At 41.9% G+C, this 57024-nt stretch overlaps 2 protein-coding genes across 2 annotated transcripts; one reads left to right on the top strand and one right to left on the bottom strand.

Moving 5' to 3' along the window:
* Nucleotides 1-12721: 12721 nt before the first annotated feature.
* Nucleotides 12722-30410, top strand: DNA2 (DNA replication helicase/nuclease 2). The gene is made up of 21 exons (XM_069979108.1): nt 12722-13124; nt 14600-14767; nt 16967-17153; nt 17786-17931; nt 18669-18791; nt 19501-19714; nt 21646-21763; nt 22429-22594; nt 22726-22920; nt 23062-23292; nt 23375-23491; nt 23999-24108; nt 25093-25202; nt 25464-25688; nt 26094-26287; nt 26740-26829; nt 26922-27123; nt 27199-27288; nt 28405-28587; nt 28723-28871; nt 29836-30410. The coding sequence occupies exons 1-21, from the start codon at nt 13021-13023 to the stop codon at nt 29876-29878; spliced, it is 3165 nt and encodes a 1054-aa protein (XP_069835209.1). The 5' UTR covers nt 12722-13020; the 3' UTR covers nt 29879-30410.
* Nucleotides 30411-34411: 4001 nt separating this feature from the next.
* On the bottom strand, nt 34412-51052 carry PKD2L1 (polycystin 2 like 1, transient receptor potential cation channel). Its single transcript, XM_069980416.1, has 14 exons — nt 50987-51052; nt 50690-50817; nt 48336-48589; nt 46659-46883; nt 45841-46069; nt 43548-43718; nt 41512-41693; nt 40479-40599; nt 39607-39705; nt 38862-38983; nt 38281-38398; nt 37357-37493; nt 35307-35454; nt 34412-34940 (listed from the first exon to the last, which is right to left on the bottom strand). Coding segments are annotated over exons 1-14 (2115 nt in total). The 5' UTR covers nt 50988-51052; the 3' UTR covers nt 34412-34760.
* Between the last annotated feature and the right edge of the window lie 5972 nt (nt 51053-57024).

Raw genomic sequence — 57024 nt, 5'->3', positions numbered from 1 at the left:
CCTGTCACCCCCCGTGCCGGGGTGACAGACTCCCGACCCCCCGTTAGAGGCCCCCTATACTCACCTGATCCCGCCGGGTCCCGCTTCCTGAGCCGGTCAGGGCTTCGGGCGCTGATATCTCAGTCACCCGACCGGCTCAGGAAGCGGGACCCGGCGGGATCAGGTAAGTATAGGGGGCATCTAACGAGGGGTCCGGAGCCTGTCACCACGGCACGGGGGGTGACAGGTCCTCTTTAATAGGTAGTATAAGGGTAGCCTGGCACATTCTTAGACTGTATACTTCTGCACACGCTAGCACGTGCTTGCAGGCAGGACCAGGGCTTGCTGGGTGACAAGTCCAGGTGCAGCCCAGATATCCGTAAATTGCAGCCACTGATAATTACAGGCTGCCTTAACACTCACAGTATCACGTCCCAGTTCAGCCTGCAAATTATTGCAGCGCTAGCCGCAGTCACTAGTACTATGTTTAAAACAGCCTTAGCAGTTTTTAAATATTCTAGGAGGGAATAGGGTGGTAGGCAGCCTGATAAATAGAGAATAAGGCATTTTCTCTAATAAGATATACAAGTTTTTTCATGGACTTGTACTATTGATTTATTCAAAGTATATTGAAAACTTCACCCCCCCCCTCCCCCATTAATTACAAACCACAACTGAACTGGAGACAAGTGTTGTCTATGCAGAAAGTAGCCATGTTTTTCTAACAATGAAAAACCCCCTGAGGCTGTCTATAAAGGAGCGCCGATCACCGAGATTTACAAGGCTCCATCTGTAGTGTGGCCCCTTCTGGCAATCAGCTATCAATGGCACATTCTCTTTTACACAACTAGCGTTTGGCCCGATCAGCTGACAAAAGACTGTTTGTTTATTCATTGGCAGATCGCAAGACCAGTTGCAGCGGCTATATTTGCCTGTTAGGCCAATGATTGCACTTCATACAGTTGCAAATGTATATAAAAAGCCAATTTCTAAGTAAATAGAACAAACTTTGGCAGATTCTGTAGCTATGAACAATTTCAAGAGGTGTTTACAGGAACTGTAATACCGACAACCTTTCCTGAGCATAGGCCATCAATATCAGAGGAGTGGGGCACCCCCATCAGCTGATTAATGGGCTTGTAGTGCTTACACAAGTGCCTCCTCTTCTTTATTGCACTCCTCTGCAGGTCAGTCCCATTCAAGTGAATAGGACTGAACTGATATGTCTGTGACTGCATGGTACTGTGCCTGATAGTAATAGGTGTGGGGCACATGCCTAAGCACTGCAGCACTTTTAAAGGGGAACTCCAGGTAGAGGTTAAAAAAATGAATGCAATGCTTTCCATCATGTGATCATCACAGCCCCTACCCATTACAATCAGCAAAATTTGTGCTGCACCTGCTTCTGTTTGGTCAGAGATGGTGAATTAGTCAGGGGATTGGGGGATCCAGCCCTGCTCCCTGTATGTATCATCAGCCTGTGCTCAGCAAACACACACAATGTGAGACAGAGGCATGGAAGATTTGTCTCCTAGGGGGGATAGCAAAAGGAGCAAGAGACAATGTAAATTGGCACAGGGGCCACTTTTTTCACTTCCTGGATTTCTATCAGCTACCAGTGTGGAAGAACTGTACAGATACAGTAATCCATTGTATAGACACATCTATATAACTTTTAATAGAAAAATAGAAAGTTTTTCTTATCCGAAGTTCCCCTTTAATCAATTAAACGGTGGAGGTCCAACCCTTCCAAATTTTGTCTAAAAACATTGATCATATACTGACCAAACTACTTTGTATAAGTTGACAGTGGGGATTTTGTTTCTTTCTTTCACATTAACCCAGTTAAGCAATAAATACCTTAATGGCTTGGTGCTTAAGCTCATTTAGAAAATAACAATCACCTGACCATAAGATTCTGTGGGGATCTGGGTCAGTCAGTAAAACTGTGCTGCGGTAATACAGTCACTAGTATACAGCTACAGTTGGACTGTCTGAAACAGAGCATTGGATTATTGTTCAATGACAAATATTTTATTCATATCCTTTTCATGGCATTTAGTGTCTATTGTACTTTTAGTAGTAGTGGAACTACTAATATTGTAAACTACTTGCTGGATACTGCAGAAGGTGATCATTATATTTACTGTTACATGTAACTTTGAACAATATTTGGTAACTAAATTTGTACCTAGTTTTGAGTGTAAGGATATATCTTTACACTTTGTTGACTGATATTTTTTAATGAAATGTTACTGATACTGCACTGTTCTGTCCCTTCTTATATTAAACTTCTGTTTAAGGTAATCAGAGTTAACTTTTTGTGCACTCATTCTATTCATCATATATATATATATATATATATATATATATATATATATATATATATATATATATATATACATACACACACACACTCACCGGCCACTTTATTAGGTACACCTGTCCAACTGCATGTTACCACTTAATTTCTAATCAGCCAATCACATGGCGGCAACTCAGTGCATTTAGGCATGTAGACATGGTCAAGACAATCTCCTGCAGTTCAAACCGAGCATCAGTATGGGGAAGAAAGGTGATTTGAGTGCCTTTGAACGTGGCATGGTTGTTGGTGCCAGAAGGGCTGGTCTGAGTATTTCAGAAACTGCTGATCTACTGGGATTTTCACGCACAACCATCTCTAGGGTTTACAGAGAATGGTCCGAAAAAGAAAAAACATCCAGTGAGCGGCAGTTCTGTGGGCAGAAATGCCTTGTTGATGTCAGAGTCAGAGGAGAATGGGCAGACTGGTTCGAGCTGATAGAAAGGCAACAGTGACTCAAATAGCCAACCGTTACAACCAAGGTAGGCAGAAGAGCATCTCTGAACGCACAGTACGTCCAACTTTGAGGCAGATGGGCTACAGCAGCAGAAGACCACACCGGGTGCCACTCCTTTCAGCTAAGAACAGGAAATTGAGGCTACAATTTGCACAAGCTCATCGAAATTGGACAGTAGAAGATTGGAAAAACGTTGCCTGGTCTAATGAGTCTTGATTTCTGCTGCGACATTCGGATGGTAGGGTCAGAATTTGGCGTCAACAACATGAAAGCATGGATCCATCCTGCCTTGTATCAACGGTTCAGGCTGGTGGTGGTGGTGTCATGGTGTGGGGAATATTTTCTTGGCACTCTTTGGGCCCCTTGGTACCAATTGAGCATCGTTGCAACGCCACAGCCTACCTGAGTATTGTTGCTGACCATGTCCATCCCTTTATGACCACAATGTACCCAACATCTGATCAGGGCCGCTTTAACCAGAGGGCACATGGTGCACGTGCACGGGGCCCACTGGTTAAAGGGGCCCCCCCGAGCAGGCCGGCTGTTGCTATGTGCGACCAATGCAGTCACACAGGGCTCTGGCCACCGGCCTGTCCGGGGGGAGCGCCATGGATGGGTAATCTACTTACCCCTCCCTGGCGCCCCCTGCAGGGCCCCTCGTCCGCCGCTGCGCCCGCCCGCTGCTGCTGCGGCGCTTCAGCAGCAGCGATACTGACAGAGAGAGAGCCATTGGCTCCCTCCCTGTCAGTCACTCTTGTGGCCGCACTTCCTGCGGTCACAAGAGGGAAGAGAAGAGGAACGCGTGGACCTATATACTACTGGGGAGCACAGGGGGCTATATACTATGGGGGAGCACAGGGGGCTATATACTATGGGGGAGCACAGGGGAGCTATATACTATGGGGGAGCACAGGGGAGCTATATACTACTGGGGAGCACAGGGGGCTGTATACTATGGGGAGCACAGGGGGCTATATACTATTGGGGGCAGAGCACAGGGGGGCTATATACTATTGTGGCAGGGCTCCAGATGGCGACCAAAATGGTCGCCAATGCGACTGACTTTTTGCAAATGGCGCCCAGATTTATTAATCTGGGCGCCATTTGCGACTGGCCCCGGCGGCGGCGCGCTGTCTCTTTAAGATGCGCGGCTGATGCGCTGATGCGCAGCTGCCGGGGGTGTCCCGTCCTATCCCCGGCAGCGCGGCGCATCAGTGAGCTGCCTGGGGCCCTGACTTCCGGCACAGGAAGCGCGCGTCAGAGACGCTTCCTGTGTCAGAAGTCACAGCCCCGGCGTACAGGAGCTCACTGACGCGCCGCGCTGCCGGGGATAGGACGGGACACCCCCGGCAGCTGCGCATCAGCCGGGGACAGCGCCTGAAGAACAAGAGGATCGCCGGGGGAGCGGGTTGTCAGGTGAGTTTGTGTGTTTGTTTTTTTTTAAATATTGCTTAGCATAGAGGAAAGGGGGGGGGGGCATCTATAATGGGGGGAAGAGAAGGGGGGGCATCTATAATGGGGGGAGAAGAGGGGCCATCTTCAAGGGGGGGAGAGGGGGCCATCTATAAGGGGGGGAGAAGAGGGGGCATCTAGAATGGGGGGGGAGAGGGGGCATCTATAAGGTGAGGGGGTATCTATAAGGGGGGGGAGAAGAGGGGGTATCTATAATGGGGGGAGAAGAGGGGGCATCTATAATGGGGGGAGAAGAGGGGGCATCTATAATGGGGGGGAGGAGGGGGGCATCTATAATGGGGGGGGGAGAGGGGGCATCTATAAGGTGAGGGGGAATCTATAAGGGGGGGAGAAGAGGGGGCATCTATAATGGGGGGGGAGAAGAGGGGGCATCTATAATGGGGGGGAGGAGGGGGCATCTATAATGGGGGGGAGGAGGGGGCATCTATAATGGGGGGGGGAGAGGGGGCATCTATAATGGGGGGGAGAGGGGGCATCTATAAGGTGAGGGGGAATCTATAAGGGGGGGAGAAGAGGGGGCATCTATAATGGGGGGGAGAAGAGGGGGTATCTATAATGGGGGGAGAAGAGGGGGCATCTATAAGGGGGGGAGAAGAGGGGGTATCTATAATGGGGGGGAGAAGAGGGGGTATCTATAATGGGGGGAGAGGGGGCCATCTATAAGGGGAGGGGGTATCTATAAGGGGGGGAGAAGAGGGGGCATCTATAATGGGGGGAGGAGGGGGCATCTATAATGGGGGGGAGAAGAGGGGGTATCTATAATGGGGGGGAGGAGGGGGTCATCTATAAGGGGAGGGGGCCATCTATAAGTGTAGGGCAAACTGGCTGCAGACACTGGGAGATAGATATATGCACAATTATTATTATCAGGGCCCCTCAGGTGTCTGTATTGTAGGGGGTCACTTGCATTAGTCACTAGGTGAGAGATATATCTGTCTATATACACATCTTGTGGGGGGTCACTATGGCTGCAGTCATAAGTCTAGCTCAGTATGTATAGACTGTTGCAAGCTTTTAAAGGGAACCTGTCACCCCCCGTGACGGGGTGACAGGCTCCCAACCCCCCGTTAGAGCCCCCTATACTCACCTCATCGCGCCGGGTCCCGCTTCTGAAGATGGTCGGGTCACGGAGATCTCAGCCGCTGCAGCCCGGCGCGCACACTGAGAGATGAGTCCAACGCTCATAGAGAATGACGGAGCGCTGGACTCTCCCATCATTCTCTATGAGCGTTGGACTCATCTCTCAGCGCGCGCGCCGGGCTGCAGCGGCTGAGATCTCCGTGACCCGACCATCTTCAGAAGCGGGACCCGGCGCCATGAGGTGAATATAGGGGGCTCTAACGGGGGGTTGGGAGCCTGTCACCCCGGCACGGGGGTCGACAGGTTCCCTTTAAGTTCAAGTTCAGAAGAGTAAGCCTCATTAAAAGGCTAGCCAAGTGAAGCTGAAGTACTGAGTCAGACTGTATATGGTTGTCAGACTGGATATGGTTGTCAAGTTGCAAGTTTCCATGTTGAACGTTTTCAAACTAAGAAAAGAAAGAATCTAAAGGAGGAGGAGGAGGAGGAGGAGGAGGAGGAGGATGCTGCCGCGGCCTCTGCACACAGTAAGTCCCATTTAACATAACATTAATTTTACATGGTTTAAAATGTTGGCGACCAAATATTCTATTTGGCGCCTAAATTTTTCAGGTTAGGAGCCAATGGCTCCTAGGTAAATTTTTTAGTCTGGAGCCCTGTGTGGGAGAGCACAGGGGGGCTATATACTATTGTGGGAGAGCATAGGGGGGCTATATACTATTGGAGAGCACAGGGGGGCTATATACTATTGTGGGAGAGCACAGGGGGCTATATACTATTGTGGGAGAGCACAGGGGGGCTATATACTACTGGGGAGAGTGCACAGGGGGGCTATATACTAATGGGGGAGTGCACAGGAGGGCTGTATATAACTGGAGGAGCACATGAGGGTCTATATACTACAGGGACACCTTAAAACTAGGGAGGCACAGAGGGGTGTAACTATGTAGGGGTACAGAGGGGTGTAACTACTGTATAGGGGTACAAGGGACCTAACTACTGTATGTGTTGGAGCCTAAAATATTTGTCTGGCAGATTCTGGAGAGAAGATTCACAGCCAGGAGAAGACTTCAGGGTGGCCCAGGCTGGATGGAGAGAAAAAGAAAAGGTGACAGACTCTGATCGGAGAAGACGCCCCCGGTGAGTCACTGGATGTAACTGCACTCTGTTATAGGGTTGTAGTGTTAGGGGTCATGATGTGGCGGCATTATGTAATAGTATCAATGGTGATATCTTTCTGTTTTGTTTAGTGCAGTTTTAATGTAATATGTAATCACTGTATGGTGGAAATAGTGTTATAAGGTAACTACTGTATGTATTGGGGCTCTTGATACAGTGTGGGGGCAAATTCAGTACATTATACAATGTGCCGAAAGGGAAGGTGGGGGCCCACTCTTGAGGGCTGTGCACTGGGCCCACCAATGTATTAAAACGGCCCTGCATCTGATGGCTACTTTCAGCAGGATAATGCGCCATGTCATAAAGCTAGCATCATCTCAGACTGGTTTCTTGAACATGACAATGAGTTCACTGTACTCAAATGGTCTCCACAGTCACCATATCTTAATCCAATAGAGCATCTTTGGGATGTGGTGGAACGGGAGATCTATGCCACGAAGAATTGAGGCAGTTCTGAAGGCAAAAGGGGGTCCAACCCGTTACTAGCATGGTGTACCTAATAAAGTGGCCGGTGAGTGTATATATATATATATTTATATATATATATATATATAAACTGCGCAGCACTCAAGTCCAATGGTACGTGCTGGGTGCCTGCTGTCCCACCTTGGTCCACAGGTGTCTATTCAGTCAATGCAAAAAACGACTGCAGCTCTCGATGATCGGTATATTCCATAAAAATGCACACAAGGAAAATCAGCGATGTTTCTCTCCCTCAATAGGAGCTTTTTCAAGCCAGTCTGGCTTGAAAAAGCTCCTATTGAAGGAGCAATATTTTTTACGATATATATATATATATATATATATATATATATATATATATATATATATATATATATATATATTCCACACACACTGTATGGACTGAAGTATGGGGACACATCTCAATCATAAAATCCAGCACTTACCAAGTTAATAAACCTGGGCCACTGTTTCTAAAGTACTGTGTGGCCATCTAGTGTTCTTCTTTGGTAATGCATGAGCTGTTCAGTGTTAACAAAGACCAGCCGCAGCCACTGATTGGCTGAGAGGGAGAGCGGTACGCCGGGACCCGTGCAGCAAGGATAGGTAATGTATACACGCTGTGGGGCAGGAGCCGAAGGGGTTAAGGGGGCGGCAGAATTACATGAGTATGTAGTGACAGGGAACTGTCAGACTCGCAGCGAGATTTATGCTGCGAGTCTGTACGTGTGGACAGACCCTTAAAGTGACTGTACCACCAGGCCCTCCATGACGTGACTCCATTAGAATCAATGGAACCCTATCATGGGCTAGGGTTTCCTCCCACTAAGGGTGGGTCGGCCCGCCTCCAGTGCTTCAGCCTGGGCCTGGTAGGACAGTCACTTTAAGGACTGGATTTGTCCATATGTAGTTTAACCAAATATGTAAACTTTTTATTTTATTTAAAGTGTCACTGTCGTAAAAATTATTTGCCGAAATCAATAGTACAGGCGATTTTAAGAAACTTTTTAATTGGGTTTATTAGCCGAAAAATGCATTATTATCATGAAAAAGCAGTTTAAAGCTCTCCCCCCTGTCTTCATTGTCGTCTATGGAGGAGAGAAGATGAGGCTCCAAAACAGGACGACAAAGAGTTAATTTAAAGCTACATCACCAGGCTCTCACTGTACATAAGGGGGTAAAAAACACACAATGTGTACACAGCCTTATGCTTTTGGGAAAAACGGTCTTGGCCAGCAGCCATAAGTAACAATTATCTTTCCATGTAAACGGGTGAACGATTTCAGGTCTTTCGCAATAGCGGTTGTTTGGATCGTTTATCGTTAACGATTATGTGAACGATAATCATTCCTGTGGAATAGGGCCCTAAGGCTGGGTTTACACAATGTTTTGGCAATTCGTTTTTTTGATCCGTTTTTTTTGCAAAAAACGTATTGCATTGTGTGCATTCGTTTTGATCCGTTTTTCTATTGACTTCCATTACAAAAAAAAAAAACTGATCAAAAAGGATTTGTTTATTTTAACGTAACTGTCTGTATCATGTATAGTAGCAATGTCTGTCCGTTGTCTGGAGAGACATTGCTACTATACATGATACAGACAGTGTAGGCTTGCAGGGCTGGGCAGACATTAGGTTTGTTGGTCTATGAAACTTTTGTTGCTACAACTTGTTACTACAGCCCAGAGCCTGTGCAGAACTATCTCCCATCCCCAGTGCTGCACATCCTAATAGCACTGAGAGCTCTGACAAAACTGGATGAACACTGGTTTTATCTGTTGCTGTATTCTCATTTAGACCTCTACATGGTATTTGTATTTTAGCTACTGATGATTTAAAGGGGTAGTCCACCAAAAAAATTTTTCTTTCAAATCAACTGGTGCCATAAAGTGCCAGAGATTTGTAATTCACTTCTATTAAAAAATCTCAAGTCTTCCAGTACTTATCAGCTGCTGTGTGTCCAGCAGGAAGTGGTGTTTTCTTTCCTGTCTGACACAGTGCTCTCTGTTGCCTCCTCTGTCCATGTCAGGAACTGTCCAAAACAGGAGCAAATCCCCATAGAAAACCTTTCCTGCTGTCCAGACTGGAAATAATACAACTTCCTGTTGGGCATACAGCAGCTGATAAGTACTGGAAGGCTTGAGATTTTTTAATAGAAGTAAATTACAAATCTCTGGCACTTCATGGCAGCAGTTGATTTGAAAGAAATTTTTTTTTTGGTGCACTACCCCTTTAATTACCTTTCCCACAAGGGCCCTGTGGATTTATTTTATAATGTGTGATTAAAATTATAGGAGCCTGTTCATGGTGTATTGAGGGCTGTTTTTTTCTGGTCATTATAAAAAACAAATTGTTACTTCAAAATCGTTAAACGATCTATTGGGTGAATTATCGCTCCGTGTAAACATAGCATTATTCAATGGATAGAGCCCCTGATACTTAGCCCCTCCTGCCGGTCCTGCTCCCAATGCCAGTCCCGTCACAGAGAAATCACCACCCGCTTGTCTGCACTCTCAATATGCAAATGAGAAGAGCGTGCAGATGAGCGAGCAGCGAGTACTCTGTGGCAGGAGGGGATAAGTATTGGGTGGTTGGGTGGGTTCTGCCCTGGGTGTCAGGTTCCCTTTTAGCAGGATGCTTTGGGTCATTGTTCTGTTGGAAGCTGAACCTCCATCCCAGTGTCAGATCTGTGACAGACCCAAGAAGGTTTTGCTCGAAAATATCTCTGCATTTCAGTACCATCCATCTTGCCCTTGACCAGTTTTCCAGTTCCTGCTGCTGAAAAACATCCTCGTAGCACAATGCTGCACTGAGCAATGTTTCACTTTGGAGATGGTGTTCTTGAGATGTGTTTGTTTTGCACCAGATATTTTCTAGGTGGCCAAAAAGTTACATTTGGTCCCATCCGACCACATCACCTTCCTCCATACATTTTGGTAGCCTCCCATGTAAACTTATGATAAGCCTTCTTACTTTTGCCTGTAAGTAAAAGCTTTTTTCCTGGCCATTATTCCATAAAATCCAGCTGTATGGAGTGTACGGCTTATTGTCACCATATGGACAGAAACTCCAGTCTCTGCAGCTCCTTCAGGTTTATCGTTGTTCTATGTGCTACCTCTCTAGTTAATGTTCTTCTTGCCTGGTCTGGTGTACGGCTCTCTCTTGGCAGGTTTGTTGTGGTACCATGTTCTTTCTATTTGATGATAATGGATTTGATGGTGCTCCAGGGGACCATCAGAGATTTGATATTTTTCTATAACCCAGTACCCAGAACTTTTCAACAACAATGTCCTTGACTTGTTCAGAGATCTTCTTGGTCTTTATGGTGTTGTTTGGTTAGTGATGCTTCTTGCTTAAAGAGGTTATCCAGTGCTACAAAGACATGGCCACTTTCTTTCAGAGACAACAAGACTCTTGTCTCCAGTTCAGGTGCGGTTTGCAATTAACCCTTAGAGGACCGGGCCAATTTAAATTTTTGCGTTTTTCGTTTTTTCCTCCTTGTGTTTAAAAGGCCATAGCGCTTGCATTTTTCCACCTAGAAACCCACATGAGCCCTTATTTTTTGCGCCACTAATTGTACTTTGCAATGACAGGCTGAATTTTTTCATAAAGTACATTGCAAAACCAGAAAAAAAATTCAAAGTGTGGTGAAATAAAAAAAAAACGCATTTCTTTTGTTTGTTTTTACACCGTTCGCCCTGGGGTAAAACTGACTTGTTACTGTATTAGCGGGCACAGCGATCGGACCGTGCCCGCTAATACCCGCGGTCCCGGGCTACGAGCGGCACCCGGGACCGCGGCGGTTCAGAGCACGGCTGCCGCGCGGCCCCGCTCTGAACACGGGGAGGCGGCCCTGGACGTACAGGTACGTCCAGGGTCGCCTAAGGGTTAAAGGGGTTATCCAGCGCTACAAAAACATGGCCACTTTCCCCCTACTGTTGTCTCCAGTTTGGGTGGGGTTTTGAAACTCAGTTCCATTGAAGTGAATGGAGCTTAATTGCAAACCGCACCTCAACTGGAGACAACAGTAGGGGGAAAAGTGGCCATGTTTTTTTAGCGCTGGATAACCCCTTTAAGCTCCATTCACTTCAATGGAACTGAGCAGCAAAACCCAGCCCAAGCTGGACACAAGAGTGGTGCTGTCTCTGGAAGAAAGTGGCCATGTTTTTGTAGAGCTGGATAACTTTAATGGTGTTGCAGCCTCTGGGGACCTTTCAGAAAAGGTGTCAGCATATACACAGGTAGACTTCATTTCACTTAGAAGGAAATTGGTTGCACCACAGCTTTTTAGGGGCATGATAGCATTCACATGCCAATTTACATTTTTTTAATGTTTTTCTCTTTTCAATTCTCCAACTTTTGTGCATATGCATCTTACACAATTCTGAAAAAACAACCCATTTAAACACAGATTGTAATGTAACAAAAGCAGTACAAAGCCAAGGGGGTGAATACTTTCACAAGCCACTGTAGGTGGGGCTTGTGTGCCAGGGCTGCTTTTTAGTCCCAGTCGGGCTCTATCCATGATACAACCCCTTTATAACCACAACCTTTCTTCTTCTTTCCTCTGTGCTAGTTTGCCCTTTAGGGTGTCTGATCACTCTCCTGTATGGCTCTGTTCAGTGGATCACAGTTGGATGCGGCACTATTCTTCTGTCAAAGAGATGCAAACCCTTGCAGAACATAACAGACCCCATTGGGGTATTTTCGGCAACACCTGCATCAGTCAGGTGATGGATCTGGCACAGGGTTTTGGCTTCTATTATAAGTGGTGATGTGACTGGAGCCGACTACCTCTCAGGGTGCAGATACTGGTAGGACAGGTAAGCTGTGCACTACCAAGTTCATGCTCAAATACACAGGTGCATTATATAATGGCACCTCCACAGTAAGTGTGTGTTCAGACTACATAATCCACACAGAAAACATCCTACGGATTCCCCCAGCATGGATCTGTGCCTGTTCTATAGACTCCATACTGTGGTCGGGTGGATTCCATCGTCTGCACAAATAATTAACAAGTCAATTCTTTGGGCGGCGGCAGAATCTGCCCAAGCCTAGAATGGAGTGTATGCAAAAGGATGCTGGTTGACCTCAGGGAGATCAACCAAAACACCGCAGAGACACCATCACGTGTCTCAACGTCAGTGTATTCTAGAACATTGCCCCCTTTTGCATATAGAATGGAGTGTATGGCAGGGGCAGAAATGTAAGCGGGAGCGTGCGGTGGAATCTGTGGGATGTTCTCCACGTGGATTCCATAGTCTGAACGCACCCTTATGGTATGTAAATACTACGGCATTTGAGCAGAAATTTCAAGAGGTGTCCACTTCTGCCTCTCCCATAGACCCAATGATATTCCTTAGCTTAATTCACCACATGTCAATTCATTGGGCTGAGAGCGTATTGAGCTTCAGAATATCATTGGGTCTATGGGAAGAACTTCAAGCGGAAAGCGCGGAGCGGACTCCTCTTGAAATTTCCGGCCAAATTCCGTAGTGTGCACATACCATAAGGCTGGGTTTACACACTACACTGGAATGTGGCTGAAATGACACAAAATTACCAGCCATGGTGGATCTTGGTGCCTTTTGCTGCTCTCTGATCTCTAACACTCCTATGGCTGAGGTCATGTGGTGGCACATAGAGCGCCAGTGCAGCCCGGCCCTACCCGCTGTGTCAGGGGAATATTTCCGGTTATAGTTGTTAGGAAAACCTATAGTAAAGTACTTGTCCCCAACCTGACACGGCGTCTTAGGTTACTTCTACTATACAGTATAAGACCCGGCAGCGTAACAGCACCGGAGCGCCTAGCAGAGCGCGGCCTCACACACCAGCACCACTCGGCACACTGTACTTTCGCTTTGTACCGTGCCGGCCGCCGTCCTGACAGCGCGGGATGATTCAAAGGGCGGTCGCTGGGGGAAAGTGTGTATAAGCAGCAGCAGCAGCAGGGCGGGCAGTGTGCACGGCTGCTGACAGGGCATACTGCGGGCACTCGGCTTCTCCCCAGCTGTGTACAGTGCCTGAGCCATGGATCCTCCCAGCGGTGGGTGCCCTGCGCCAACGGACGAGGACCTGCTGGAGATGATGATGGAGAGAAGCTTCACAGACATAGAGGAGAAGCCCAGCGACAGGTAGTGGCAGCACGGCGCCATGTATGTGTATGTCTGTGAGGGAAGCTGTTATATATATATATTAGTATGGACAAAACTCAGGGCTATTTCCAGTAAATTACTCATTCCCCATCCACAGCATAAGACATAAGGGCCCAGACTTAGTTTTGAATGTATTGGTGACCCACATGCGGCTCCTCTCCATTCAGTCTCTGGAGCTATTGGAGATGGCGACTACCATATCCCTCAGAGGTTCTGCAGCCAATGAGATAAAAGGACTCGGGCAGCATACTGGAGGTTGCGGGGGTGTCTTGGTCATAAGACCTGCCACAATCTGACACTTAGGTACGTTTACACGTAACGATTATCGTGCGAATTCGAACGATAATCGTACGTGTAAACGCAGTGAACAATCAAACGACGAACGAGAAATCGTTCATTTTGATCTTTCAACATGTTCTCAAATCGTCGTTCGCCAAAAATTCGCAAAACGTTCCGAGTAAACAGTCGTTCGCCGATTTAACCAATGTGTGAGATTGGCTTAAGCGATCGCAAAACGAATTTTCCGTACCATATATTGTACCGTCTAAATGCTGATCGTTATGAAAAAAAATCATTTCGTGTAAACGCACCTTTAGACCTGTCCTGGGGAGAAGTATATATAACTTACACTACCCCTTTAATCTCTGAATCTAGATGTTTCATTTGGTCCCAATAGCACAGGTGCATGGAATCCACACCACCCTGCCTGATCTCCCCCCAGTGTACTGTCAAATATATGGAGGGAAGCTGTCTGTCTCTCAGTGGAACAGTAAGGAGTTTAAAGAGTCAAAATAAAAAATAAAAATAATAATAAAAAAAAAAAATATATATATACATACATACATACATACATACATACATACATTTTTTTTTTTTTTTACTAGTCATTGACAGGTTGTGTAAAGGGGTTATCCAGCTGTGTTACATTCATGGCCTGTCCTCAAAATAGACTATCAATACTAATTTGGTGAGGGTCCAACTCCTGGGACGCCTCCTGATCAGCTGTTTATAGGGGCCTTAGCATAGGGTGACTCAGCTATTCCCAATCCCACCATATGCACTGCCTGGTTTGCCTGCATTGCCATACTTAGTAGCAGCAGTGTAAGGTACTGTAGCTTTGCCCAGTTTACTTCAATGGGCCAACTTTTGGGATGCAGGTGTGTGCAGCATTAAACAAAAGGAAGCTGCTGTGCAAGTGCCCAGGCCCCTTCACACAGGTGATCAGTGGGGTGCTGGGTGTTGGACTTTGGCTAATCTAATCTTACAAGCCTTTCCTAAGAACAGTCAATCAGTTTTACGAAGTTGGATAACCCCTTTACCATAAAGGAGCATATCTGTTTCAACAAATTGTTAACATCCCTTACTTTGGCGCATCATTTATATTGTTTTTATATTGGATCTTTCTATGTGATGTCGTAATGTTGTTTTGTTTTTTTTTTGTTTGTTTTTTTAAGGCCACCTAAAAAGATGATTCCTAAAACTAAGCTGTGCAGAGGTCTGTACAACAGATACTGTGTTCTGGATGTGAAGGAGGTGTATACACCTAGAGAGGAGAAGCACCTCACTGTTACAGCTCACCAGGATGGACAAGACAAAGAACTCTGCATTCTTAAGGATGACTGGTATAACCATTCTCTTAATCTATTAAATTCAGCTTTTTTTTAGGAAATGACCAATGGCAACATCTTGAGGCCACTGGACCTGTAAGTGACGGATTTGGCTCTTAGAGCAGGAGGCCACAAACCCCCTCAACTGCAGCGACAAGGATGTCGCTACAAACTTAGGCTGAACCACCCACTCTCAGAGGACAGTAGGCAGACGTTTAGGGGTCAAACTAGTCACAGAAAGCTAATTTTCCTTAAAGGGGTGCTCCAGCGTGGGGGCACGGTGCCCGGTTCCCGGACGCTTCCTGGTGTCTGATACCGCCCGAGACGCTACGTCTCAGGGCCGCTCAGTGAAGGAGGCGGGATCCGTTGGAAGTCCGCTCGGATCCCGCCTCCTTCACTGAGTGGCTGAGCAGCCCTGAGACGAAGCGTCTCGGGCGGCGTCAGACACCAGGAAGCGGCCGGGAATCGGGCACCGGAGCGCCGTGATGCGGGACCCGCTGCTGGAACCGGGGAGGTAAGTTAGGAGGGCACAGAGATGGCTATTAGCAGGTGCGGCCTGATCGCTGCGCCAGCTAATTAACTATTTAAATGCCCCCTTAAAAACTGACAGTGGCGTTTAAATGGCTTTAAAACACGATCCTTGGTGTTTTAGTGGCGGGATGATCCCTCACAATGGGATTGCGAGGGGTGATCCTTGCTACTTGCAAGGCCTCACCTTGCATCTCGCCACACCTTAGTAATGATGCTTTGTGCTCGATTACTATGGGCTTTAGCAGCCCATAGTAATTGAGAACAAGATTCATGGATCAGTATATACATGCTCCATTGATCCCTATGAGCAATCAATGCATCACTCAAATGCGCCCATAGGATGCCTTTACACAGAGAGATTTATCTGACAGATTTTTTAAGCCAAAGCCAGGAGCAGACTACAAACAGGGAACAGGTCATAAAGGAAAGATTGAGATTCTTCCTGCTTTGAAATTCATTCCTGGCTTTGGCTTTAAAAATCTGTCAGATAAATCTCTGTGTAAAAGCACCCTACAAGTTGGTGTATTAAAAAAAGAAAAAAAAGTGTTTGGTTTTTTTGTCATTTTAAATCTCCCCTCTTGGCCAATTGTTGTAATCGTACTGACTCAAGGAACATAGATATGTCAATTTTACCACAGTGTAAATACTAAAAATTCGCAAATTATTTATCTCTGGTTTCGCAGCATAACTAATGGACAAATAAAATCTATCATTGCAAAATACAATTGGTGTCGCAAAAATTAGGGTTTGTGGGTGAAAAATTCAAACACTATGGCCTTTTAAACATGGAGGGAAAAAAATGAAAATTGGCTCAGTTCTTAAAGGGTTAAACATGTTTTTAAGGAAAACACAGTAGTTTCCTATGTGCCTTCCCTTGCCCTAACATAATGCATACTTACCTCCCCCACTCACCTGGTTTATGGTCACAGCCAATCACAAAGTGGGGAGCAAAAAGTCATCAAGAGGAGGAAGAAGTTCACAGGAGCGGCATCTGGAAAATCTGAGAGCTGGGGGAGGTAAGTATGCGTTCAGTTATTGGTTTAGGGCACAGGGTGGCATGTTGAAAACTGTTCCTGGAAAACCCCTTTAAGGGTGCATTCACACGTACAGGATCTGCAGCAGATTTAATGTTTTTTTCAGTTATTTAGATCGAATAATATCCGCTGCGATATGGTGTGTGTGTGAAGCTACCCTTAAGTGGAATTTTCATCTTGTATTGGGATGGAAAATGTTGGCCGTAAATCAGACCTTCCTCAACACAACTATATGTGACAATATGGCTCTATGATGTGGTAGTGGCTCTTTAAATCTATAATGAAATGATAATAATGAAAAAAAACACTTTTATAGCTTAACATATAGTAATCAGCAAAACTAATGCTGATAGGATCTTTGTGCGTTCGACAAGGATGGGTCACTCGAATAATGACACTGTAAGAAACTACGGCCAACACGCCAGTCGCAACGTTCATTGCTTGCTTGCCGTCAGCCCATAGAAGGCCATTTACTCATAACTACTTAGAAAAGAGTGTTCATTCTGGCCTCTATTCAGGTTTTTTTGTCCATCAAGCAGAATAAATTGAAAGTGTGCATATGTTATCCTTTTATCCCACCATATCATCTGCATGGCCGTCTTTTGAACGTTTGGTTTGTGATATATACATTGCTTCTTCCTCCATACAGGGTTGGATTTCAAGTGAAACCAGGAGATATTATTCACCTGGAGGGCAATGTAACACAGTCAGGTACATGGACTGTAGACAAGGATTCTGGATACATTATCTTATTTCCTGACCTTCTCATATCTGGTACAAGCATAGCAAATGGTATTCGATGCTTACGGAGATCAGTGTTGAGTGAGAAATTCAAGGTATTTTACTTTAGTGTGAATATGTATGCAACATTTGACTTGCCAGACTGTTTCTGTTTTCAGTGTTAGTACTGGTTTATTTTCCACACGACCATTCCCCTAGTGTAGCAGGATGGTTAGAATTATGCAAGTTAACAGAAAGATGTAATGTTAATTGTTTGTGAATAGTTTTGTGGTAGTTGAAGAGGGGATGTAAGTATGTAATGTTTATGAAGTACTGTTTGTAGTAATTAGCTTCTTTTTTTTTTTTTTTTTTTTTTGCATAGAGAAGATATTATGTTATTTTATAGGAATGTTGGGTTTTGTTTAAGGCTTTGTTCCCACTGAGCAAAACTAGCGGATTCCGCAGCTGAATTGCCCGCGGTGGAATGCCGTTAGCCTCCCTCTCATAATGGGAGTCTATGGGAGGCGCTCGCTCCTGCTTTGTCTGCGCTGAAGAATGAACATGTTCATTCTTCAGCGTGGACAGAGCAGGAGCGCGAGCCTCCCATAGACTCCCATTATGAGAAGGAGGCTAACAGCATTCCGTGGTGGACAATTCCGCCGCGGAATTCCGCTAGTTTTGCTCAGTGGGAACGAAGCCTAACAGTTGCAGAATAATCATATGCTGATTTTTTTTTTTTTTTTTTTAGGTCTGTGATAAAGGTTCGCGGCAGATGTTGATTGGTACCATGTTACATGATATTTTTCAAAAGGCAACAACATGTGGGTTTAGTGGAGATGTTTTGCAAAATCTTGCTCTCCAGACAGTTCATGGACCAATGTATCTAAAAGAAATGTAAGTAGTTTATCAAGTTAAAAAAGTGAATGACCCAGTATTTACATGCATGACACCCTTCACCGCGCCTGATTTCCATGATTTATACCTGCAAGGAGTGGTAAATCATTTGGAAGTCTACACCAGAGCTGGTGTACATTTCTGAGACTGCTGCAAGGCTCTAAGAGAGTGCTCTCATAGAGGTGTATTGGAGAGCGTGACTTCCAGCCTTCAATCGACATAATGAGACAGAGGAGGGGCCATGAGCGATGAAGTCACCGCATGCAGCATTTGAACGGCTCTGCAGTACACCGATCATCGCTGGTGAGTATATGCGTCAGTGCGCAGTGGGAGGACAAGAAAAAATTGTGGACTGCTTCTTTAACTGAGAAATGTGTGCCTCAATATATCTGGGGACAGGGATTTAGGTAAGACTGGCGTACAGATAAACCTTCTCTTGGAAATCCCACTGCTAAACAAAAATGATTATAGTACAAGGAATAGTGACCGCATGCTGAGACCACAGCTTGAATAAATCAGCAGCGGTGCTAGTTTTGCCCTCAGAGTGAAAAATAAAAAAGATTGGTGTATAGAATCTTACTATTAAAAAATAATAAAAGTAACTAATATTATTTATTATTATTAATGATAATGTCATTTTTATTATTATGTATAATATATTTATATTTGTTCTGGAATAATAATAATAATAATCTGTGCCAAATCTAAGCCTCATGTGCTGCCCCCTTCTCTATCAGGTATCAGTTAAACTTGAATCAAGCTCATGTGCTGCAGGAAATAGAAGAATATCTTCCATCATTTCAGAAATGGACAAATGACTATATGACACCTGTGACCCAAGCGAACTGGACACTTGACCTGTAAGTCCACATATGTTTCCCAGGGAGTTGTGAGGCTGTGTTTACACTTGTGTTATGGCTTCTATTTCTAACTTGATGCAAAACACGTTGGAAATTCTGTTGTTGGATCAAAATGAAGATTAACAAATTCCATTAGCTTATAAGGTCCATTGAGGTTTCTTGGTATTTGATGCTGCAGAAATGATGGATACCTGGTGAACAGAGTTTTTGCCATTGGAGCTGCATTTTAATAATGAAAAGTTAATAAATAGAGTTGAGCGAACCTCGAGCATGCTCGAGTCCATCCGAACCCGAACGTTCAGCATTTGATTAGCGGTGGCTGCTGAAGTTGGATAAAGCCCTAAGGCTATGTGGAAAACATGGATACAGTCATTGGCTGTATCCACATTTTCCAGACAACCTTAGAGCTTTATCCAAGTTCAGCAGCCACCGCTAATCAAATGCTGAATGTTCGGGTTCGGATCGACTCGAACCCGAACCCAGTTCGCTCATCTCTATTAATAAATCAATGTTATTTTATAATCTGTGTCTAGGTTAAACTGATAAGAGTTGTGCATATTGCCATATTTTCTTTGTCTAGCATCTGCAAGGTAAATGGATTTTTCTTGGTCCCTGATAAATTTGTAGATACATATATACACCTGGTTTAGAGAATTAGACTGCATATGTATACTATGTTTGGTGGTTTACATTCTTCTGCTTTTACCAGATCATCCTTTAGAAACATTACAGATGCAAGAGCTGTTCAGGTGTCAGAGTTTCTGGACATTGAGGAAAACGTTTGGTCACCTAGATTTGGTTTAAAGGGAAAAATTGATGTAACGGCCAAAGTGAAAATCCACCAGAAGTCAAAAGTCAATAAAGTAATGCCACTAGAGCTGAAAACTGGTAAAGAATCAAACTCCATAGAACACAGGAGTCAGGTGAGCTGGAAATGAAATGATAGATGCGCCAGCACTGATGGCATCTACTAAACAGTCCCTAAAGTGACATCATATACCCTTCCTCAATGCACCGAATGGCTAATTAGCATGTGCCCTAGGTTTTAGGGTACGTTCACACTACGTAAGTTCCGTGGAAATCACAGCTGCAGGCTGAAGGGATCCTGGCCGAAGTGTATACACATAGTATACGCTCTGGCCTGGATCCCTAGCGGCGCAGCAATAAACCATGCAGTACAGGCCGGGATGATTTTTTTTCTCTTTATGTAGTGTGAATATCACTGGCATTAGCACTTTCCTAAATATCAGGAAAATAACTTGCTGTATTTTTCTTTGAAGTGACTTCAGACTAAATGAAAAAAAAAAACAAAAAACAAATTTCAACAATTTTTTTTCCATATTTTACATCTTCCTGTACATCAAGGCTATGTTCTTGCACAGTATTTTTTTTTTTTTTTTTTTTTTCAACCAAAACCAGGAGTGGATCGAAAATACAGAAACTGTAAAACTTTCCATTATAGTTTTTCCCTATTGGCTCCACCCCTGATTTTGGCTACAAATACGGAGTAAAACACTGGCCAAAATACTAAACATAGCCCAAATGTGATCTGCTACTTTTGTTATATTTGTATAATTTGGTTCTGGTTTCAAAATGTCATAGTTTTTATTAGTTTATTGATCAAATACATAGGAAGATAACTTATCTGGCAGTCTAGTTTACTGTTTTAAAGACTGAGGGGGACATTTATCAAGGGGTTTGCACCTAATTTTTGGTGAATAATTGCATTTTTCACCCATTTTTGGTCTAAGTTCTATTTATGAACCAGTATTTTTAGATGCGACTTTTTTTTAATCTGCCTGTTTTAAGTATTCACCCAAAAGTTCGCATACTCCGGGATTAGCGCCCAATTTATCATTTGCGACTTTTTAAAAAGTCGCATAAACAGGCGCAAGCTTATGTCTGGTCAGTACCAGGTGAATAAAACTGCGCAATTTTTTCATAGTTGTCTTTTTTGCGCCATTTTATTTAGATGCATTTACTATGGCAGTGTTACATTTTAATAAATCAGTCACAAGAAATTAGAACAAAATACACACCAATCCCCATTAGAATAGTTGCACCTATTAGACTCCTTTAGTAAATGTCCCTCTGAGGCTCCAGAGAAACATACCAGATGCAATCTGATCACAGTGGTTTTTGTGTAATCCTATCTCACACTGGTCTACTCAGTCAGATCACTCAGATGTTAAAGGGGTTATCCAGCGCTACAAAAACATGGCCACTTTCTCCCAGAGACAGCCCCACTCTTGTCTCCAGCTTGGGCCGAGTTTTGCTGCTCAGTTCCATTGAAGTGAATAGAGCTTATTTGCAAACCGCACCTGAGCTGGAGACAAGAGTCGTACTGTCTCAAAACCCCCTTCTGTTTTATGTATCATCAGTCGTAGACAATTGTTTTTGGTATTTGTTCTAATTTTGAATCAATAAAATTAGTATATTTTTCAGTGTTTTGGCACTTGTTTGTTGGTGGTTCACCTATGAGCTTTATTTTGCTACATAATTTATTTTATTAGAACCAAATATACTGGTACAAACTTGGCCTAGATAAATATGCATCAATTTTTACAAAAAAAAATAATTTACTAGCAAGGTGCAGACAATTGGTTCTATTTGTCACTTTTCTTATTAGGGGCAAATCCTGTGCACCAAAAAACGGCCAACAAGCTAGACAGAAATTAGGGCACCAGCAACATAATATATCAGCCCTAATGTGTGTGGAGAGACATGCAAGAAAGGCACAGCGATAGTACTCTGGCTATTGTTTGTAGGTTAATGTTATTAAAACATGTACCCGCACTTTGTTTTCCTGTGTACAGCTGGAGCTTAACATTACTTGCTTGTTTTTGTATTCTAGGTTATTTTGTATACTTTGTTAAGTCAGGAAAGAAGAGAAGATCCTGAAGCCGGCTTGCTTTTATATCTGAAGACTGGAAACATGTACACTGTGCCTGCAAATCGCATGGACAGAAGAGGTGTGTCTATCAGATTTCTATCCTCTTCCTGTGACCCCTTGGTTTTGCAGTCTGTTGCTTATCCTATTGAGTGTTTATGTGAACTACTGGAATACATTTAAGGGGGGCATTTACAAGTACACTAATCCAACATTAAACCCCGTCCCCATGCCGTATGTTTTGGAAAGTCTGAAAAATCAGGTGTGGGTGGAGACCATGCTTCCTCCCTGCCTTGCCGTGCCCCCTGCCCACCCATCAGGCATACAGAGCATACATGTGCAAAAAGTTGCAGATTTTTGCGCAGAATGAATCTGCACCTTTTAGCGGACGAACCCCAGCCACAGTCTTAATATATCCCCCCCCCCCAACCCTTAGGGTATGTTCACACTGAGCAAAATCTGCAAAATTTTTGCTCTGTGTGAACATACCCTTAGTTCATACATTTATTAAATTACTGTGCTCTTACACAGACATTGTGGGCTGTTTTCAATGTGCTACAAGAATCAGTGGTAAACTATTGGCACTAGACATGTTACCATTATGTGTAACTTGGGGCACTATTTGTTGTATGAATTGCCAATGTAAAAGTTTTTATTAGGATTATTATTTTTTTTTTCCTAACTTCCTCCTCTATGAAGTTGACTTCCTAACCACGTTTATACAGTGAAACATTTTTTTCCCCCCAGAATTATTGAAAATTAGGAATGAGCTGTCATTTTATCTAACAAATGTGGTACATAAATCTGACAATGGAACCAAAGAAGTTAAACTTGCCTCTCTACCATCACTCATTGCTGACCGACAAGCCTGCAAATACTGTTCTCAGCTTCGAAACTGTGCACTGTACAGCAAGTAAGCAGCGCACTCGGATTTCTTATATAAATCATTTAGTCCTTACTAAATAGGGAGGGCATGCTATGTACAGTTTCAGTAATACTAATGTTACCATGACAGGCTTGTTATACTTTTTATTTTTTCTCTAGGTCTGTAGAGCAGCAGAGTGGTAGCTTTTACATTCCCAATGACATGCTTCCAGTCATTGAGAATGAGACTGCTCATCTGAAAGCCTCCCATCTGCAGTACTTCAGTCTTTGGTACCTCATGTGCTCTTTAGAAGCGTTATCAAAAGAATCAAAAACGGGCCGAAAAAATATCTGGATGCTTTCATCTGAAGAAAGGTATTGGTGGTTTTGTTTTCTGACTGTGAAGGAATTGTTTGTGTCTTGCTCGTATTTTACTTTAATGTTGCTATGTTAGATCGTATGGCTGCCCCTGAATTGAACAAGCCATTCAGTTGTATTGTGTTTGCTGTCTATCAGAGAAGAAGATGGACAATGTGTTGGAAATCTCATTCGTATAGGAAGTGTGCAGAGTCTGTGTGAAGGACAAAACCTTCATACTTTTCAGCGTCGGAGTGGTGATATTCCTGCTACAAACCTGATAACGGGAGACAGAGTTGTAGTTAGTGGAGAGGAAAAGAAGTTCCTGGCTCTCTCAACTGGTTACATAAAGGAGGTGCAAAAAAATACCATAACCTGCATTTTGGACAGGTACGTTGACCTGTTTATAGGTGAGGTCACATGTATGTCAAATGCTACATAAATGTACAAACTGAAATATGTTTTTATGCAGAAGTCTAGCCAAGATACCTCAAGGTACCATATTTAGACTGGATCACGAGGAAGGAGGTGGTGGCATGGAATCTCACCTGGGAAACCTGTCTAAGCTGATGGAAAATTCTCCAGCAAGGTATGTTTCTGCTTTAAGTTAATACCCTCCACAAAAGGACTTTTTAAGGTCTATAATAATTATAGGTAGTCTATAATCAGTTTATATAATTTAGATACATGCAGCACCATACTGTGGGTAATATGCTCCTTGAAAGTGATGCTGTGCTTTATGATCATTTAAGGGTTTGATATGCTGCAGAGCTGCTTCAGTGCTCCCTTATTCTCAGGAATATTGTAGCTCCCAGAAGCTGGATACCCCTAATCATAAAGTAAAGCCATCCTTATATTATGGAAACCCTTGAATGATAATAGATAATGCACAATAACGCACCAACTGCTTAAGTAAGTCTGTTAATAGTAATAACACATACGTACTGTAACTAGATAAGGGATGACCTTAGACAGCAGGGACAGCACTAATGGAATTGATTTATAGATTTTTATACTCTTCAGCTTTTTGCGAGATCATTAGAAATATTAATGCAATATATTTCCATACTTACAAGCCAATTTTTCTCCTCCTCAGTGACAAGCTTAGAGATTTAATCATTGATTTTAAGAAACCGGGCTTTATTCAACATTTAAGCAGTGTTCTACCCGCTGATGCAAAAGACACTGTAGCTAACATACTGAAAGGTAAGTATGAGTATGTTGTGTCAGATTATTAATTTATTTTTAAACCTATGTATTTATGTTAAGACACAATATATGTTGCAATAAGTATGATGAGGATCACAGTCCAATGCCAACCAGCATTGACAAATAAGACCTTAAAGTGTGAAAATATAAACAGATTGAATGGTGGTCTTAGCAGTACTTCTAAGAAATATAACCTGCCATAAATCTATGCTTTAGAAATAATATAAAAAAGGAAGGGGGGGACATGGTGGTGAAATGATGGGTTAATATATGGCATTTCTATTCTACCTGTCCATTTGAGTTTATGGCTGATTTTATCCTTTTAGTTTCTTAAAGAGGATGTACCACCAGGTACATCCTCTTTAATCTGAACCCACGGATCAAACGGCGCTGTCACGGGGAAGGGTACGTTTTTCGGACCGCGGCTCGTGTGCACGGCGCCGTCCTATGCACTGGAACCGGCCGATGCTCAAGCACTGGAGGTAGCCCGGCCCGCCCCCAGTGGGAGGGAATTTCCTCCCCTGTATGATGCAGCTCCCTTAGAATGAATGGAGCCGTGTCATACAGGGGAGGGAATTCCCTCCCACTGGGGGCGGGCCGGCCGACCTCCAGTGCTTGAGCATCGGCCAATTCCGGTGCATAGAACGGCCCCATGCATGGGAAACGGACCGCGGCGTCGGCTTTCCCGTGACTGCGCCTTTCGATCCGTGGGCTCAGATTAAAGAGGATGTACCTGGTGGTACATCCTCTTTAAAAAAAAAAAAAAAAAGCTTATGTACAAACCACATGGTGGCCAATCTGGTTGTGGCAAGCTGGCATTGTAGTTCTGTAACTAATTCTCAAACACTCCTTGCTTACAATAGCTTGTGTAGATTCACTGTTTATAGCATGTGGCTTTTGTGTTTTATCTTGATGTTGCATTGAAACTGTATTCCTAGCTTTAAAGTTCCGGTCTACATATAATTTAGTATCTTCCAATAGGCCTCAATAAGCCTCAGAAGCAGGCCATGAAACGTGTTCTCCTATCCAAGGATTATATGCTAATTGTTGGCATGCCTGGAACTGGGAAGACCACTACCATCTGTACCTTAGTAAGTTTTGTAATGATGATAATCATTGTGGTGTAATTTCACATGGACACTTCTACCTATCATGAGGCTGCTTGGGTAGTAATCGCTTTTTAGAAGATTTATAAATTAAGGTTTTGCACAAGATGGTTGTCAGTAGTCTCTCCCCTCTTAGGCTATATAGGGATGGTCAGGAGACCCCATTCATCACAATGATTTATGACAGTAGGAAGATAGTTTGCAGCTTCTTTATATAATTAAAAGACCTGTTGTATTCCGTTTCAGGTACGAATTCTCTACGCCTGTGGATTTAGTGTGTTGCTGACCAGCTATACTCACTCTGCAGTGGATAACATTCTCTTGAAACTTAAAAAATTTAAAGTCGGATTTTTGCGTTTGGGTAGAACACAGAAAATACACCCAGATGTTCAAACATTTGGCGAGGAAGAAATCTGCAAAACAAAGTCTATAAAATCACTAAGTGCCTTAGAGGAACTCTACAACAGTCAGGTGTGTGGGATTGTGGCATTTACCTTTATTTGAGCTCTTGTAGAGGACACTTCTTTTTAGTAGGCTGAAGCAAATGTGCTGCCATCTTCTTGGGCAGTATTCTAAGTGAGGAGTCCCTGGATAACTATTCCACTTATGGTAAGTCAGTAAAAAAATAATAATTATAAAACACTGTAATGTTGTATGTTCATAAAGCTGTAGTCAGAGTTTAAATTATGCTGTAGTTGTGCCACCTCAGCACATAAATCCCAGCTTCCCTGTAAACCACATTAGTTTTGGATTAAATAGATTACATAATTCAGAATGCATCTATAAGAAACTAGGTAGATTCAACATATTCAGAATTGTAGATAAATATACAGTGGTTTTTTTTGTTATTTAACTTTGTTTGTTTTTTCTTGTCAGCCTGTAGTTGCGACTACATGCATGGGTGTTAACCATCCCATCTTCACCAGAAGGAGGTTTGACTTCTGCATCATAGATGAAGCATCTCAAATAAGTCAGCCAATTTGTCTTGGTCCCTTGTTCTTTGCAGACAGATTTGTTTTAGTGGGAGACCATCAACAACTCCCACCGCTTGTTAAAAGTGCAGAAGCCAGGTAACTGCTTTACTCTTTCACACTGTCTGAGATTGATTATACTATTCTTTTCAACTTTTTGTTATGGTCTTGGTGACTGACCCCAGTGCCCTACATCTGACATATTTATTTGCTAGTGTCTCTTGCAAGGTAAGAGTAAGAGTAAGACGACAATTGTAGGAAAGATTAAACAGAATACTTTCTGTATTTTTTTAGAGCAGAAGAGCAATAGTATACTAAGAAACCAAAGGCTGAGACATGCAGTCGGTAATACAGTGTCATTTCAGTAATGTGAAACATAATCAATTATCCCCATGTTTTTATATTGTACCTGTTTTGACCCTCCAGAGGCCCTGTCGTATTCAGAAAAAGAACATCACAGGTGTCTTGTATGTTTCCCTGTGTCAGGAATAGTCACCTGTGCAGCCAACCGAAATCTCCACTGTGATATAATTTTCTTTTTCTTTGTGCAGAGAATTGGGAATGAGTGAGAGTTTGTTTAAGAGACTAGAGAGAAACCAGGATGCTGTTGTCCAGCTCACTGTGCAGTATCGTATGAATAGGTAATGAACCTGAGAGTCTCTTCCCCTTGCACATACATAACTTGGCCTTTCTGTTAATACCAGTTTTTTTTTTTTTTTTTTTGTTCGCTTAGCACGATAATGGCTCTAAGCAATAAGCTGGTATATGAAGGGCGACTAGAATGTGCCTCAGAACGTGTGTCTACTGCTGTTGTCCAGCTACCTCACCTCAGGTCTCTGCAGCTGGAGTTGGAATTCAAGGAATCCATAGAGAACACATGGATTAAAAATGCTTTAGAACCAAGTAACCCAGTCTGCTTTCTAAATACAAAGGAGGTATGTTTATATAAGTTATTTTCTTTTGAAGTTTTTGTCTACCTCCAGTACTAATGTTTTCAATGTGTTTTCTAGATTCCCGCTTTAGAAACAGAAGAAAAATGTGGTATCAGTAATTGGATTGAAGCCAAGCTTGTGTTTCTTCTAACATCTCTGTTCCTTAAGGTTGGTTTAGCGTCTTATGAAGCATAAACTTTACATCCACCTTTTAGACATCATTGTCTTAGAGTGCTATTACACGGGCCAACTACGGCCCGATCATTTTAGTAAACGAGTGCCGATCTGCCAGATCAGCGCTCATTTACTGGACCTATTAATCGGGGAGTAAGGGCTGCATGGACATTGTTAGCGATGTTCATGCATCCCTTGCCCAAACACCTGATACCTTACCTCTCCCCGCTCCCAGTCTCCTCTCCTGTGCTCTGCAGGTTCCTGGCGGCAGCAATGTCTCAGCGGCCTGTCCGCCAATCACAGAACGGGATCACTTCGGCCAGGCCACTCAGACACTGCAGCCGCTGGGACGAGGAAGCTGCGGAGCACAGGAGAGAAGAATGGGAGAAGTAAGGTAACAGGTGTTTGGGCACTGTCATCGGTTGATCGTTGTCTCTATTGCACGGAGCGAGAATCGGCCTATTCTGCCAATTTATCCCTCTGTGTAATAGGGCCCTTATTGTTTTGTTACATAAAATTAATCTATTTAAGATGACTAAATATGTTCAATTACTTAAAGAAGACCTGTCACCACTGGTGCCGGGGTGACAGGCTCCCGGACCCCCGCTGGAGCACCCTATACTCACCTGATCCCGCCGGGTCCCGCTTCTTGAGCCAGTCGAGTGACTGAGATATCAGCGCCCGAAGCTCGGCGCGCGCGCTCCTCAGATGAGTCCAATGCTCATAGAGAATGACAGGCGAGTCCGACGCTCTATTCTCTATGAGCGTTGGACTCATCTGAGGAGCACGCGCGCCGGGCTTCGGGCGCTGATATCTCAGTCACCCGACTGGCTCAAGAAGCGGGATCAGGTGAGTATAGGGTGCTCCAGCGGGGGGCTGGGAGCCTGTCACCTCGGCACGGGGTGGGTGACAGGTTCCCTTTTAAGGAGTTGCCTCGCCTGGACCAGCTTTTTAACGTTTTGGCTCAGGCTGCAGGTACAGATGTGTGTGTATATATAGTGTTGGACAAGAAAGCAGAATATTGACAGGTTCACTTTGTTGGTTAGCCCTGTTGTCGCTATGCAGTAATCAATGCATCTTAACAAGGAAATTTTTCTCCCCAATATCCAGGCTGGATGCAAACCATCAGACATTGGGATCATCGCTCCATATCGTCAGCAATTAAAAGTGATCTCTGGTTATTTTACTAATTTGCCATTCAGTGCTGTAGAGGTGAACACTGTGGACAAATACCAGGGAAGAGACAAAAACATAATCATTTTGTCATTTGTTAGAAGCAACATTGATGGAAAAGTAAGTTTCATTTTATTCTATATATCGGAGACATTATACCAGTATATCTAAGGGGTGATGTGGAATGTGTTCAGAGAAACTTGGACTCTAAGATTACTGTTTTTAAACTTTTTCTACAAACTTTTCTATGAGCAGCTTGGGGATCTTCTAAAGGATTGGAGGAGACTCAATGTAGCCATCACACGAGCAAAGCACAAGCTCATAATGATAGGCTGTGTTCAAACTCTGTGTCGCTTTGATTCCCTGGACAAGCTGATTTGTCATCTCCGAAGTGAAAACCTCATATCCTTTTTATGATATCTGGACCAGGCTGCTATTTTTTTTGTGTGTACTTAACCTAGTCTTAGTAATTAGTAATTCAGATGTGATCTGACCAGTGTTCTGATCACAAAAATATTACTGTGTATGGTTTTGGGTACCTGTGTATGAGGTTATGGCTGGACGTGAGCAAGTGCAGAGTTGGGTGGACAAGGTAATAAACCACTGGGGTAGTCCCCCTTCATGACCAGACATGAGATATTATTTATTTTAATCAAATCATAGATTTACAAGCAAAAAGGTGTCATTTTAAAGCGGTTGGCTGCATTTTAGTTAATTTACAGAATTGCATAGTATTGATATTAATGTAATGCTCTCTTGCCAGCCAGATGGCTCCTCCAGCCATAAAACAGCCTCCTAATAAGGAGTATGTGATATGTATGTCACGGCCTCCTCTATAGCAGTATAAACTGGGAAACAAGTACAGGCACAGTGGAGGAGAAATTGTGACTTGGTAAAAAGAAATAAACATAAATTGGTCATATATATCCAATAGAATTATTGCAAAGATACATGCATAACATGTCGCCCAGAGTTTTCCTGCTCCTGGGTACGTCACCTTGGTCCTGTCATGATGGACTCCTATAGACTTGTCCCATTTTTCATATAGGGGATGCCTATCTTCCTGTGCTCTGTCTTGGTCTCTTTCCTGCTAGAGACAAAATTCCCCTAACAGACAGTAGACAGCGGTTTGTAGGGAAGAGAGACTCCTAGTGGCCAAGATTAGGGTGTTTTTCTTTTCTTTCTTTTTTTTCCTGTGTAAGGAGTCCTTTTGGATTGTTTGAAATGTCTGACCATTTAAAGAGGTTCCCCACATGCAGTTCCTAGGATTGAAAAGGGAGGATATGTAGGAAAGAATCAAACAGCAGAATGCTAATATTTGATAAAGTCTGCATTATTTTCAGTTTATTCTCCTTAACACCAGCACATTATTAATCTCCCTCCAGGCGCTCACGAACACTTTCCAATGTGATTTCATTCTACAAAGATATGTTATATGTGAAATACATATTTCCCTGAAATGGAGTTTTGCTTAAAAAAATAATTGTGCCTAATGTGAATGCCGTCAATGCTGCTGATAGATTTTCTTTGTATAGACATGACTTGTACATAGTTACACAATTTCATATTTCTGTTGAATATAAAAAGTAAATGTATTTGCCACAATTGAAAACCTATTAGGTGTTAAATAGTAATGGGAGCAAATTTGTCATCTCAGTTTCATCCAGAATATTCATTGGGTGTCTTCAGTTCTAATATGCATTTTTATATTTGCCATGTACTGTATTACACTACACTATACACATCAATGTTGTATTATCCATTAACTGCTCATTTATGCAAACCGGTGTGCTTTGGACACTTTCTAGTCCTGTCAAAAGTTTAGAGTGGTTACTACAAACTTGGCTAAGCTGTCTACAACAAATAAGCTATGGTCTACACATTTCTCTGTTTTGTGTTATTTATAGAATTACGTAAGTATTTTTTATATGTTTATACTACAATAAAAGGTTTAAAGCTTTAAAACATTGTGACGCGTCTTTGTAATTAATCAGCGCAAGTTGTATTATTACAGCATTTATGGCTTTAAAAAGTACCTGTCATTTGAAAAAACTTTTGACCTGTCAGAGACATGTCAAAAGTTTTGATTGGTTGGGGTCTGAGTATTCAGACTGTGACTGATTTGGGAGAAGTCCAGCCGCAACGTGTTCTCCCCCAGCTCTGTGCTATGTGACCTGAAGGGCTGCATAATGTAAGTCTATGGGGTTGTCCAGGTTGGACGGGCACATTGGGGGAGAGAAGCACACGGCAGTGCAGTCCTTTCCCCGCTCGTTCTCCTGATCGGCCAAAGTCTGAACTCTCAGACCCAGACTGATGAAAATTTTTGACATGTCAAAAGTTTTTTCTAATGACTGGTTAAATAGGTTCTTACTTGCAGCTGAAATTTTGTAACTAGTAATGCAGTATGTGAATACATTCTAATATTTGGCTATGAGGCTGGTTTCACACATGTCATTTTTTTAAATAAAAAAAAAAATTGTGTTCTTTTTTTTTTTTACAAAACCCTTATGGCCAAATGGTAGCTGGAAGACAATGGGAAAATATAAAATGCTACTTCTAATAAGGCTTCATTCACCACAATGAGTGTATAGGTAATATAAGAGATGTTAAAGGAATATTCCGGCTAACCACCCCCCCACCCCCACCTCTTACCATCCCTCTGTGACGATCGTCGTTTGAATCTCCAGCTTGGCTGAGCAAGCTAGAAATCATGTGATGCGCTCCAGCCAATGAAAAGGCTGCTGGTGCGCAAGTGCATCAGCAGCCTTTTCCTCTCCCATTCACTGCTGTGAAAGACAGCCAAAAAAAAGACCAGGACCGCCCCCTGCTCTGATGACATCAACCCAAGATGGAGCCCGGGAGAAGAGGACGAGGTCGTACAGGGCACGAAGGAGGAAGGGGTGTGTTACCTTCCTTCTCAGCACGTCCTGTACTGTTAGTGTCCATTTACACAAAGATTATCTGCCAAAGATTTGAACCAAAGCCAAGAATGGATTTGAAAAGAGGAGAAATCTCAGTCTTTCCTTTATGACCTGATCTCTGTTTACAGTCAGTTCCTGGCTTTGGTTCAAATCTTTGGCAGATAATCTTTCTGTGTAAATGGACGCTAACAGTGCAGGACGTGCTGAGAAGGAAGATAACACACCCCTTCCTCCTCGGCGCCACAGGTGATATAGGGGGCTATCAGCCAGTTAGAGTTGTCTTTTAGGTGCATTCCCTGCCCCCACAGTGTCATCCGGCCGCCTGCTCGATTATCAATGGAAGACCAGGGAATTTTTTGAACATTGTTTTTTGTTTTTTTTTGTAAAACTTGGGTACACTTTAATGGTGCTGGATGTTGTACATTTTTGTAACCTGCATGTTTTACCAGTTCATTGGTAGAACGTATATTGTAGCATGATTCACATCCTTAAAGCGACTCTGTACCCACAATCTGACCCCCCCAACCACTTGAACTTTCGGATAGCTGCTTTTAATCCAAGACCTGTCCTGGGGTCCGTTCGGCAGGTGATGCAGTTATTGTCCTAAAAAACAACTTTTAAACATGCCAAACAGCCGGGCTTGAAAAAGTCTATGCATTAGGCTGGCACCACCCCTCCGTCCCTCCTCCCCACCTTCTTCATCATTAGGAATGCCACTGGAACATTTTCTCCTGTCTGAACATTGCACAGGTGCCTAACGATCCAGCCCATGTTCAGTATTCACACAGTTGACGAATGGGAGGCAATCTGCCTGGAGCATTCCTAATGGGGAGGAGGGACAGAGAGGTTGTGCCAGCCTAATGCATAGACATTCTAAGCCCTGGCTGTTGGACACAGGGCTGCCAGTTTAAAAGTTGTTTTTTAGGACAATAACTGCATCACCTGCCGAACAGACCCCAGGACAGATCTTGGATTAAAAGCAGCTATCCGAAGGTACAAGTGGTTTGGGGGGGGACAGATTGTGGGTACAGAGTCACTTTAAATTATAACATAACTTCTTGTGAGACATACACAATTCTGCAGAAAAAAACCCACACTATACATAAGGGTGGCTAAACACATGGCACTCCCGTAATAAATTGTCATTAAAGATGTCAAATTCTGCTGTATATCCACAGCATTTCCATACTGCGTGAAGGCACCATTATATGATTGGTATCATTACGTTGTCAGAAGGCATGGTAGCTGATCACATTCATTCATTAATCAAACTTGTCAATATAATTTCCAAACAAGGTAGCTTATACTATTTTTATATTTTATTAAATTTCTTTTTAATAATGACATGCTGTATGTAATATACAAAAATATCCATTTGTTTTGTGCATTTTTTAAAACAAGACTTTAACGGCTATAATGATAAAGTGGTCTGGTGAGGCCTTTATTAGATTTCTACATAAGTTAGGTCATGACCGGTTAGCACTAATTTTTACTTTTGTTAATTATATTTTCTATTGCAATCCTGTTAGCAATAAATATACATATTAGTCTTATTATATATGTATTTTTTTTAATCTATACAGCAGTGGTTAATACAATAGCTGACACATACAGTACTATTTGGAGGGTAGTTAGGACAGCTTATCTAACTATAGCTACTTTAGAAATCTTATTCTTATATTCATTTTATTATTCTAGCAACCATCTAGGCACATACCAGCGGTCATTGTAGATTGCTGTTAGAACTTGGGCAGATGACTTGCAACTAGCGCAACAAAAGGAGCGATTTTTGGCCGAGCTCGAATGTAAAAGAGAGCAGATAAGCGAGACCAAAAGAGCCAATCTACTGACCAGTGGGCGTTTTCCTGCTCAGTGTAAAAGAACAGTGAGGATATGTTTGCACACACTGAAGTTTCATTGCGGTAGTACAATGAAGGACGGCTGGACAGCAATTAAATGAAAAATTACTGCTATGACGTGATGCATTAATGCAATTAAATTACTGCAATTTAATGATGCATTCGCATTGCATTTTCATTGCGTTACTGCACGTGTCAGCACAGCTTTAGGCCAGTTTCACATGTACCATTGCGAGCTCCGCAGCGAAATCTGCAATGCTCTATAGCCACATTTTCTTTGCACCATAATAATTACAAGACAGGAATAAAATCAATTATTTCAAAGGTGTCCGTAGCCTGAAAGATTCTGTTCCATCTTCGTTGTGGTTGTTTATAATGGATGCCACAATACTCTGCCAAATATGTGGGATGATATGATATTTTTGCCAGTATTAATTGGATCCTGCATGCCCAGAGCATAGGCTTATTAGGCTTGGGTCACACTGCGTTTTTGAGATCCGTTCAGCGTATCCATTTTTAATTGGTTGCTTTTAACGGACAGAAAAACTTATTCAACGCTACTTTTTGTCCCTTAAAACGCAGTGTGAACTCAGCCTTACATGCCATGGAGAGGCAAAAGTACAGTGTAGGTCCATCCCGGCATGAGGCCACCTTATTGTGGTGGGATGGTTTACACTATTTGCAAATGGTAACCAAGAGCGTCATTATTTTTATAGAGATTTATTGGCAGTTGGGGGGGGGGGGGGGGCTGCTTTTAGTGATTTTCATGTCTGTATCTTGCCATTGTAGTGAGCTTTTGCATTTCTCTGGGTTTTTGGGTGCATTCACACGTACAGGATCCGCAGCAGATTTTGATGCTCTGTCCAGTTATTCTGATCAAATCTGCTGCGGATCCGCACCATCAAATACGCTGTGATACGTTATGTGTGAAGCTACCCTTTGTGTGTTTGCTATTTCAGCCATGGCAACATGCTCCTGCCTAGTGTAAATGGTGTTCTAGGAGAGCTGACCAAAAATATATATTTTTTTTTCTGTGTTCCTGTTGGATGATAAACCCTATGGATTGTGCCATTGATCCATTGGTGTGTCTGTCCTTTTAAAGAAAAAAAATACGGCTGTATACAGCAATATTTTCCCTCTCAAATATGGCATATCTGCCTCCAATGCAGATATGAACAGAGTATTACATATATGGCCAAATCAGGTACTGTTTTTGTCCTTGGACGTTAAATGGATATGGACACCCAAGAGGTTGTTATGAAATAAAAGACAAAAGACCTTTAATAGGAAAACTACATGGCTATCTGTTTTAGGAAGGCAAAGCTGCACTTTATTAGTAGATGGAAGAAATGTCTTAAATCTCTAAAGATTTCCAGACAAACGCATGTATAACCACAACACTGAACAGAGACAGTTACTGGACGCTAGAGTAGGAAACAAGTTTCCATGTTGTTACTAATGTAGAGGTCACCAGGGAAAATCAGACACTCTTATGAAACAAGTTACATTAACTCTAAGTGAAATTTAAAGAATTCTGTGATCCATTCATCTGTGGATAGATAGCGTTACTGTTTCTGTATGATGGATCTGTGATGTTCCTGGGTTTATACTCAGATTCCCAGTTTTCCTTGTCTTCTTTCCCTAGGTGGCTTAGATTGCTTGGATGAATTTCTTCCCAGCTTAACTGTTTTTCCTTAAATAAAAAAAAAAGGATATCAATACAAAATAGGTTCTTCCACACCTAACCATGCCTTTATGGATCTTGCTGTGTGGTGCTCTCTGGGGTACAGTCATACTGGAATAGAAAAGGGTCAAACTCAAATTGTTCCCACAAGGATTAGAAGCATACAACTGTCTTGGTATGCTATAGCTTCAAAATGTCCCTTCATTGGAACTAAGGGCCCTGGGCCAACCTCTGAAGAGCACACCTGTAGTATTAGCCCTCGTCATCTGGACAAAATGCAGCTGTGGATGTCCTGTTTCTGTACATCGTCCAGTGCAGATTATGCCATTACTATTGCAGCAGGTGTGTTTATAGAAGCTTAGACATAAAACTCACCTTGGCTATATTGTTTGGCAGATTATCCATCAGGTTTGACTGCTTTATCTTGCTTGTTTCCATTGTCTCCAATTTCATCTCCACAGTCTCTACTTTTCTCATTATTCGACTCATAGACATTTCTAGTTGCTGTAGTCTTCTCTGAAACCTGGAACATAAACATGAATAACGTGTTAATGCTGAATAAAGAAAAAAATGGAAAATATTAAAACTGTTAAATTCTTAGACAGTGTTTTTATGATGCTTTAAAGTGAATGTACCTTCAGGTACATTCACTTTAAAAGGAGCATATCAATAGAACGGCGCCTTTTTTTTTAACTGCAGCCTGCTTCCCAGGCACGGCGCCAGTCTACTACCCGAAGCTGAAGCAATGGCGCCGGGCTGGCCTGCCCCCAGTGGGAGGAAATCCCTGCCCCTCTGTGACGCGGCTCCACTGATTCTTATGGCCGGCACCATTCTATTGATATGCTACACTTTACTTCTCACCTCCATTATAGTAATCAGAAGTCCACCACACCTTAGGGTGGTATTCCACTGGCCGATGTAGCCCGATAAACGAGCGCCGATCTACTAGATCGGCGCTTGTTTACTGGGCCTATTCCACGGCCCCGATTATCGTTAAACAAGGGCTGCAAGGACATCGTTACCGATGTCCTTGCAGCTCTTGCTTAACTAGTATATATTACCTATTCATGGTGCAGGGCTCCACTTCTCCTGCTTCTCCCGGGTCCCGCGTGCTCCTCCAGCTTCAGGGCGGCCTGTGTCAGCTGACAAGCCGCTCAGCCAATCACTGGCCAGGACCACCGCGGCCTGTGAATGGCTGAGCGGCCTGTAAGCTGAGACAGGTCACCCTGACGCTGGAGGAGCGTGCGGAACCCGGAAAGAAGCAGGAGAAGAGGAGCCCTGTACCATGATAAGGTAATTTATATCGTCAGTCACCGGCTGCGCACCGCTATTCCACGTAGCGGTACGCGGTCGGCGCCCGACAAATATAGATCCGGACCTATATCAACGATCATCTGATGACAACGATCATCGGCTGATCGTTGTCTCTAGTCCACGGAGCGATAATCGGCCGAATCGGGCCGATTCAGGCGATTATCGGTCCGTGGAATAGGGCCCTTAGACACACTGGTGTATAGGGAGCTGCTTGGGGCAGGGAAGACTGTGTTCATTGCTGAATAAACAGACTAAACAATACCTTTATTCGGTTTGATCAAATAGTATGTACCCTCTTGCCATGGTAGTGTAATCTCAATGGGACTGACCCCACACTAGAGATATGCCTCTGGCCTAGCAATAGGTCTACAATTTTGTAGAGAAAAGCTGCGTCCAGCGCAGGGTTACTCTTGTCTATAGAGAACACAGGAATGCAAGACCGTGCCAAATGTTCCTGTGTGTGGCCACCTTAAGACCCAGAAATCATCCAATGAATTTTTTTATTTATTTTTTTTCAGATCACTGGAATTGAGGAGCTCAAAAATCATCATTAATCTTCCACATATCTCTCTGTGTAAATGAAGGGCCACTCAAATGATCAAGCAATCATTCATTGGGCCCTATACTCACAATAATCGATTCATATAAAGGCTTCTTGTAATAAGCTTTGATCTGCTGTTTGGCACTTGGCCTACTAAGACTGTTACTTAGACTGCTAATGCAATGTTCATGAATATTGTACTTAACTTCTTCTGTTACCATACTTTGTAAGGTCCGCCATTGTACACGACATTTATCAATTAAGCTGTTTGTTTACTCATACTGTCCATACAGCAGTCAGTATGGATGCACTGTGTACATGAAGATCAATGTACATACCACAACCATACATGCTGTCGTATTCGAGTATGTACTGAAGTTAGGTTACTTAGCCCAAGAAAAGTCCCTGAGATTGATGCTCAGGCAACATATTTTATATAAACTACAGCAAATTAATTCTATTTTATGGGGATTGCATGATTGCTGGCAATGAAATGCAAATGTCTGACTTGTGACCATGAGTGACACCATTGTCTTATTTATGTCTAGAACTCCCCCAAAAGTTTCATACATTGCAAATTCTTCATGTGAAACAGAGTTTGGTTTAGTGGACAGGTCATTCCTCAGGTCTGATAAGTTCACTATGGTATCCAAATCCTGGTTCCCTTGTGATTTACCCAAATTCTCAATTTCAGCATTCAGGGCCAGCTGTAACAAAAATTAAAAAAATAGCATATTAGTTCAATGAAACAACAAAAAGAAAAAAACTCTTTTAATATCACCTGGTTGGCGCGGACAGGGAGATCCCAGTGGCTTGCTCTATTTTTTAAGTTGTTGGCCGGTTCCCCCCTTCTGCGCCAGTTTCCTCATATGCAAATTGGGCCACTCTATGAACTGAAGGTGGTCCCAGTGCCCCCCAAAACACCAATATCCCCTCCCTTTGGTGACACAGCCAGACTTGATTATGAAGAAGGTATGTCACCAATTGAAGGGGATATCGGTACACTGCAGGCGCAGAGCGTGCCTTGAGTGCATATAGCTTCTGGATTTACATATAAAAAAACTGCCCCATGCCAATGGGATCTTGCCTGTAATCTCCCTGTGTTACAGGTTGTTCCTCCTTGGACCACTTTTAGTAAGTACTCAGCACTGCATGCCAGGAACAGCACACAAGATGGGCTATTTTGAAGATGTTCTGAGCCGATCCCCTAGGCATCACAATTTGGCCCTTGTTAGTCGCTCAAATGATTAATTTTGTCTGTTTTTCCGGTCCAACACTTCATTTCTAAGAACTTACTACATTTCTAAGCTACTTCTAATTTCTAATGCTATTTCTAAGCATTTCTACTTACCTGCTGGTTAATATTTCCTAATATATCCAAAATTGTATATTCTTATTATTAGTTGCTTTAGAGTAGACGGTGTGCACTGTAGTAATACCAGCATAGACATCTTTATATTTCTCCCCTATGCCAAAGACCCATTGTTTACGTACTCTATTTTTCTCTAGGATCTCTCTCATTCTGCTCTGTTCATCTTCATCCAGAATCCGGTTACCATCCTGGTCAAATCTGGAAAAGGCAGCTGTAATTTCATGATCTTCATGGCCCATCCTAGAAAACAGCGTGGAATTACATTTAAAACAACAACAGACGATTTTATTGATTTATTTATTTAGTGGCTAAATGTAACTTTTTTTTTTTTTGGTTTGTCCTATTTAAGATAGGACCTAGCAACACACCATGAAGAATAGAGAGGGGTAGCCTTGACCTATTCTTTATCATGACATATATAGGATATAACCTAACTGCAAAGAGGCACTGAATCCTGTGATAGTCACTACCATTCCATCTCCAAACTTGAAACAAACCCAAAAAAATTAACCTTTGTATTTCATCAGTGCTGAATGACAAAGCTGACACTGGGACTGTGGTAGGATCTTACCATGTATTCCTGGCTATCCTGGTGAACATAATCAAAATTTACCCATACTTCTGTTTGTGTATAAAATGTTACATACAATAGGCTTTTACGTCTAGCCATATCCACGTGTTACCAAGATATTTCTACACTTACTCTTTTAGACTGTTCTTGAACTCTTCAAATGACATTTCTTTGGAGCCATTCTGTAATGCTTTCTGCACATCTGATATGCGCTCCTTTTTCAGCTTAAGCTTCATTAATGTCTTCTTGTAACCCTAAAAAATAAAAAAGACAACTAGATCCTAATAGAGTTTAATACCCTAGATAGTTCAGTGGATTTGTGGTTGGCTGAAGGATAGATATCCGAGGGTTGTTGAAATGTTGTATATTCAAGCAGAGACTGGTTACAAGTGGTGTGCCACAAGGGTCTGTCCTGGGTCCTATTCTTTTTAATATGTGTGTAAATGACATAGGAGAAGGATTGGCAGGTAAGGGTTGTCTGTTTGCTGATGACACAAAAGTGTGCAATAAAGTTAATATTCCTGGAGGTGTCTGTAATATGGGTTAAACATATATCTATTCCAAGATAATAAGAAAGGAAAAACTAAAAGGGCAGACTAGATGGCCTAGTTACTGACAGCCTTCTGTGTTTCTAATAACGGCAATTGGATCTCTTAATTAAAGATCCATCATGGTCTTGGGGCTTTCATTAAAAATTGAAGTTATGATGCCAGTGTGAACAGAGCTTTATGGAGTGATTACATAATGATTTGGTCTTATTGGTATGTCCTGCATGTGTAATAATGTAAAAAATTCAAGTGAAAGTAGGCATGTTTTATGTAAATGGGACAATTTACTTTTAAGGGCCAAATGAATCCCACTGTGACATCGTCCTTACCTGCTTTAGGATGTCTGAAAACTGCAGCTCATTTTTCTGATTTGAAAGTTCTTCTTTTACTTCTGAATATGTGTCATTGATGATAGCCAAAAACATGTTCTAAAAAGGAAAAGTGTAATGATCACTTTTGTCTGTTTATATAAAAGAAATGCACCAAAAGGCTATGTTCACACAACGTTTTTTCAGCTCCGTTTAAATTGACATCCGTAATTTTGAGTCTAAATAACGAATGTCATTTAGCAGCCTGGCCCCCCCTTAGTTCAATGGTTGGTGTTGGTACATTATTCAGGTTTGTGTTAATAATTGGCCTTTGGGTGCGGCTTAATTGAAAAGCCCATTGAATTTAATAGTAAAAACGGAGAACGAACAGTGACAAAAGAGAAACTGTGTGTGAACTACTAATAAAAAACGTCCGCAAAAAGTTTGCAAAAGACGTCCGAAAATAATGATCATGTTCATTATTTTGACGTCCGTGGTAAAAATGTCTGTTATTCAATACATTGTGTGCATTGGAGTCAGTTAAAACGTGGCAATAACAGACTTTATTTTAAATAGCAAAATCGGGCGCCTTTTCTTTATTTTTGAGACTGTGTGAACATGGCCAAATACAGAAACAATAATAAAAACAAGTGTATCTTCAGGTGGGACCATTTCTGTAGCTATATGCCAGTGAATGTTCCTAAGTTAAAGTAAACTGCAACATACATGCTATAGAACCTTTCTTCATATTTCCCATTGTTTAAAAGGTATTTCTATATATAAACCTATAGGAAAATATGAACCTTGTAAAGTAAAACTCTAAAAGGTTCATGCATGCAAGTGTGTAATAAAAGTCACATGGTCACAACAGTTGATTGATAGCACAAGCTTACCAACAACACAAAGAAGACAAAGAAGACATAAGTGACAAAGTAAATAGGTCCCAGAATTCTGTTTGCTTGGTCAATGGCATCATAGTCAAAATCTCCTAAAATTATTCTAAACTGGGTAAATCTAGAAAAAGGAGAAATGGAATGAAAAGGAATTATTAAAGGGACATTGGCTCCAGACATCAATGTAAGCTTGAAAAAAGTAGATTTAAAGGGACATGGGACAGGGGCATAACTATAGAAGGTTCAGACTATACCATGTTTATTATCTAGGCGTTATGACATCTCTACATCTACATCTCTAATTGTCCCATTACTGCTGTCTTTAGTGGCATTACTATGTTAATAGTCCTTCCTTCTGTAACAAAAATCGGTGTATTATAAGTATATTATATATGTGACATCATTACACATGATTCACAACTAACATACTGTATATTTGTTAAAGTGTATCTGTCATTTGCAGAAATCAATAGTACAAGCGATTTTAAGAAACTGTATGGTAGGTTTTATTTGGCAAAAAAAAGCCTCTTTCTGTTCTCAAAAAGCTGTTTTGCAAATCCGGCAAATCCGTCTTTATTACAGAGAAGCAAAGTGAAGATGGGTTCTGCTGTGTCCATTATATCCTATGGAGAGGAGGGGTCGAGGGGGATGAGTAAGCAGGGAGAGAACAGAGCCAACTCCTGCAGTTTGCAGACACAGAAATCCTTCTTCTTCTGATGTGAGGGTGGAAGGTAGGAAAACAGCTTTTTGAGTACAAAAGGAAACTTTTGCTTGTTAAAACCTATTACAGGGTTTCTTAAAATCACTTGTATGATTGATATTTATTGATTTCTGAAAAATTAGATTTAAATGACAGTTACGCTTTATATATACAGCATTTTTTGCAGTAGGCATTCAACTCATGTCAACAGATGCCATAAAGTTAGATATGCTACCACTGAATACTTATACTAAGGAGACAGCACAGGAAACTTAGAGGACAAGTTATACAGTGAATATCCTATGCATATGACTATAAACAATGTTCACTTACATGCACTTTACAAATGTGCTAAAGTTTTCCACTTGGGTTCCAAACAGAAGATATCCAAGCTGGGCATAGGCAAAAAATACTATGAAAAACATGATAGCAAAGCCCAATATATCCTTCGCACAACGAGCAAGAGTGGATGAAAGCTGTGTCATTGTCTTATTAAAGCTAATATATTTGAAGATCTAGAAAGCAAAAATGGCACAATAAAAATAAATATTATTGGATCAATCATTAGATAATAATATACAAAAATTGTCTTAATAATACTAAGGGCTTATTCACATGTTCCGTATTTTACAGGCCATACGGACAGGGAAGCCCTGTAATGGACTGTTTTCTTGCCTGGCAGGATGTATCAATATCATGCCGGGAGTGCATAAACTCTTCCATTACAATGTCGTGGAGATTCAAATAGCTTCCCTGCTTCCGGCATGATATTGATACATCATGCCGTGCAAGGAAACAGTCCATTACAGGGCTTTCCCGACCGTAGGGCCCGTAATTTATGGGACTTGTGAATAACAGTCCTAATCCACGGGCAGAGCATGCGCTCGTTTACTGGGCCTATTCCACAGCCCGACAATCGTTTAGCGAGGGCTGCAGGGACATCGTTACCGATGTCCTTGCAGCCCTTTTTTCATGCATTACCTGTCCAGGCGCAGGTCTTCTCCTGCTCCCGGTCCCGCGCTGCAGCAGCTTCGGAGCGGTCTGTCTGAACTGACAGACCGCTCAGCTGAGCGGTCTGTCAGTTCAGACAGGAGAAGGAGAAGACTTGCGCCTGGACAGGTAATGTATGGTGCCTGTGAGATCGTCGGTCGCCCGCCGTGCACCGCTATGCCATGTAGCGAAGCGTGGGTGGCGACCGATGATTTTAGGTTTGAACCTAAATGAACGATCAGCCGATGACACGATCATCGGCTGATCATTGTCTCTATTCCAAGGAGCGATAATTGGCCGATCAGCCCTTAACCCCTTAGCAATAATTAAAAAAAAAAGGGAAATCAATGTTTAAAATTTAAATACGTCAAAAGGAATTTCAGGAGACAAACTTTCTCCCAGACAAAATTCTTTATTATGTAAAGCAATAAACAAATTTAAAACTGTACACATGACTGGTGTCAACTAAAAGTTAATAAATTGGCTCTCAGAATATAGTAAGAGAAAAACAAATGATTTTTAAAGTTTTGTTGTTCTTGCACAGAAGTAATCAATTATTAAAACACCATAATTGCTCAAAACTCCCCCAGGACACATTGGGGGACATGTATCAAGCGGTGAATTGTGTTTTTTTGGTGGAAAGTGCCCATTTGCGAATGATTTTATTCGCAAATGGCCAATTTGCGAATAAAATATTCGCAAATAGGCACTTTCCAGCAAAGGGTGTGTGTGTCCGCGCGATTCATCATTGTTTTCGCGCTAAGATACGCAGAAAACCTACTCCAGCTTTCAGCTGGCATAGGTTTTTCTGCCGTGCACATCGGCATGCACAGGATTTATGTAGAGGCGGTCCGCCTCTACATAAATCTTTGTAGTGCCGGAGCTGCGGGGACATTTCTAAGTCCGGCACAGAAAACGTCGGACTTAATAAATGTCCCCCTTTATCTTTGAATATTACTAACCAAAAATGGTGGCTTAAAAAACAAACCCTTCTATGCTGAACCACACTAAAAGGTGGTTACTTTTTGTTACTTGTTACTTTTTTCTACATGTTTTTTGGACATTGCCCACTGAATTCAATTGAAGGTGTTTTTTTGGCTTTGTGAACAAGTTCTTAAAGCCATTAGGTGACAGAGAAATTAGCCATACGAGAGATAACATGGTTAATAGTCATGGCTGTTAACTATGTCCTGTCCCAAAATCTAAAACCAGGAGAAATCTGACATTTACAGGAGAGGGGATGCATGGGGTTTCTACACATAGGGAAAAAGTTAATTTTTTTTCTATTTTGCCTATTTTACACTCCAGTGTAATCAGTATAGATGCCAATTTTATAGATTTTCTAATCAGGCCTAGATTATGGAAAAATTGCCACTTACTTTAATCCATGCGAAGAAAAGGTTGACAGCATTCATGTTGTTGTACTGTGTTTGCCAAAATGCTAAGAACTCAAAATCTGCATATATTTTGGGATTTTCCAGCAGTGATCCCATGAGCCGATTCACTTCCATGGTCCGAAAGATATGAAATGCAATGGCTACAAGAGAAAGCTTAAGAAAATCGAATCAGTTACTTTACTATAGATATAACCATGTTTACAAAAAAATGGATAACCATTGAAGTGTCACTGTCGTGAATTTTTTTTTTGCAGGAATCAATAGTCCAGGCGATTTTAAGAAACTTTGTAATTGGGTTTATTAGCCGAAAAAATGCATTTTTATCATGAAAAAGTAGTTTGAAGCTCTCCCCCCGGTCTTCATTGTTCTCCTATGGAGAGAGCTAAATAAAACACCAAAACAGGACAACAAAGAGTTAATCTACAAATACCTCACCCTCTATCTCCTCTGACAGTTAGCACTGACATCTCTGAGCTCTGATTACAGCTGTCACCCAGCTCCCTGCCTGTAATCCTCTGTTATCTGCTTTCTGCTGTCGGCTAACTCCCTCCTCCCTCCTCCCCCCTCCCCAGAACAGACTGGGTACGTCTGATGCAACAAGTAACAATTTCCTGATTTTTTGCAGTGGATGGAAAAGAGGAGGGAGGGACCTGGGAGAAGGCTTTTTAAATGCAGATAATGGCATATTTGGCTAATAAACCCAATTACGAAGTTTCTTAAAATCGTCTGGACTATTGATTTTTGCAAAAAAAAAACAAAAAACAAATACGACAGTGACTCTTTAACTTATTATTATGAGATAATGTATGAAATGTTATTCTTACTCTCCTTATTCTTATTATTCCTTAATTTGTTTGGCATCTGATCATGCTTTATTGTATAACAGTAAGAATAAAAGTATACCCACCATGAAACACTGACAACCTAGTCTGATGCATTACGGATCATTATCCTTAGACTAAAGCAAATGACTAAGGATAGTAACCCGAAACTTGTCAGGCTAGGTTGTCACTAAGGTGCCTCCCTTTCCCATAATACCCTTCTCTTAGTACTAGTACCACCTTAGTGCTCTCCTCTGAGTACTGGTACCACCTTAGTGCTCTCCTTTCAGTATTGGTACTACCTTAGTGCTCTCCTCTGAGTACTGGTACCACCTTACTGCTCTCCTCTCAGTACTGGTACCACCTTACTGCTCTCCTCTCTGTACTGGTACCACCTTAGTGCTCACCTCTCTGTACTGGTACCACCTTAGGGCTCTCCTCTCAGTACTGGTACCACCTTAGGGCTCTCCTCTCAGTACTGGTACCACCTTAGTGCTCTCCTCTCAGTACTGGTACCACCTTAGGGCTCTCCTCTCAGTACTGGTACCACCTTAGGGCTCTCCTCTCAGTACTGTTACCACCTTAGTGCTCTCCTCTCAGTACTGGTACCACCTTACTTCTCTCCTCTCAGTACTGGTACCACCTTAGGGCTCTCCTCTCAGTACTGGTACCACCTTAGGGCTCTCCTCTCAGTACTGGTACCACCTTAGGGCTCTCCTCTCAGTACTGGTACCACCTTAGGGCTCTCCTCTCAGTACTGGTACCACCTTAGTGCTCTCCTCTCAGTACTGGTACCACCTTACTTCTCTCCTCTCAGTACTGGTACTACCTTAGTGCTCTCCTCTCAGTACTGGTACTACCTTAGTGCTCTCCTCTCAGTACTGGTACTACCTTAGTGCTCTCCTCTCAGTACTGTTACCACCTTAGTGTTCTTCTATTAGCACTGGTACCAGCTTAGTGCCCTCCTCTCAGTATTTTCAGTATTGGTGCCTCTCTTAGTACCCCCCTTACGCATTGTGTGTGCTCATGTAGGAATCCTCTCCTTAGTTGCATTAAGCCGATGTGTTTATAGCAGAGCAAGAAGCTGACAGCTCTCTCTTTCTCTGCTATTGTACCAAACTGCATCTGCGCCCTCGGGACAGTGGTGATTGCCCTAAAAATCTGGTGCAACGGGTCAAGAATGTGGATCTTATGCCTCAGATGCCCAGTGCTGGTGACGCCTTTGCTACTTGGACATATAATTTAATGTTCACAGACATAGTAAATAGTGAGGGCTTTTAGCAGCCTAGACTTATATATTGTTATTTTATGGGACATAAAAAACTATTTTATGCATTCATTAAAACAGGTGATGGGATATTTTGCTAGTGAGTGTGAAATAAGGAGAAAAGAAGGATATCTCAAAATAACATCTAAATATAAAATATGACAATTAATTATAAAAGACTCCTCACCATTATAACCACAACGTCCAGAATGTTCCAGATACTCGTAAAATATTTAAATCTATGTATTCTCAGTTCCAAAATCTCTTCCACCACGTAGTAAAAGATGAACACACAGAAGACAATCTCACAAGCAATGATAAAATAGTCCCAGTTGCTGACATATCGAATAAGCTTGACTGTGCGAATCTGCCAGGATGGTATGGCACCGCCGGTAGCTGGAAATTCTACCACCAGTCTGTAAAAAAAGGATTAAAAAATAAATATAATTTTTTTTCTACACTTGTTGCTTAAACTATTAAAATGGTTATCTTTTTTTTTTATCTCTCTTTAGACCAGGACTACACAGTGATGTGTTGTACAAAGGAAACCGTATAAGAGAAGGTGCTTTGTGCACCTTGTTGCTGTCGCTTGACTTTATTAAGTTAAAAATTGCCTGTTGAAAAAATATCCAAGTGTCAGAGAAGTCACAGGAAGGTCACAGTCTCATGCAACTTGTATTGAGATAAATGGGGGGAAAGTGGAATGTGACCTACAACCTGCAACCAAAAATCCATCAAAGTTGGATTGTTCCTTGCTGTTGTCACACCACAAGTCCATTCAGTAACATTACGTGTGATCCTACATCGCAATATTTATATCATGTGAACTAAATCACTATGTAACCCTAGCCCAAAAACTGAAAGTTTCCCTGCTGCTTACACTCATGAAGCAAAAGCCCAAAGGGTTACAATGGTTGCATAACAGTGTACTCTGCTCCTACTAGGGTACATTTAATAGTGCCTTTTCTTTCACATACAGAAGCAGCATATATGATCTAAGCTTACCTTAAAACACAGAATAGATTGATGTTGGCATTGTACACAGAAAAGTCAACAAAAACTGCCCGAGTTCCTCTGTCTAGCCACAGGTTACTTTTAAGAATTTGCAGAGTCCTAAAAGTTTCTTGCTTTGTCAACTTAAAATCTATGTAGTAACCTCCTCCGCTGTAAGTTGCTATTTTCCCCCAGTGGGAGGAGCCTCCAAGTTCTTTCTCTGTAAAATATGTCCATCTGGTAAGAAAGAAATCAGAGAAGATCCAGTTACCATCTTGTTTACACATTCATAACTTATGGAAGTTTTTTTTTTCCATTTTAACCTTTGTTTTTCTATTTAAATTTTTTTAAATTGATGGTTTAGCTGCTGCACCTGCGTCTGTCACGTTTTCTATGTGTTCTGTAGAATGTGTGAGGGGGCATGTATAGACCGAAGTACTGCAACACAGCAGCAAAGGTCAATGGATTGTGGAGGGTTACCAGCTTCTAACATTGTCGTGCAGAACTAGACATGGCAAAAAATAGACAAAGCATTTATAGTATATATTATATGTCAGTGCATATATATTACTAACAGATCTATTTAATTCAAACCTTTTCAGCAGGAGATGTTCCTGATGATTTAAGAATGGACAATATTGTATCCATTTACAAGAAGGGTAAAAGAGATGAGGCCAATAATATCAGACTAATCTCATTGTCCTACAAGATGTAAATAAAGATGTAAATCTGGAGTTCAGCAAAGCCTTTGTTACAGTTCATCATAAAGAGCTAATACATAGGTCACTGAGGATTGGACTTAATTCCTGGATAGTTCATTGAGGATAAGGCCCTATTCCACGGGCCGACAGTGAGGAGCAAACAAGTGCTATTAGCGTTCATTTGCTCCTCGTTTCCCGCTCACTGCTGCCGCTATACCACATACCATAGTCCAGGGAGAGCCGGGGGGGCTGCCCAGGTGATCGCTGATCGTCCGGGCAACCCATAGAGAATAGCGGCGGTCTGCATTTGTCTTTTAACATGTTGAAAGACAAACGACTTCATCGATCAGCCGACATGAACGATGTCGGCTGATCGTTGCCTTCTATTCCACAGGACGATTATCGGCCGTAACGGCTCATATCAGACAAATACGGCCGATAATCGTTCCGTGAAATAGGGCCTCGATATTAGAGGGTTGTTGTTAATGGTGAAAATTCTGAGCAGAGATTGGTTACAAGTGGTGTGCCACAAGGGTCTGTCTGTCTGTAAGTAATATAAGAGAAGGTTTGGAAGGTAAGGTTTGTATTTTTGCTGATGACAACAACAAGTCTAGTAGATTTAATGTTCTTTGAGGTGTGTGTAATAAATAAAATAATTTAGTCAAAACTATAAAAATTGCAGTTCAATGGTTTCAAATGTAAAATAATGCATTTGGGAAGAATGAATCCTCCATCTGAATATCATATTGACAATTGTGTGTTAGCAAAGACTTCAGAAGAGAAGGATTTAGGGGTAGTGATTTCTGACAGCATCAAAATGAGTCACCAGTGCAGCCAGGTGGTAGGGAAAGCAAATTGAACGCTGGGCTGTATAGCTAGAGGTATAACCAGTAGGAAGAGGGAGATTGTGATCCCATTGTATAGAACTCTAGTGAGACAAATCACAGTACTATAAAAAGTCCTATATTATAAATCACGTGGTACTTACGCTGTCCCATTAATTAACCCAAATGGATTTTTATCCTCTTCGTCCTCGGAATATGCATCATAGCAGCCAGAAATATCTTCTCTGAAGTCCTGATGTACAACACATGAATTGTTTTCTACTTTCAGCTGTCGCATTCGGGGGACCCCAAGCAGCAGGTTTTCATAGTAAATGAATGAGTTTTGAGTGTTGTCTAGAGAAGCATTATTGTACCATTTTGTCCAATAAAGGCCATCAAGTAATGGTCCCTGAGTATACTACAAGATAAAATGATGGTAGTTACTGTTTAGTTCACTGGCTAAAAAAAACTCACCAAAAATGGTCTGAACTGCCTAGTCTGATTTCCGCCTGACAATCATCATTATCGCTATGGCAAGGTGTGAACATGGATCTCACAGACATCCTGTATACTGTAGTGTTTGTATAGCTATGTAATAGGCCAGTGGTGAGCAACAGGTCGCCAGGAGAGTGTTAGCTTCCCTCAAATGTTTATTTTGTGGCCTCCTGTCTCCCTTATTCAATTCTTGTACTGTTCAGTTTATACAGTACATAACTTCAAATGTGCTTGCAGATTACATACACTACCTTTCAAAAGTTTGGGGTCACATTGAAATGTCCTTATTTTTGAAGGAAAAGCACTGTACTTTTCAATGAAGATAACTTTAAATAATTCCTAACTTTAAACAAATACACTCTATACATTGCTAATGTGGTAAATGACTATTCTAGCTGCAAATGTCTGGTTTTTGGTGCAATATCTACATAGGTGTATAGAGGCCCAATTCCAGCAACTATCACTCCAGTGTTCTAATGGTACAATGTGTTTGCTCATTGGCTCAGAAGGCTAATTGATGATTAGAAAACCCTTGTGCAATCATGTTCACACATCAGAAAACAGTCTAGCTCATTACAGAAGCCACAAAACTGACCTTCCTTTGAGCAGATTGTGTTTCAGGAGCATCACATTTGTCGGGTCAATTAAAATGGCCAGAAAAAGAGAACTTTCATCTGAAACTCTACAGTCTATTCTTGTTCTTAGAAATGAAGGCTATTCCATGCGAGAAATTGCTAAGAAATTGAAGATTTCCTACACCGGTGTGTACTACTCCCTTCAGAGGACAGCACAAACAGGCTCTAACCAGAGTAGAAAAAGAAGTGGGAGGCCGCGTTGCACAACTAAGCAAGAAGAAAAGCACATTAGAGTCTCTAGTTTGAGAAACAGACGCTTCACAGGTCCCCAACTGGCATCTTCATTAAATAGTACCCGCAAAACACCAGTGTCAACATCTACAGCGAAGAGGCGGCTGCGGGATTTTGGGCTTCAGTGCAGAGTGGCAAAGAAAAAGCCATATCTGAGACTGGTCAATAAAAGAAAAAGATTAAGATGGGCAAAAGAACACAGACATTGGACAGAGGAAGACTGGAAAAAAGTGTTGTGGACGGATAAATCCAAGTTTGAGGTGTTTGGATCACAAAGAAGAACATTTGTGAGACGCAGAACAAATGCTGGAAAAGATGCTGGAAGAATGCCTGACGCCATCTGTTAAGCATGATGGAGGTAATGTGATGGTCTGGGGTTGCTTTGGTGCTGGTAAGGTGGGAGATTTGTACAGGGTAAAAGGGATTCTGAATAAGGAAGGCTATCACTCAATTTTGCAACGCCATGCCATACCCAGTGGACAGCGCTTGATTGGAGCCAATTTCATCCTACAACAGGACAATGACCCTAAACACACCTCCAAATTGTGCAAGAACTATTTACAGCAGAAGCAGGCAGCTGGTATTCTATCGGTAATGGAGTGGCCAGCGCAGTCACCAGATCTGAACCCCATTGAGCTGTTGTGGGAGCAGCTTGACCGTATGGTACGCCAGAAGTGCCCATCCAACCAAACTTGTGGGAGCTGCTTCTAGAAGAGTGGGGTGCAATTTCTCCAGCTTACCTCAACAGATTAATAGCTAGAATGCCAAAGGTGTGCAATGCTGTAATTGCTGCAAAAGGAGGATTCTATGACGAAAGCAAAGTTTGATGTAAAAACAATATTATTTCAAATACAAATCATTATTTCTAACCTTGTCAATGTCTTGACTCTATTTTCTATTCATTTCACACCGTATGGTGGTGAAGAAGTGTGACTTTTTATGAAAAACACAAAAATGTTAGGGTGACCCCAAACTTTTGAACGGTAGTGTATATAAGCTATACTTTTAGTCATTGTGTCACCTCACACATGCACTGCATGGGTACTAGAGGAAGACTGGTATAAATATTGTCCATTGGTTTTAAGATTAATTGGGAGATAAGTGTCCTCACCCCATGGTGAAAGATGGTGGCAATATATTGGTAAATTTGTACTCACCGACCAAAAATCGTTCATGCTGCCAATAGTCTGAAATGTAACTCCAATATCAGATGGCGTGTTCAGAAAAAGTTTGGACATGACGTTGGTGTAATAATAGGTGCTAGAGCTTGTCATCCCATATGTCACTACAGAAACAAGATATTGTAAAGGTTTTTGTCATTGTCTAATTGCTGATATTCATTGTAATAAATAACTAAATAAGATGTTTTTTTCCAGGTCCTTAAAGTAAATCTGTCTCTAGGTTTATGCAACCTTAGATAAGGGACAGAAATGCTGAACAGATCCATGTATTACTTATATCATTCTGTTCAGCCGTTCTCCTAATATGCAGGAGAATAGGATTTTTGCCCCACTCCTCCCCCCGCCCTTCAGCTGCTGATTGACAGTTAACTGCCTATGCACAGCATGGATACATAACTGCCAATCAGCAGCTAGTGGGTGGAGTTCTCTGCTTCTCATGAATATTGATGTCCACTGGGCTGATGCACATAATGGAGAGGATATCTCTGAAGGATATCTCTGAATCAGCTGCACAGAACAATGTAAGTGATACATCATTCTGTTCAGCTTCTCTGTCACTAGTTTATGCTACCCTTAGATAGGACAGCATTAACCTGCTGACACAGTCTCTTTAAATCTGTCATAGGTTATTTCTGAAATAAGTCAGCACCATATAAAAAATATTAAATTATAAAAAAGCCATTGCTACTTCCAATAACACCATGCATGCATAAACATCGACAGACATCTAGGCCCAAAAAGGAATAATTTGTGGATACTTTTTTTCATCTAAAAAGCATGAAAAACTTACAGTGCATATAAATTACTTTCACATCCTTATGAAAAATAAATAGTAATGTCTTATCCATATAAATACATGCAAATACACAATCAAACAATACCAGCTCTTAAACAACACAAAGGAAAAGGAACAGGTGTTTCTTCAATACATTGGGTTTATACTACACAGCTATGTTTAGAATGGTTTGTTCTGAAATGTTTGTATAGAATACAGCAGAGTACAATTATACAGAGTAAACTCAGCTATGTAATTGTATTCCCGGCCATCACTGCTTACTAAACTATTGGAGCAGATTATCTCTGCTAGGAGTGCAGCATGGAGGCTGAAATACAGAGACACTATGGGGGAAATGTATCAAGGGCTTTGTGTCTTTTTTTAGGTGAATAATTGGATTTTTTGTCCATATTTGATCTAAGTTCTATTCATGAACCAGTTTTCAACTGGCGAATATTTTTTACATGCAACTTTTTAAAATCTGCCTGTTTTGAGTAGGCTGGGTTCAGACTGCGTTTTTGCAATCTCTTTTTTTCATACTTTTTTCTTTGCAAAAAACAGATGCATTTGTGTGCATCCGTTTTGATCCATTTTTCTATTGACTTCCATTATAAAAAAAAAGTATGAAAACTGATCCTCTTTTTTTTTAACGGACACAAAAAAGAAGTCGACTACGTTTTTGTGTGCGTTAATAAAAACGGATCCAATTTGAACGTTTTTGTTTTTTATAAGGGAAGTTAATGAGAAAAAATGGATGGAAAAAAGTCACAAAAACAGGTGCAGGCTTACGTCTGGTTAGTACCAGGTGAATTTATTTGCAATTTTTTTGCGACTTTTTACTTAGAGGCATTTACTATGGCGACTTTTTCATCAAACACATTCAATATATTGCAACAAAATAAACTCCAACCTACGTTAGAATAGCTACACACATTATATTCCTTAGTAAATACCCCCCTATGAGTGAAGCTTTTAAACTGAATAGTATACTTTAGGAGACAAAAACATAGTAGATTTTTGCAATATAATGTTACAATTGGAAGTGCTTTCAAGGTTATGGGAGGATGGTCATAAACTGTAGGGATGATCACATCCCTTTCTATTACTCTCTATACCCAACAGCAGATACAGATTGTTTTATAACAGCTTATAACATTATTACAGGCTTCTTTACAAGATAGCCTACAGTTTGCTGCTTGATTGAATGGGAAAATGCAAAAAAAGAAAGAAAAAAGAGAATACTTGCGATGGCATGTGGCTAAAATATATGATCACTATTTGATCATTGAGCTGATCAGTGCTCTGACAAATGCAAATGGTTTTTCATACTTCCTATTTGCAACCCTACCATACACAGCTTATCGTCATGAACGGCACGGTACAGAGAAATATCTAAAGTGTCTAATTTTCCTTGATTCTCAGGACCATCAGATAGTGATAGAAAATGTTAGCAGTGTAACCACTTGAAATGTGGGAAAAAGAAGTTGATGAACCCTCCTTTTTAAACATGGCATACCCACTAAAGTGAAATAATTCAAGGATAACCGTATCTCGGTATAAAATTGCAGCCAGAAGTCCCATGCCCAAAGTTATTGAAAGTTAATCTGTCAGCTGCAATTCACATTTCAAACTGCTGAGACTGTTAGATAGCTGATAGGACACATGGTACCTTACATTTATCCAGCGGTGCTTCCGGAATGTAGAAAAATAATTTTATTCTCCAGTAAAATGTGTCAGCGAGGCTTTCCTAAGCTCCTGATCTGCCACAAGCTGGAATATCTTCACCTACCCCTCCCATACCTGACGCTACTTGATTGACAGTCCGCTGTGAGCTAAGCTCCAAGCAGGAAAAGGGAGGGGAGGAGGTGTACCCCTCAGAAGATGAAGCCTCACTTAAATTATAATTATGCACAGAATAATAGCTTGTCACATCCCCTGTCTGCCCATCAGGTGAGCAGGGCGAACATCAGCAAAAAGTCACAGATTTTTGCAAAAAACAGCAAACAGATTAAACTGAAATGTTTAAAGCAAATGTACCACCAGGTAGATCGCTTAGAATTTTTTACATTAACAGAACAGTGCCGAGGATGCTGGTGGGGTGGTGCTTTTTTTGAACCGCCACCCGATTCCCGAGCAACGGCCCGCCCCGAAGCCGACCCCCAGTGTGACAAACTCCCTACCCTCTGTGGCATGGTACCATTACAATGAATGGAGGCACGTCACAGAGGGAAGGGGAGATTGTCACACTGGGGGGCGGTGGGCCTACCCCCAGTGCTTCGGGAATCAGGCAGCAGTTCAAAAAAGGACCATACCACCAGCATCCTTGCGCCGGCGCCGGTCTGTTAATTTGAGAACACATTTGCTTTAAACATAGGCAGTATGTGTACATAGTATACTGCATAAACCTATATACTGAAGTCTAAGTATGTAGTTTCTATCACAATTTTGTATATGTCAAAGTTTTCTATACTGTATGAACATGTGCACAAAAACACCAGGTTCACATCTGACAGATCATTCTAAAAATAACCAGAAAAAAGATGATAAGATGATAGTGCCAGAATTGCTATTCCGTAAGAGCAACCTTTACATTGCTGGGCCTGGCACATACTAGATATGCATTACACATAGTTGCTGGAATGGTACTGGTGATTCATTCTAGTTCCTATTAAAGAAGAAAGAGAGAGAATTAATTTGTACAAAGATGAACATATCCCTCATAGGTACTAAAAGACCCTTCAGGTCTTCAGGCTAGGCCTAGGAACAGAGTAGGTATCCTAGCCATATTTCTTTAGAGGACCTGCACCTCGCAGTGGGCATTGCAGTTCAAGTGTGAGTAAGAGACTATTCTTGGGAACGCGCTGGAAGCCGACCAGGGTGGTATTATTCGAGCTCTTAGGGAAGAAAACCTTGAACTATTGCTTCAGTTAGAGTTACAGTAAAGTGAGGGAGTTTTTGAGAAACTCACTATCATTACAGTGTCATCTACACTACAACTCCAGGGAAACCCCATATACAGCTAAACATTTTACTGGGCTTGCTGATGGGCATTGCCATTTGCTACCAGTTGTGCAGCTCCCCCCCCCTTTCTCAGCATTGCCAGCTCACAGAGCATGAAATAACCTTGTGGAAGCACTCGTGCCAGCATGATAGCAATTGTGAACGTCAAGGATTCACAGGTCTCAAACAGCCCACAGGTTCTGCATTCCCTTTGAGTTTCTGCAAATGGTCCAAGTTAAAGCTGAAAAAGAAATCTTAGAAGCCAGGTAATAAATTAAACTGTACAGCAAACTATCCAGGGAGTATAGCTCTTACATTCTGTACTAGGAAACACATTCTTCAGCTGCTTCTAAAATGTGAGTTTTGAGGGTCAAGAGTAATCTAACAAGAAGCCTAAATGGGACATATGCACTAATTATATTGTATACACTGCCAAATAGTATAAAACAGACACAATATATACAATTTAAAGGGGCACACACATACCCAGGCACATTGTTTGCTGTGACATTGCTGTTTGTATAATTACTGTGTTGTTTTGGTTATCCTTGCAATGTGACATGGCTGTGTGCGCTGCAATTGTATAACTACATTTTCCTTTTACTGTGACATATACTATACATTTAGATTCATCTACTAGGGCATTACTGTGTGCTATATACTGTGACATTTCATGAAAATCCTGCTACATCAAGGAAAAGAAACATGGCACAGAATGGAGACCAAAATAATCTTCAGAACTTTCTGTTGAAGAAAGTCTTGGTGAAGTAGGGGCCTATTCCTAATCACACTTTAGGACTGAAACTTAGTGAGAACAATGTCGGCATGGGATTGAGAAGGGTTAATATGGGGTATTGTAACTGTTAAAGGGGTTGTCCAGCGGAAATATTTTTCTTTCAAATCAACTGATATCAGAAAGTTATATACGGTAGATATGTAATTTACTTCTGTTAAAAAAAAACTCAATTCTTCCCATACTTAATCTGTTGGCGCTATACAAATAAATATTATTATTATTATTGTTATACTTATAGTTCAGTATATTTTTATTAAAGAGTTTACATAATAAACATACATATAAAGAATATGCATCCAACAAGTAATATCGGCTAGGTAGGGAATGCCGACAAAATGATACAGAAGCCAAAAAGAAAGAGGTCAGAAGTTGGTAAAATAGCATGTCACTTGAAGCCTGCCCAAATATGAGGGGTCAAATCACTCCAACTACACCAACAAGAGATTAACTGTAACATATGAGACCCTCGTAGGCACTTGTTGGGTCTACATTGTTTGTGCGTATACAGAACACCAGCAAAACAAACAAAAAAAAAGGGGGGATTAAACAGGTACATGTCAACAAACACTGAACACGTGGGAGGGGTAAAGTATGGGCAAAAGGGAAATGGGGCGTGAAAGTACCTGGGAAGGGGGAGAAAAAAGAGGAGTTATATTGCCGTCTGTTAGTGTGCTGTCCAAGAGTCCAGCTATTATTATTGTTATACTTATCAGATACTGTATATCCTGCAGGAAATGTTGTTTTATTTTCAGTCTGACACAGTGCTCTCTGCTGACATCTCTGGCTGAGACAGGAACTGTCCAGAGCAGGAGAGGTTTTCTTTGGGGATTTCTAGAAAACCGAGACAGAGTTCCTGTCTTGGCCACAGATGTCAGCAGAGAGCACTGTGTGAGACTGAAAATAAAGCAACATTTCTTGCATTACATATAGAAGCAAATAGGTATGGGAAGACTTGATATTTTTTTAATAGAAGTAAATTAAAAATCTATATAACTTTCTGAAACCAGTTGATTTGAAAGATTTTTGTAGGATTAGCTCTTTAAAAGCTGGCAGTGCTTCCTGGGTAACCCCTTTCAGAACAAGCAGGTAATATGTTGTTTACCAGTACATTAATATCCACCAGTGTTATCTTTGTACAGTATTCTGAATAGCATTCAAACATGCATATCTCTTTATAATATTTGGTACCCTGTGCTTTTGTACTACTTGCTCCAGAGGATTTAGGCGCAGGAGCCTACTGGAGTCCACAAACCCCTTAACTTTAGCTACACATGTCCCTACAGAATTAGACCACCAATCATCAAAATAAAATTAATAGGTTAAAGGAGAAGTCCAAGCTCAGACTTTTTACCCCCCAAAAGATCAGGGGAGTGGGTGGCTAAACATAACAACATGCACCTACCTTCCCAGCTCCAGCGCTACTGCCCTCTGCTCTGGTTCCTGGTCCCCTGGCCGCTTCCTGGTCTGAACGGGGACCCGGGTCATGACGTGTCAGCGGCTGAGGTGGAACCCTGCTACAGCCTTTGACTGGCTGAGTGGTCCTGACAAGCCACGATCCTGGTCCCCGCTCAGACCAGGTAGGACCTGTAGGTGGAGGACGTAGGTGCATGTTATGTTCAGCCACCTCCTCCCCAGCTCTTTTGAAAAAAAAAAGTCAGAGCCCAGACTTCTCCTTTAAATTAACTCACAGTTAGCCTTCTTGCAGCATTCACAATGAGAAAGTTCATTTGTATGAAGCAA

This window comes from Dendropsophus ebraccatus, chromosome 8, assembly GCF_027789765.1.
Source record: "Dendropsophus ebraccatus isolate aDenEbr1 chromosome 8, aDenEbr1.pat, whole genome shotgun sequence".
Taxonomy (NCBI): domain Eukaryota; kingdom Metazoa; phylum Chordata; class Amphibia; order Anura; family Hylidae; genus Dendropsophus; species Dendropsophus ebraccatus.
The sequence above is the reverse complement of the archived record's forward strand: the minus strand, read 5'-3'. Positions and strand labels throughout refer to the sequence as shown.

What these genes read in the sequence shown, in the direction of transcription:
- DNA2 (XM_069979108.1), top strand. Translation starts at nt 13,021, where the DNA reads ATGGATCCTCCCAGCGGTGGGTGCCCTGCGCCAACGGACGAGGACCTG. An exon ending in GCGAACTGGACACTTGACCT is followed by an intron (nt 18,792 to 19,500) that starts GTAAGTCCACAT and finishes TGCTTTTACCAG; the next exon opens with ATCATCCTTTAGAAACATTA. An exon ending in CTCCGAAGTGAAAACCTCAT is followed by an intron (nt 28,872 to 29,835) that starts ATCCTTTTTATG and finishes ACACCAGCACAT; the next exon opens with TATTAATCTCCCTCCAGGCG.
- PKD2L1 (XM_069980416.1), bottom strand. An exon ending in GCATGAACGATTTTTGGTCG is followed by an intron (nt 48,590 to 50,689) that starts GTGAGTACAAAT and finishes TTTATCTTGTAG; the next exon opens with TATACTCAGGGACCATTACT. An exon ending in TTGTCTTCTTTGTGTTGTTG is followed by an intron (nt 39,706 to 40,478) that starts GTAAGCTTGTGC and finishes TTTCCTTTTTAG; the next exon opens with AACATGTTTTTGGCTATCAT.